Raw genomic sequence first — 72,089 nt, forward strand, 5'->3', positions numbered from 1 at the left:
ACTTGGAGAATTGATACTGACAACTGAAAAGATTGGACTGGACTCTCTTTTTCTTTCACTTTTTTCTTTTAACCGAAAATGAAGACTCTTGAGTAGAGAGCTTTGAATTAAAATGGATGGTACAGTGATAATGAGACAGCAAAATTAGAGAGGACAAAGAGACATTATGGTGATGTGTGAGAACCATCTGCTGGCTATTGAGAAAAGGAAAAGTGGACTAAAACCAAAGAGTAACAAATAGTAATAGATCTCTTTAAAAAAGATATTTGTGATTTCTAAGATATTGGGGCACTTTGCTTCTTCCTTTGATATTAGGATCTCTGATATTTGAGAGTGATACCATTTCTTCTTCTTTTTTCTCTCCAGATTTAGATGCTTGGCACTAAACTTTTTGATACCTGAAATTGATAATACTTTATGGAAATATAGTACAATATATTTGTTTCTAGATGTCTAGATTTATATATTTGATATTTAGGTTTCTGCTACTTGATTGATATTATATTATTATTATTATGTAGTATACATTAGCATTTAATTTGGTCAATATATTTATAACTCATTTTTTTTAAAAAAAATATTATACTTTATTATTTTTATATTATATATTATATTGATATTTATATTTATTAATATATTATTGAAAGATTATTGATATTATTGGTATATTAATTTGATTAGAATTGAATCTTTGGAATAAGAGTTATATAAGAAGAACAACAATATAAATTTAGTAGCATATTACTGATTTTAACAACTGATAAATTGAGAGTATTGAATATGAGCGCACCGGAAGCACAGACTTGCTGAGTAATGTCTCTGGTTTCACCATCTCACTGCACTTTCCGCTGTAGCCATTTCTCTTTTCGTTTAAAAATCTTGTAAATCAATCTTTAAATTCATATAGTCTCTTTCTTTAATAAATCATCTCCACTTGCTACAATTCCAGTCCAAAAATCCCAAAAGAGTCCAGTAAATTATTCAGTTTCATCCATGGAATATTTAAAGTTGTAATAAGACTATTTAATTCCTTATTTCAGATCTCTCGTGGTCTCAAGTTCGTCCTTCCAGTTTTCCCCAAAATCCACAGTTCAAATTCTCGAAGTTCCCTTAAATTAAATTCATTGTTCTTTCTTTCTCCCCCCCAATTATTATCAGTCACTCAGGTCCCTCTGATTCTCTTATCTTCTCTGTCCAATCACTTGCATCCTTATCCTCTTCCATCTCATGAGCCCTTTCGCTTTTGCTGCCGTTCGTATCTGCTTTGGCCGCTGTTTTTGGGCTTTGCTCCGACTAAGGTTCTCCAATATTCAATTCTCAATCAGGATCACAAATTCTTTCACTCTCCCTCTTCGTTCACCACAGTCTGTCACTCACTTCCTTGCTTCCTCTGTATGTAATGATCAAGACTTCAGGACCGCCATTACAGACAGTCTCTTGGTGTCGGTCTCTACAGGGCCTCTCTGCGTCACGATGAGAATCACCTCCTCCACACCGTGACTCGAGTCTCCCCAAACTGGCATGTTTCTCTACAAGATGCGTGTACCCTAAAGGGTCACTCCAACAGCAAGAGGAGATAGCATGAAACCCAGAGTGAACTTCAGCACCTCCATTCATCTATATCTCATCAACGGAAGTGTCCAAGACTTGGGAACACAAGGTTGTGCTGCCCACATGGCCAGTGGGGACACAAAGCCTTGAATCACTTGCATTGCAAACAACAGGAGGTAATGAGTGGAGGGGGGAAAGGGGGAGGGGGAACTTGCCCCATTTGCCCCACGCGCCTTGCCTGGCCACTAGGCTGCTTCTTTCCACTTCTTTCTTCTGCTTTTGGCTGCACATAAGAAAAGCAGCAAAAGTCTTTCTTTCTCTCCCCCAAACTCCACCAGAAATGAGTCTTTGGGACCCTGCAAGGGGTCCTATTCCAAGAGGCTGTGCTGGAGTGACAAGTCTCACAAAGACTAATTTCTTGCAGAGTTTGTGGGAGACAAAGAAAGACTAAAGAATGAGGTTATTATAGCCAGATCATTGATTTCAGGAGAGGAATTAATAACATTAAAAGATACTTATCAAGCACAAAATTGATATATGTGTAGCCATTTTATTTAGCCTTATTATATATTCATTTTCTTTCTTTCTCTTTGTTGGTTATGCAGGGAAGGGTTTCAGGTTTCCCACATTCCTAAGATGGGAGGAATAAAGATAGAGAGAGTAACTTATACTAGGTGGTTCTCCTTCCTGTGGAAAGAAAAGATGACCCTGCTCCACCTGGAGATGGAAATGGATGATACCAGTCAACATTGATTTACTTCTGTTGGGGAATGTGACTTTTTGGGGATGTTTCTAATTTCTAATATTATGTGGTGTCATTCCAGGTTGTGTCAGATCCAGTGTTACAACAGACTTTGCCAATTTGATGCTTTCCGAAATAAAAGACATTGTTTTGGAAAATGGAGTTTGCTTTTTTCTTTTTAAATGAATTTCACCACTGAAACATAATTTATTATACATTATTCTGGGTCTCCAAAAAACCATAATCCTGAACAGGGGTTGTTATTCAGGGTCTTGAGCCCTGGCTGTTTACCTGGAGCATTGGGCAACAGCAAAGACTCAGGGAAGATGCCAGAAGGTTAGGACCAAGGAGTACCAGAATTTGAAAGCAAACTCTGTGGAGATCCTTGTGTTAAGTTGCTGGTCCAACAGCAGGCCTCCCAATGGATTTCCCAGGAGATGATCAGAGTAACAGCAGTAATGGAGAATGGAGGATATTGGGCAGATTGGGGCCCAACCAAAATCCCCAGTTGAATGATCTAGAAGTGCAGGTATCCAATAGATGGAAAGAGACCTGCTTGGCCAAGCAACCCTTCCTGACCTGTTATTTGATCCACTATTAGCTGCAGCCAGGGAGTCTGAAGCTGTGATCTTACAATGGAGAGCAGCAACTGGACCCATAGGACCTATGGGAGACCACAATGAGCCGGCTGAATGGTAATACCAAACGGCGACCAAATTCCTCTGGGATGGGCATTTTATCCCGGCAGAAGATGGGTTTGAGAACAAGCTCAAATGAAGCCAGCCCAAGCTGCAGCCCCACCTCCCATGCCACAACCAGCTCTGTGCAAGAATTCCCCAACACCCTTTAAAACCATGTTTGATGGGACAGCAAGTAAACTTGCATTTTTCCTGAACAGAGCATGGTCTTACATCAACATGCATGGAGATGAATTCCATAACGATGCACAACTAATCTAATTCCTTGGAGACAATTTGGAGAAGGGGGCATATGAATGGTTCGCCCAAATCAGTGATGAAGGCGCTCCTGAATTAAACAATGTGGATGACTTCCTAAGAGAGCTCTAATCACATTTTGAGGATTCTTCCCAAGCACAGGAGGCAGAAGCAGAAATAAAAAGCATCAGGCAGAGGGGTAGACCTTCCAAGGGACTAATGCTTGAGTTCAGATGCCTAGCCACTAGTCTCAGGCATTGGTTTCAAAGAATACTTGTGCATTATTTCCCCAAAAGCCTGGATGAGGAGTTGTTAAAAAATCTGCCTTTGACATGGGCTGCCTGAGGATGTAATGTATGAGTGGTATCAAATGGCCATAGCAATGGACAATACACTGAGACAGCACTGAAGAAGCAACACTGAGAAACAACCCAAAAGATAAATCACATGGTGCTCAACTTTACACCAAGGCAAAGGATGTCAAACAGCACTCCCCCCCAACTTCCATGAAGTGTTTTTGTTGTGGGCAGCAAGGGCATTGGAGTGCTTAGCACCAGCCTTGGTACCTCAAGTGAGAGCACCCGCTCCCCCTAAAGGACAAAAGGTACCAAGAAAACCTCCTGAGAAAATCAAACTTGTGTGCCAACCCCCAAAAACCAACAGGGGAGGGAACTCTGGCAACAGGATTGCCCATCATTCAAGATGCAGACAGTGAAGGAGAACCATCTAGCCTAAACAACTCTCTCTATCTCCACTCCACTATGTACTTTTTCCAATAACCTAGGGTGACCCTGTTGAGACCTGGAGGTAGAGACTGATGTCATCAGGCAACATAAATTTACTTCTATTGGGATATGTGACTTTTGGGAGCTGTTTCTAATTTCTAATATTATGTGGTGTAATTCCAGGTTGTGTCAGATCCGGAATTTCAACAGACTTTGCCAATTTGATGCTTTCCTAAATAAAAGAAATTGTTTTGGGAGATGGACTTTGCTCTTTCCTTTTTAAATGGATTTTATCACTTGGAAACCTGACAATACTATTAGCAATTCTTAAATCCCCATTTTCTTCTGTTCTTTGGAACTTTTTAGGAATTTGAAAAGTAAATGCAAAGGAATCTTGGATAATTATAGGGGAAATAAACTGATCCTTAGATAAATGCTACAGAAAAAATATGGCTCACATCAATAGAATAGAATAGAATAGAATAGAATAGAATAGAATACAATAGAATAGAGAATTGGAAAGAACCTTGGAGGTCTTCTAGTCCAACCCCCTGCTTAGGCAGGAAACTCTACACCATTTCAGACAGATGGTTATTAAACACTTTCAGTGTTGGAGCATTTACAACTTCTGCAGGCAATTTGTTCCATTGATTAATTTCTCTATCAGAAAATTTCTCCTTAGTCCTAAGTTGCTTCTCTCCTTGATGAATTTTCCCCCTTTGCTTCTTGTCTTCCCTCAGATACTTTGGAGAATACCTTGACTCCCTCTTCTTTGTGGCAGCCCCTGAGATATTGGAACACTGCTGTCATGTCACTCCTAGTTCTTCTTTTCATCAGACTAGACATACCCAGTTCCAGCAATTGTTCATTGTATGTTTTAGCCTTCAGTTCCCTAATAATATTTATTGCTCTGCTCTGCACCCTTTCTACATCTGTGGAATAATGAAAAAGTATATGCTTATAACTAAAACAATATATGACCTGGAGGGAAAACAAGAATTTTCAAAAGGACAGATGCAAAACAATAATTATTTTAACAGTTCTGAAGTTACAAAAATATAATTTCCTAATACAATATCAGTGAGCCCTGGAGCAATCTTTCAATTGGGATCTTCATGGCTGCCACTGTGGCAGATGGGCAAGCTGTGGGAACTGGAGGAGGGTTTATGGCAACAGTGTGGGATTTATAGCCATAATAACATTTTTTACCTTGGGAGTCAAGGACATTCAGCCTGCTCCTGAGGAAACAGGACTGGGAATTAACCACAGTAGGGACAGTGACCTAATTGGACCACTTAATGCCCCTGTGGATGCAGGGGAAGAAACTTTGACTTTAATTTGGGTGGGGAAAATCCGGGGCTTTCGGATTCAGGTTTTTCCAGATGTGCCAATATGACATCTGTAATAAACTCAAACTTTGAGGAAAATGCCTGACTTAAAGTTTTGATTCTGTTTAAGGTGTACCTTGAAACCCTGACAATAGCTGTCAAAATTGAAATGTAAGTTTATCCATTTTAGCTCAATCGTAGATTTTTTGCATTATTAAACTCTCTATTGGCATAAGGTCTCCTTTCAATCAAACTGCTTTCAAACTGCTAGTTTCACTGCAGTGACTATATGCAAAGTTAAATATTTTATCTCTTTTGTGTAATTTCCTTTTATTATCCCCAATAGAAAAATTTCTGCTTTGAGCTCTATTTGGAAGGTCGTAATTTCTTTTATCCCTATTCGTATTTTTATCCAATATTTCTTAACTTTTGGGCAAAGCCACCAGATGTGGAAGAAGGTGCCCTCTGTCTACTTACATTTCCAGCAGACTGGGCTTAAGTTGGGGTACATTTTGGCTAATCTTGAAGGGGCCAGATAGCACCAATAACCCATTTTATACTGATTTTCTTTATATACCACTGATTTCATTATTGTGTAATTCTTCTTCAAATTCTTTCCCAATCCTCCAGTTCAATATTATATCCCACATTTCTTGCCCATGCTATCATCGAGCCCTTCATTAATTCCTCTGCCAAATCAAACTCTAATAAATATTTATACATATTTGAAATTAATTTCTCTTCTGTACCCCCCCCAAGAGTTTATATAATTGGTTTGGCTCTACTTCAATTCCGTATTCCTCCTGGTCTTTTTTATACCTTGTTTTTAGTTGGAGGTATGCTGACCAATCTATATTCAACCCTTGGTCTCTTAAGTTTTTGACTTGTTTTTAATACTCCTTTGGGGTCTAAAAATTCATAGTATCTAACCATTTTTCCAATTCCCAGGATATTGGAGTGTATCAATGCCTCCATGGTGGACACCCATCCTGGAATTTTTATATAATTTCCCTCCATATTCATATTAATGGATATCTTATTATATGTCTATGGAAGTAAGCTTGGGTCTTACTTCCTGGGTTCCATATGAAGGCATGCCATCCCGCCTGTAAATCATGCCTCTCTAAAGTTAAAGTTCTTTTATTTCTCAAATTGGCCCATTCTTTAATCCACATTAAACCTGCAGCATTGTAGTATGTTTCCCAGGCTGGGAGTCCAAATCCACCTCTGCTTCTATTATTCTGCAATGCACTTAATTCTATCCTTGTTCTGTTACCTGCCCAAACGAATTTCATAATCATTTTATTTAAATTAAAAAACCACAACGTTTTATCCAATTTTATTGGGATCATCTGAAAGAAGTAGAGCAATCTTGGTAAAATATACATTTAAATGGCCGCGATCCTCCATAACAGAGACAGCTGAATTTTCTTCCACTTTTCTTTCTTTCTTCGTTGTACTAGGTTTATATAATTATAAAGTAAGCCAAATGCCCAAATATTTAACTTTCTTTGCAATTTGTAGACATGTTTCTTCCACTAATTTCTTTTTGTGATTTTCTGTTACATTTTTTGTTATCATTTTAGTTTTATCTTTGTTAATCGTTAAACTGGCTCCTTCCCTGAATTTCTCTATCTTTTTTATTAATTTTGGTCCTGTCTCTATTGGTTCTTCTGTAAAGAATACAAGGTCATCAGCAAATGCTTGTGCTTTATATTCTTCTTGTTTAATTTTTAACAGTTTTATTTCCCAATTTGGTCTAATTCTTATAAGCAAAATTTCTAATGTCAGGATAAAGAGCAGAGTGAATGAATTTCTAATGTAGCTATATTATGCTATTTGCTTTATTTTTTATTGTGAGACAATTTCATAATTGGTCGATATGTATAAAGATAATCGAACAAGTTAGTCATCTGTATTTTTCAACATATTTTTATTGCAAAGCACAATGTCTATCCTTTTTAGTTATCCCAAACAATTAGTCTAAATCCTGATAGTTGAATGATTAAGCTATACATTTTGATAACTTGGAAATCAGCAGGAACTGCTAATTTGTCAATCACTATTATAGATATTTCAGAATGCCATGTCAAGGACTATGCTATTGCTTATTGCCATTTTCATCTCCATACACAGGAAGATATATGTCAAGTGGAAAGTAGAAAAGTATAGTTTTTGACAACTAGTTCAAAATTGTGATTCAGATTGGCATACTGTATGTTGATAAAATATTTGAACCCAGTTAATCATAAGCTCTCATATGCTTGTGGATCTCATAGCATTCAATCTTACTCTCTTAATTCATTCATGGTTATGCTATTTAGCTGCAAGGACACGAGCTTTTTCCCATATCATTGGTTTCCTAGATATTTTTTCAACAATAATTACCATTCTCCTTTTTAGCAGCCTAGTAAATAGTCTAATGCTAAAGCAAACCTTAATTGGCCAATTTTGATAAACTACTGTGATCTTTAGGAAAAGCAGTGGATTTAATAGCATTATATTTAAGCCTGCATTATATTTAATCAGAAGTTTTCTCCAACTCAAATAGTAGAAGAACAATGAAATTATTCCCAAAGTCATGTCCCCCGTTGTTTTGTTATTTCAGTGAAACTTCTTATATTTTCAAAATCTAAGATGCTTGTACTACAGTATTTGGTCCCTTTAGTAGCAATTGTTCTCAAGGAAATTGAATTACTTAATAGATACATAATTCTTTCCTGATTATAGACTTCTGCATATAAATGTTTCTGTTCAATATGTATAAGAGATCTTTAATAGAAATTTGTGTTGAGGTTGTATGCTTATATTTATGATAATAAGTCAATAATTCTGGCATGAAATGAGCCCAACATTTACTGTTGGAACTAGAGGTACATTTAATGCATCATATCAATAAGCAAACTCTGAATCATTTCTATATTAACTGTCCCTTTATATTCAAATCAGTTCTAAAAATAATAATACAGCATTTTGGGAAAAAGATGCAGACCAGTAACCCAGATGCCGAAGCCAAAATGGAGAAGATCTCCACAGCCACCATATAATTTCCCTTGGTACTCAAAAAGGTTGGAACAAATGATATCCAGACACTACAAAAGACCAACATACTGAAAGTGATAAATTTGGCTTCATTAAAGGTGTCAGGTAACTTCCTGGCTAGAAAGGCCATTGTAAAGTTGATAGAAGCTAAGAACCCCATAAAGGCAAGGAGAAGATAAAACATGATGGCTGAACCCTCTTTAAAAAGAGAATGTCAAACTGAGGCTTGGCTTTTTACTTTTACTTTTGTTTTCATTGAACTTTCATTGTGATCTAGTAACTGTAACTAGACTGGTTTTTTCTCTTATATTCACCTAATTTTTCTTTCTCCCCCCCTTTTGACTGGTAATAGCTTTTTTTAGAACAGAGGCTCCCTTTAGTAATTTTTTTTTCATATATTAGGCTTTTTTGGGAAAGAAGGGGGAGTGGATTAAAGAAACTTTGTAACACTGCCAACTAGAGGCTTGAAAATACTTTTATTGGAAGTTGAGAGGGCTGTGAAGAAATCCTTTCTCAAGGAGAGCTGGAACTTGATAACATAGAGGGAAGAACACTGGAGAATGTTTTAATAGGTGTTCTTTGGAACTTCTATTATTAATTGAGTACTTGAAGTTTGGCTTTGGAATTTGTGGAGAAGCCATAATAAAGCCGTGGATAATTAAATAAGATGCAGTGTGCTTCCTTTTTTACCTTCTTTAGCTGTTCCATCCTCCTCTTCAATCCCACAGTATTTTGTAATATTTGTATATCTATTTTTTTCTCTTGCTTGACTTTATTTTTAATTTACTTTTCTTCTTAAAGGAAAGCCTCAGAATATTTTTTCTTTTTTTTTTTTTTTGTGCTTATTGGGATTTTTGCCTTTTCTATTTTCATCTCTTATTTATTTTTATGGTTATTTTTTTTTTTTATTTTTAAGACCTTATAATTGGATTAAGGTGTGAAGAACCTGAAGAATTCTTTTTTTTTCTTCGTTTTTTTTATCATTGCTTTTTAATATTATTGGGTTTTACTCTCTCTTTCTTTTTTCTTTTTGCTATAGTTAATTTTTATTTTTGAATTATAATTGACTATTCCACAATAGGATTAAGGTTTAGAAGAACCTGAAGAATCTCCTCCTTTTTCTTTTTAATCTTCTTTTTCTCCTTCTCTTTTTAATTCTGGACTCTTTATTTTGTATTGGTTTTTTTTAATGTTTTTCTTCTTCCCAACTGGATTATAATTGGCTACCTTATTAATTGGATTAAAGAAGCTTAAAGATCCTGAGTTATTCAAATGAGTAAGAAAACTTTACCTTCTGGCAGTTCAACTTCTGCTCCTGCTTCTCCATCAACTGGAGGACGACTATCAATAATGGCGAAGCAAGATAAAGTACAAATGGACCTAGCGACGATTATACAAGGAATACAAGAACTCAAAACAAGTATTGACCAAAGAACAGAGAGTATTGAACAAAGAATTGCAAAGACTGATGAAAAAATTGAAAATTTTCAACAAATGATGGCGAAACAGGAGGAGAGACTCCAAAAAATTGAGGAGAAAGACAAACAAAGAGATGAGACAAATGGAAATATTGTTAGCAAATTAACAACGGTGGAACAAGATATAACTGGGATGTTGAAGTGGGAGATGGATAGGTCAGAATTTTATCTCAAGTTTCAAAATATAGAGGAAGAAAAAGGACAAGATTTGGCGGCTGTAATGATAGAAATTCTGGCTGGAGCTTTGGAGATAACAGAGGAAAAGATGATGGACGGAGTAGATGAGATATACGGTGTCTTCACAAGATATACGATGAGGAATAAGCTACCAAGGGAGATTCATGTCAGATTTACTAAAAAGACTATTAAAACACAAATATTACAAGTTCCAAGAGATAAGGGGTTGAAATACAAAGGTAAAGAGATTGTGGTTTTAAAACAAGTGCCCAAAAGAGTGAGAGAGATGAGAAGAGAATATCGATTTTTGACCAAAAAGTTATTGGAAAAAAAGGGGAATTATAGATGGTTGATTCCAGAAGGATTAATGTTTATATGGGAAGAGCAGAGACACAGAATCGACTCAATTGAGAAAGCAGAAATATTCTACAATGAATTTTTTGGAAGAAGAGAAATAGAGACAGAAAAAGAGACCATTTCAACTGAACCTCAAGAAGACCAGATGAGAACGGGGAAAGAAGAAGGTGCGGTAGGTGGACAAATGGAGACCAAAGAACAACATGAAGTAAGATCTACAAGAACTGTTAGTCCTAAATACAAAACATGGAGGAAAAAAAAATTGATTTCTATGAATATAAATGGATTGAACTCAGCTATTAAAAGAAGAAAAATCTTTCATAAATTAGAGAAGTTAAAATTTGATATAATTTGCCTACAAGAAGTACATATTAAAAAACAACATCAACGATTATTGGTACGACCAAAATTGGGAAAATTTTTACTTCCTTGACTAACTGTAAGAAAAGAGGAGTGGTCTTGTACATTAAAGAAACTATTGCAGCAAAATTGATTTATACTGATGAAGATGGAAGAGTATTAATGGTTGAAATAGTGGATAACAATATAAAAACACTGCTTGTTGCAATTTATGCTCCGAACGATAAACAAGAAGAATTTTATAAAAAGTTACATATGAAATCAATTGGACTGGACCATGTCAATGTAATTATGATGGGAGATTTTAATGGAATTGTAGATAATAAATTGGACTATACAGCGACAGCAGTAAAACAAAATAGAAAGACTCTCCCTAAATCCTTTTTGAAAATGGTAGATGAATTAAATTTAAAAGATATATGGAGAGAAAGAAATGGTAAAACCCAACAATATACTTTTTACTAAAATAGACATTTATCATGGTCCAGAATAGATATGATTTGGACTTCATCAGAATTAATATCTAACATTCAAGAAATAAATATAGAAATGGGTATATGGGCAGACCATAACCGTATGACAATTAAATGGAAAGGACAAAGAAGAAGATCTAGATGGACATTAAACAATGCTATTTTAAAGGAAAAAGACTTTACACAATGGATGGGCAAAGAATTGGCTTTTTTCTTCAGTGAAAATAAAAAAGAAGATACTTCAATGCAGAATGTTTGGGATACAATGAAGGCGTATGCCAGAGGATTAATAATGGACTATTCAAAGAAAGAGAATATTAGGAAGAGGCAAATTATTAAAGCTTTAGAAGATGATTATAAAAGATTGGAAAAAGAACTGCAGAATATGCCACAGAAAAAAGATATTAAATTCAAAATGGATATAATTAAACAGATGGGCCAGGCAGAGAAAGAAGAACTGGCACAAAAAATTAGAAGTGTTAAACAGAACTATTTTGAAGATGCAAACAAACCAGGTAGTTGGCTAGCATATAAATTGAGAAAGGAGAAAGAATCTAGGAAAATATTACAGTTAATAGATGTTCAAGGCCAAATGTGTTATGGTAATAAGGAGAAAAAGATAATTATTCGAGATTTTTATGGACAATTATAAAAAAAGGAGGATTTTGATGAGGAAAGAATTAAACTTTATCTACAAAATGCTAACCTACCTAAGATATCTGAAGAGACTGAAAAAATGTTAGAAAGTACTATAACAATGATGGAACTAACGGAAGCATTTAATAGGCAGAATAATGGAAAAGCACCAGGCCCAGACGGGCTCCCGGCAGAATTTTATAAAACATTACAAGAAGTGTTGAGCACTCCACTGTTAGAAGCTATGAATGAAGCCATGTTAAATAAGAAAATACCCAAAACATGGTCAGAAGCTTATATCACACTTATTTCAAAAGAAGGGGCCGATCCATCACAAATTAAGAACTATAGACCTATTTCTTTACTGAATGCAGATTATAAAATTTTTGCTTCCATCTTGGCAGAAATGCTCAAAAGATACCTAAATAACTTTTTTCATCCTGACCAGAAAGGATTTCTGCTAAAGAGACAAATTAGGGATAATATGAGGGTAATTCTGGACACCTTGGAATACTATGAGGCGCATCCTGAAAAACAAATGGCTTTGATATTTTTAGATGCCCAAAAGGCCTTTGATAATGTGAACTGGAGATTCATGTTTTTGTTATTGGAACAGTTGGGCTTTGCTAGAAAATTTACTCAAGCAATAGAAGCCATATATGATAAACCAATGGCAAAAGTAATGATAGAGGGAGATTTTACAGAATCTATTAATATAAGAAAAGGCACAAGACAAGGATGCCCATTATCAGCTTTGTTATTTGTATTGACTTTGGAAGTGTTGAATAGAAACATTAGAGAGGACCCAAATATAAAAGGAATGAAAATTAAGAAGGAGGAATTTAAATTGCAAGCCTTTGTGGATGATTTGGTTTTTATTTTGGAAGATCCTCTAGGAACAGCTTTAAAGCTACTGGAAAAGATAGAGATGTATGGTGAGATGGCGGGCTTGAAAATAAACAAAGATAAAACAAAGATCTTGACAAAGAATATGTTATTAAAACAAAGAGATGAACTGGCAGATTTATTGAAAATTCAAGTTACGAATAAGGTTAAATATTTGGGGATACATTTGACATCAAGATGTACTACATTGAAAGAGAATAACTATATTAAACTTAAACAACAGATAGCATCTGATTTGAAGAAATGGGAAAATCTACAATTGTCATTGATAGGTAGAATTTCAACAATCAAGATGAATATTTTACCCAGAATTTTATATTTGTTCCAAACCATACCAATCAGGCTTGGTAAAGATTACTTTGAAGAATTAAATAAAATTGTGTTGAAGTTTATATGGCAAGGTAAGAAAGCAAGAATAAAATTAAAACTTCTACAAGATGCTAGAATTAGAGGAGGATTTGGCCTTCCGAATTGGGAGTTGTATTACCAAGCTGCAAATTTAATGTGGGTTAAAGAATGGTTAACATTAAGAAAGACTAGATTGTTGACATTAGAAGGACATGATTTATTACTGGGATGGCATGCTTTTCTGTGGTATAAGGGAACTAAATTGCAGGGCTATTTTAAAAGGCATTATATAAGGGAGTCTTTATGGTTGAATTGGGAGAAAATTAAGAGAAAATGTTATTTGAAAATCCCAGTCTGGTTATCAACTATTGAAGCCTTTACTTATCCTATAATATATGAGAAGGAACAAACAGTTAGATATGGGGAAATATTGGATGAAAAGGGTGAACTTAAAACAATGCAAAAACTAGAAGAACAAGGCATAAAGATGAATTGGTTTTCATATGTGCAAATACATTCAAGGTATCTTATAGATTCTAAAGCAGAGGGATTTTATGATAAATTGACTGATTTAGACAGGATTTTGACAGGTACTGATGAAAAAGTGATTAAAAAATTATACAGTTATTTGTTGGAAATTTTATTAGAGGAGGAACAAGTTAAAGAAACTATGATTGTTTGGGGGAAGAATTTTGGATATGGGATTGATTTGGAGAAATGGGAAAAATTATGGTCTCAAAATTATAAAATGACAATGTCAACAGCTTATAAAGAAAACTTGTATAAGATGTTTTATAGGTGGCATTTTCTCCCAACAAGAATTGCAAGAATGTTTAAGAACAAATCTGAAAAATGTTGGAAATGTCATCAGATACCTGGCTCATATTACCATATGTGGTGGACTTGTGAGGATGCTAGAAAATATTGGACTAAAATTCGCATATGGTTGGAAAAAATGATAAAGACACATATAGACTTGAAACCAGAGATTTTTTTATTGGGAATCTTACCTGATATATATAATAAAAAATTGAAGTATTTGATTGTAAATGTATTAACAGCGGTTAGGATTGTATTTGCTAAAAACTGGAAGAGTGAGAAAACTCCATTAGAGGAAGAAATTATTAAGAAAATATTGGATTGTGCTGAAATGAGTAAATTGACATTTGAAATTAGAGAACAAGAAGATAAACAATTTTATGAAGTTTGGGAACTTTTTTATCAATGGTTAGATAATAAAACATAATAATAGAATATTCAGATTTAGCATAAAAAAATTTCTTTCCTTTTTTTGATATTATCTTTATAAAACATTATCAAGATAGATTTGGTATGATCTTATGATTTATTGCAAAATAAACTAAGTAAACTATAGTTATCTCGTTAAAATATGAATTAACAAAATTATAGATAAATGATTTTTTTACTGATGATATTAGGTTATACAATTATTGATTGATAATATGAGCTACTATGTAAAATAATTATATTAGTGACTAGGAAATGGATGCACAAAAAAAAAGTGGTAAACCAACCGGTGCACTGTTTGTAAATTTATGAAGAAGGATGATATTTTTATGTTTTATGTGGTATGTCTATGTTGTTTTGTTGTTAAAATAAAAAATTTATAAAAAAAAACCATGATGGCTGAACCTTCATTACATTCTAGGACAATTTCTTCAGCCATGGAGTGCATGCCTAAATGTGGGAATGGAGGAGAAATTGCCAACCACATTATACAAATGGTGAATTGTGCTACAGAGCATGATAGGATAATACTTTTGGCCAACCTGCTCCCCACCCAGTTCCTCATTTTGGAGCCTGGCTTAGTCGCCATAAAAGCAATAACAACAATGGTTGTTTTCCCCAAAATGCTAGAAAGGGCTATCGAGAAGATGATGCCAAAAGCCATTTGTCGCAACAGACAATTCATTTGGTCAGGTTTCCCAATGAAGAGTAAACTGCATAGAAAGGAAAGGAGGAGAGCAATGAGAAGAATGTAAGTGAGGTTTCTATTGCTTTGACTATGGGTGTGTCCTGCTTTTTAATGAAGACACCTAGCACCAAAGTTTTGATGAAGGAAAAGAAGAGACTAACAGTGACCAAAGTGATTCCCAGTAGCTCACTGTAAGACAGGGAGGTTGTAGTTTTTACAATATAGAGATTTTGAGCCTTGTTTGGATATTGATCTTCTGAACAATGGAAACAATCAACTACATCTGGAAAAATAAAGCATTAAGATCCATTTCTAGAAATAGTAATATAGGGGAACAGATAGATAATTAATAGAAGAGTTAATTAATGTGATTAATTAAAAATCCCTGTTTAATGTACAGTATATTTAGTGTTACAAATGTAAGTATGCTAGAATGTTTAATACTTACACTTTGCTTTGTGATTATAATTCTACCCCGTTCCTCTTTTATGTAGCTTCTCCTCCCTCTCCTCCTCCCTCCCTCCACTCCTTCTCTGTTTTCTATCTTTCTTGGGAAAATCCCTCATTCTACAGTAGAAAAAGGTTTTCATTAGGCTTATCTTTTCATAGTTTTGTTGCTGATTAATCAGAAGCAGTAATGTGCAACAACCTGAATAGCTCATTTATTTTTGGATTCTCTGAAATATCTTTTTATTCTTAAATTTAAGAAGCAATGCCATTCATTCAACCATGATACCAAAAGTCCCCTTACGAGTTTTAAATATTTGCATTTCAAATCACCGTTCTTGTAAGGAGTCTGAATAGTTTCTCACAAAGCAACTCTTACCCATCTGGTTTGAAATTTTCCCTTTTGCACATGGAATGCAGCCATAACAGCAAAATGGCTTTCCTTCTATTTTCCTCTTCCTGGTCCCCGAATGGCAATTGTCATTGCATACAGAAATAGGTTGAATCTATCAAGAAATCAAAGCAGGATTTATGAAAAGTCACAATTTTCTATCAGAAATTCTATTTCTGGGTGAATTTTACTTTTAAATAATAGCGTACAAGTGTCAATTGGTTTAGAGTAATTGTAATAAACTACTGCAGAAAATGGGCATTAGCATCAAAACAGGAGATAGGAACACTATAAACTGGAGACCCAGTAAGATAGCAACATTTGTAGGGAGCCTCTGTGGTACAGTGTTTAGAGTGCAGTACTGCATACTACTTCTGCTGCAGCCAGCTGCCTACAATTTGGCAGTTCAAATCCCACCAGGCTCAAGGTTGATTCAGGCTTCCATCCTTCCAAGGTGGGTAAAATGAGGACCAAGATTGTTGAGGGCAATATGCTGAGTCTGTAAACCACTTAGAGAGGGCTATAAAACATTATAAAGCGGTATATAAGTCTAAGTGCTATTGCTATTTGGCTAGGAGAATGTAAAAATCCAGAAGAATTTATTTTTCATGCATAAATTAGCTGGAAATAAAGACTTACCTCCTCCCCACCCTTTGTTTTAATTCCTTTCTCTACTTTGGCCACAGCAATGTGGAGGTTTTCCCTTTGGACCAGGGTTAATCTAAGGGCCATAATTTTATCATTCTTCTTGCCATTTGGAGGATAAATAAAAACTTGGGAAAACCATCCATTCCTCCATCCTTCCACTTATCCATTTATCTACTCACCCACCCACCCACCCATCCATCCATCATACTGTTCTTGGTATGCAGATCATGTCTTCCAGTATTGTCATCCCAAATTCAAACCATCTTCAAACCATCTTCTTGGGTAATGTTCAGGTTGACATAGGCCTTTCAATACTAAGACTGCAGTAAAGTAGGAGATTTTTTCGTCTCAGGGAAATTGGGGCTCAGTAACTAACTTTGAAATGGTAAGTAAGTACATATTTTCCAGTCCACCTTTTCTTTTTTCTTTTTTTTGTAAAATTTATTTGAGTTTTCACAAAAAGAAAAGAAATACAAATACAACATCTTTTTTGAAAGCAGCATAATCCCAGGTTACATTTCTTTATACAGACACAAATTCAGGTTCATGTTTATTTTTATATTCTATTCCATATCTTATTACTATTTTACATTTTCTACATAGCTTCTCACCTCTTTTAATTTTCTCAATTTTATTTTAATTATTTCATCTCAATTCAAATCATTATATTTATATTTTTTTGTCTGTCCTGTTTCAATTGTCTATTATCTTTTCTCATTAAATAAAATTTCTTCTGTAGTTACTGATTGGAGTATGATGCCTTTATATCTTTTCCCTAAAGTTGTAACATTCAATATAATTCATAACTTCCATTCAGATTCTGCTTGGTATATTCTTAAACTACACACTGTATTCTTTAATATATATATATATAATTAAAACAACATTCCATTCCAATTCAATTCTATCATTAATATTAATATTCATTAAAATCTTAACATCTTTAATGTTACTTTTCAATTAAATATCATACTTCTATGGGAACAATTATAAACTTTTCATAGTTAATTCCCCCCGCTTCACTTATATTTTATAAAACATTGACTAATTAAAATGTTCCCGTTCTTTCCTAATTCAATTTTCTCATTTATTTTATTTCACTTATTTTATTCACAAACATTTCACTAAATTACACTAACTATTTTATCCCTCATTTTAATCATACATTGTTTCCAATTTTCTAAAGTTATTTCTATTACTAATATAACAATACAATCTTATGTACCTTTACAGAATCCCTTTTTCAGTTAGATCTTCACCCATTAACTCTAAATAGGTCCTGTTTCTCTATATCTTGCTCTGGACCTTTGTAACTTCTTTTCCTTTCCTTCTTCCCTCTCTTCTTCTCTCTCACCTTTCCCCCACTTGTCTCTCTACCTCTATTTCCCTCTTCTATGTTCCCCTTTTCTGTTGCTTTCCAGTATTATACTTATTTTTCGAATTATTTTTCTTTTCTTTGGTTGTTTTTTTAAGTCTTAAATTCTCCATTCTCTTTCCCCCCCTTTCCTTTGTCTTCCCACATAGAATTACTTGTTCATTAAAGATGGCTTCTTTGTCCCAGTCTTCTTGTTTTGCAGTCTTTTCTTGTTGTTTCTCATAGTTCCAAATCTCCATTTCTAAGAATTGAAAAACGAAGCCAAAAGAACCTTTCTCTTCTTGTGCATCTTCTTTGTACTTTTTAAGTTCCATTTTCAATTCATCCAGAAGTGGTGCCATTGTATAAATTTTTAAACAACCACCCGATTGATTTTAGTCATTCAAATATAATAACCAAAAATCCAAAAATCACCAAATAATCCAAATACACATAAGCTGTTTCTTTTTTGCTCTTTTTTTCACTTTCTCTTCCTGGGGTTACTATTTCGTTGCAAAGTTTCAGTTAAAATTTATCTTTTAGAAGTCTTCTTGAAGTTTTACTTTAGATTCTTTTAAATTCCAGGCAGTCTCCTACCTGTTCCAGATCCTGCCCTTATTCTTTTTCTCTCCCTTCCTGCTTATAAAAGAGAAAGTTTTTAATGTCCAGAAATCTTTATTATCCCTTTGGCATTTTGTTTTATTTTCAGCTTAATTGCCTATTGATGCCAAAGTGGATTTTTCTGATTTCTTATTTAAGTCTCTTAGTTGTCAATATAGGGAAGGAGAGAGAAGAAGAAAAAAAAAACCAAACCTTTCCCTTTTCACTTTCCTTCACTGCTTCCAACTCTTCTTTGGGAGCGATGTTACTTTTTGTAAATTTAAATTCCAGAGTACGTTAGTTGTTGCTTTTACAACTTAACCTAGTCAGCCAAAACTTTCACTTCTTATCTTCCTCCTGCACATTCTTTTCTGGGCAAGTTCTTCTTTGTGGTGGCCATTTCTGACCACCGCTCCTACCGCCTTCGGGAAAGGGAGTAATGGCCAGCTGAGGAGGAGAGATGCGGCTCTCCTTGACCCTGCTGGCAGTCTCCCCCCTCTTCACCATCTCTACAGGGTGGCTTAGCTCTGAAACCAGCTGGCTTGGGGCACTCCAGTGGCGAGTCCAGACATAAACCATGCATGATCATGGATTTCTGTCTGTCACCAAAGCCCTTCAAACCGGAAGTTCATTCACCTTTTCTTATGGATAGATAAATGATCTCTCTCTCTCTCTCACGCTCTCTCTGTCTCTCTCTCTCTCTGTCTCTCTCTCTCTCTTGCTGTCTCTCCATTTCTCTCTGTGTGTGCATTGTGTATATGTGTATTTGTAAACATGTATTTATTCTCTTTAATATATAATGTAGGAGACTGGTGGTAAACATTGAGTGTAATGTTTGAATGATCTGTATATGTTGAAATGTGAATGAGATTTTCAATACAACTCACAACACCAAAAATCATTTTTCATGGGACTGTGACACCCACTCTGTACATATGTACAAGCAGACAATTATCTGCATGTGTATTTCTGTGTTGGTGTAATCCTTTTTAAAAATGGATGTTCAATGCTTATGGCGATGATAGTTACTTGTAAGACCTCAGGTCTGTCTCAACAATTCTATAATTAGAAGTTGGGCCAAGCAAACATTCAAGGATCCAAAGCTGCACTAAGTAGATTCATTATAAAAAAAAGACTATCCACCCATCTATCCATCATACTGTTCTTGGTATTCAGATTATGTCTTCCTGTAGTGTCATCCCTAAATTGATTGCATTCAAACCGTCTTCTTGGGGAATGTTCAAGTTGACATAGGCCTTTCAATACTAAGACTGCAGTAAAGTGGGAGATAATTCTTTTGTCTCAGGGAAATTGGGGATCAGTAGATAAGGTAAGTAAATATATATTTTACAGTTCACCTTTTCTTATGGAAAGATAAATGATATATCTGTTTCAGTCTCTCTGTCTCTCTGTCTCTCTCTGTTTCTCTTTCTGTCTGCATTGTGTATATGTGTATTGGTAAATGTGTATTTATTTATACAACTCACAACACCAAAAATCACTTGATATAATATTCAGAGTCACTACCAGAAACAAACCATGGGTTTTCCAAAATATATCCTTGTTAGGGAAATCTCCCAGCACATACAGTAGCATTGAACTTTTCACACCATCAATATTAAAATGTTACAACTTGTGTCATATACAGCTTTAGTTACTTTAGTGCATATCTAAATCTAGATGATCTAGACCTAGATCTATTATAATTAGGCAACCTACAAAGAAATATTCTAGGTATTGGATTAAGTTCTGCTAAAAGCAAAGAGATTTGACAAGGAGATATCAGGACATTATTTTAAGCCTTAGTATACACATATTTTTGTATTTTGTTTCCTGGTCATTTCAGATAAACTTCAAGTACCTCCAAAGTTACAAAAGCACTGAAAAAAGTGACTTATGACTGTTTTTCACACTTGTGACCATTGAACTATCCACAAGATCAGCTGATCAAAATTAATATGCTTGGCAAGTGGCTCGTATATATTATGCCCTGGGACCTTGTGATCATCTTTTGGATGAGCAAACAAGCAAAGTCGAAAAGAAGCCAAATAATTTGACAAGTATGTTACTAACTTAAAAATGACAGTGATTCAGTTAACAACTATACCAAGAAAAGTCATAAAATTGAGCAAAACGCAGTAAGTGTCTCACTTAGCAACACAATTTTTTGAGCTCACTTGTGGTCGTAATTCAAGGACTAGCTCTATTCCTTCATTTTTGCAGTTTTCAACTTAACAACTTAAAGGATTGGATCCATTCAAATCAATAATTCTGGAAGCAAGAAGGGATGGGGAAGGACACACAGTTTGAAATCTGAGCAGGCTATACCTAGTTAAACATGGTGGGGCAGATGATGTCTTTTGCAGAAATGGTACATTTATCTGGAGTTTGTCTGGAGAAGCTTTTGGGACAATCTTTCCAACTTTGACTTTAACAAATGTCTCATTTGGGAAGGTGACTCAGTTGATAATGGGACTTAAAAAACATCACTCCAGCATTCTCATTAGCCATAACCTTTGTCGGAAAACTTATTGCATTAGATAGAACAGCAATAGGAAATATTCATTTATTCTTTTATTACCTGCCATGCTTTTTGAGCCAACAATATTTCTTTCCCAATTTCTATCCTTGTTTTGTATTTGGACTGCAAGGAAAGCATGGCTTGTAAGGCATGTGCCACACCATAAATTGCATTATAGATGCTGTAACTCTCCCCACTCATGGTGGTATCAAACACAAACTTAGGCAGTTTCTTCAGCTTCTCTTTTCCTGTGCACACTATTTTATCTTCATCTAACTTATCTTTAGGGAAAGAACATTCAAAAGCCTGTTCCCAGAATACTCTCATTAAATAGTCTTCTGCTTCTGAAGTTGGGTTTCTCATCTGATTGAATCCAGAGATCTCCTTGGAAGAAACTCTGAAAGATATAACACCATTGAAGGCATGCATAACCATTGTTCTTTGAAGTGCAACTGAGGTAAACTCCATATGGGCTGGCATTATCCAAACTTTATCTTTTCCCTCAATGGATGACTCTACAAGTATTTCAACATAAGGCAACATTCTAAAAAAGATGTGTTCTGGTTTTCACAATATAGTATAACAACATTGACAGTGCTCTGCATGATAATTGTGTTTTATGAAAACCTGTAAGGACACTCAAACCATCATTAGAAAAGATTTTCTTGACCATCTCTTCTATGAAGTCAAAGCAAACACCTTTCTGGGAATACAAAGGAACAGCATACAAAGGACAGCAAAACTCTCTCAAATCACATCAGGTTGGGAAATCAGTCCAATCCATGTCTATTTAAAATGCAGCATCAACTGGAGAATACCCTTAATTTGTTGATCACCATTTGGGAAAAAACGATGAAAAAAACCAGTCTGTATCTTGCTATCTATAATTGGAGAAGACCCATATCTCAGCTGAAGGTAGAAAAGAAAAAGAAGTATAGTTTTCCAAAATGAAACATTCATTATTTTTTTAAAAAAAATCTGCTCTTAATTTAGGGTTTTAGAATAGAATAACAGAGTTGGAAGGGACTTTGGAGGTCATCTAGTCAAACCCCCTACCTAGGCAGGAAACCCTACACCATTTCAGACAAATGGTTATCTGACATATTTTTTTAAAAACATCCAGTGTTGGAACATTCACAAATTCTGGAGGCAAGTTGTTCAACTGACTAATTGCTCTGTCAGGAAATTTCTCCTTAGTTCTAAGTTGCTTCTCTCCTTGACTATTTTCCAACCATTGCTTCTTGTCCTGCCCTCGGGTGTTTTGGAGAATAGCTTGACTCCCTCTTTTTGGCAGCTCCTGAGATATTGGAACACTGTTGGCATGTCTTCCCTAGTCCTTCTTTTCATTAGACTAGGCATACCCAAGTCCCGCAACCATTCTTCATATGTTTTAGCCTTCAGCCCCCTAATCATCTTTGTTGCTCTTCTCTGCACCCTCTTTCTAGAGTCTCAATATCTTTTTTACATCGTGGTGACCAAAGCTGAATGCAGTAAGTTTAGCCTTACCAAGGCATTATAAAATGGCATAAACACTTCACATGTGATCTTGATTCTATCTGTCTGTTTATGTAGCCTACAACTGTGTTGGCTTTTTGGCAGATGCTGCACACTGCTGGCTCATATTCAAACAGTTCTCCACAAGGACTCCGAGATCCCTCTCACACTACTATTGAGCAAGGTACCACATATACTGTACCTGTGCATTTGATTTTTCTGGCCTAAAATGTAGAACCTTACTTTTTTCATCATTGAATTTCATTTTGTTAGATAGTGCCCAATGTTCAACTGTGTAATAACCAAGATCTAATCATGTTCTGAAACAACTGATATGCAGAATATTCATTCAATTATTTGCTATTTTAATATAAGTACAAAGCCTGAGACCTCAGATATGCATTAATTCAGGAAATGAATTTAAAGAGAAAAATAACTATTCTAAAATAATAATATATTGAATTTTTAAAATTATGAATCCTTAATGTTGTTAATATTAAAACATGGTAAGAAAATGGATTCATAAAATGTGTTGGGTACAATCCCAAAACAGCTAGAGTAACAACTAAGGTCTCAAGCCACGGTCATCTCCATCTTCATAAAGGGAGACCCCAGCCTAGTTGAAAATTACAGACCAATCTCTTTATGCTGCATCATCTGTAAAGTCATGGAATCAATTATTAACCAATCCATTATCCTCTACTTAGAGACAAACAACCGTCTAATAAACAATTTGGTTTCAGAAATAAACTATCCTGTAATCTGCAACTCTTACACTGCAAAAACATATGGAGTACTGTGATGACCCGTAGTCTCTCAAAATAACCCCAAACCCAAAACATACATTAAAGTCCAGTAATGCCTTCAACTTAACTTCACTGTTTTATTAGGCACAGTTTAAAGTCACAAAAGTAAATAATGAGGCAAAAAGAAAACCAAAACAAACCACATTGGCAAGAGTTCCAAAGCAAGCCAAGATAATTAATCATACATTCTAGGAAGATAAGTGAGGAGAGTCCATGGGAAGAACACCAGCAAAAATAAACCTCTTTCAAAGTAAACACTAAACTTTGACTCCAGCAATTCTGACTACTCAGTTACAAACTTATATACATAGCCCCCAGCTGCAAGCCATGAGGAGGATCATGGTAATCTCCTCCTGAGTAGACCTTGCTTCTTCCTGATTCTCTTCTCCCTGCGTGACTTAGGATGGATAGGGGATGGGTCTGGATCCTCCTCTGATTGCTCAGCTGGCCTCTGCCCTTCCCCAGCCTCCTCCACCACCTCTGGAGCCACACTCCCACTCTCTGTTGGCTGTTCCTCTTCTTCCTCAGAGTCAGTCTCCACCAGGGGCATAACAACTACACAACTCAATCAGGGCAAAGCAATAGACACAATCTACATAGAGTTTTGTAAAGCCTTTGATTCAGTGGTACATACAAACTACTACTAAAACTAAAACTTATAGTATCTCTGGACACCTACATAACTGGATAGAAGCATTCCTGTCAAACAGACAACAAATGGTCAAAATTGGGAACATCCTATCAAATTCTGTACCTGTCAACAGTGGTGTCCCCCAAGACAGTGTTTTAGGATCAACTCTCTTCATACTCTACATAAAAGACCTCTGTGATTATATTAAGAGCAACTGCGTTCTCTTCACTGATGATGTAAAGCTATTCAACACCACAGACAATACTACTATCCCCCCAAAAGACCTTTACTATGTGTCAGAATGGTCAATCAAATGGCAACTTCAAATCTCAACAAATAAACGCTCTGTCTTACATATTGGCAGAAAAAAAAATCAGAAAATAAAATACAAGCTAAATAGTCAAGACCTTGTTAAAGATTCAAACTTTGTCAAGGACCTTGGAGTGCTCATCTCAAATGATCTAAGTGCTAGAGCCCACTGTAACTACATAGTCAAAAAGGCATTAAGAGTTGTTAATTAAATCCTACATAGCTTCTTCTCTGGTAATATCTCACTACTAACTAGAGCATACAAAACATTTGTTAGACCTATACTTGAATACAGATCATCAGACTGGAACCCATATCGTGTATCTGATATTAACACAATTGAAAATGTCCAGAAATATTTCACAAGAAGAGTTCTCCACTCCTCTACTCATTGCACAATACCTTATGCCACCAGACTTGAAATTCTAGACCTAGAAAACCTAGAACTACGCCATCTTTGGTCCAATCTAAGTATAGTATATAAAATCATACATTGCAATCTCCTACTTGCAAATGAATACTTCAGCTTCAACCATAACAATACAAGAGCACACAATAGATACAAACTCAAGGTTAACCTCACCAAACTTGACTGCAGAAAATACGACTTCAGCAACAGAGTGATCAATGTTTGGAATACTCTATCTGACTCTGTAGTTTCTTCCCCAAACCCCAAAAACTTTAACCTTAGACTGTCTACTTAGACTCACCCACTTCCTAAGAGGCCTTTAGGAGGTGTGCATAAGTGCACCAATCGTGCCTACCATTCCTGTCCTATTGTATTTTATTTTTCTTATAAATATCTATCTCATGTATTCAAAACTATATTTATTCTTATACTTGTATCTTGTAAGCAATTGACAAATCAAATAAATGCTAAAATACTCAATACTAAATACCACTTGAATACCACTGGCAAATGTACTTCAGCAAAGTGTATTTATAAGTGAGTCAAAGAATCATAAATTATTAATAGGTTTGGATTAAGACTGAGAAATTAATCAAGTACAATATCTATTTGCCCACCGTATTTTTTTCATTTCTGTTTGAATTTCCAATTATTTATTTCCAAATAATAAAATGTAATATAAAATGTATATCATCATCATCATCATCATCATCATCATCATCATCATCATCATCATCATCATCTTATTATTATTATTATTATTATTATTATTATTATTATTATTATTATTATTTTCATTTTGCTTTGTAAATACAACTTTGTAAATGTAGCAGAAGGGGGAGAATTGTTTTCAAACTTGTGGGCTTCTGGTACCGTAAAGAATGTTTAGTATTTGTGATTTTGGTTTTCAATCTTGCAAGAATTCCCTCCTCCTCTCCCTTTACATTCAAAAGAACAAGGAAGAGTTCTTTCTGAGTTGCTTTCTCAAATTGATTTTCTGGTTTGGGCCCAGATGCTTTTGATCAGATCATTGTCTAGACTGTGCCTTTCAAGGCTCTTCTGACAGACTATTACATTTCATTCAAAGGTAAATCTTACCTGGGGCATCTTGTAGACATTCAAGACATTTGCCATGTAAGGATAGATGTGAGAGTTGGGTCCTGCAATAACAGATATTGTCCTATCCTTTGCATCACACTTATAATCGGGGATGAATTTGTCCTGTTTTGAGAGAAGTTCTATTGAAGCCAAGTACGTCTATCTCGCCATGAAATAACTATTAGAGATGTGCATACCGAGAATCACATTGGGTAAAATGTGGTTGTTTTCATTGATCTCTTTCACAGCAAAAGCCAATGCCAAAATATGCTGATAGTTCTGTAGGAAAAATCTGCAATAAGAAATATATTCCAAAGCATATTTCATTTCTCAAAGGATGTGACATAACGTATACTTTATAAATATTTCAGCTAAACACTACAGAACTAAATTAATCATGTAAATGCCTAAGCACTCAAAAAATGTACAATGTTCTAATATAACGGTATGAAATCTAATGAAATACTTGAATAATAATTCAAATAGTCCGCAAAAATATTTCAGAGTGTTATAAACATAATTTTTGATGAAGGGGAAAGAGCTCTTTGAAAAAACATTAAACTATATATTTTTTTGACTGGGTGAAGCCTTTTATGGCTCTTTCATTAATTATAAACAATTTCCACTAGAAAACAGATACATTGCTTGAAGGGACTTTAATAATCATATTATCATATACATATAATTCTTAGACTACACAATCAAATAGCAACTTCAAATCTCAAATAAATGTTCTGTCTTACATATTGGCAAAAAAAATCAGAAAAAAAAATACAAGCTGAATAGTCAAGACCTTTTTGATGATCCAAACTCTGTCAAGGACCTTGGAGTACTCATCTCTAATGATCTAAGAGCTAGAATCCACTGTAACTACATAGCCAAAAAGGCATTAAGAGTTGTTAACCTAATCCTTTGTGGCTTTTTCTCTGGTAACATCACACTACTAACTAGAGCATACAAAACATTTGCTAGACCAATACTTGAATACAGCTCATCAGTCTGGAACCTGTTTTACATATCTGATATTAATACAGTTGAGAAAGTCCAGAAATATTTCACAAGAAGAGTTCCCCACACTTCTACTCGTTGCAGAATACCTTATGCCACCAGACATGAAATCCTAGACCTAGAAAACCTAGAACTATGCCGCCTTCGGTCCAATCTAAGTATAGTACATAAAATTATATATTGCAATGTCCTACCTGTCAATGAATACTTCAACTTCAACCATAATAATACAAGAGCACACAATAGATACAAACTCAAGGTAAACTGCACCAAACTTGATTGCAGGAAATATGACTTCAGCAACAGAGTGATCAATGTCTGGAATACTCTATCTGACTCTGTGGTTTCTTCCCCAAACCCCAAAAACCTTAACCTTAGACTGTCTGCTATTGACCTCACCCCTTTCCTAAGAGGGCATGCATAATCGCACCAATGTGCCTACCGTCCATGTCCTATTGTTTCTTTTTATTTTTCTTATATGTATCCATTTCATGTTTTCATAACTATGTTTGTACTTACACCTGTTATCTTATAATCGCTTGACAAAATAAAATAAATAAATAAAATATCTCCCCTAGTCTTTCTTTTCATTAGACTAGACATACCCAGGTCCTGCAACTGTTCTTCATATGTTTTAGCCTCCAGTCCCTTAATCATCTTTGTTGATCTTTTCTGCACTCTCTTTCTAGAGTCTCAACATCTTTTTTACATCATGGCGTCCAAAACTGAATGCAGTAAGTTTGGCCTTACCAAGGCATTATAAAATGGTATAAACACTTCACATGTGATCTTGATTCTATCCCTCTGTTTATGCAGCCCAGAACTGTGTTGGCTTTTTGGCAGATGCTGAACACTACTGGCTCATATTCAAACAGTTTTCCACAAGGATTCCGAGATCCCTCTCACACTACTATTGAGCAAGGTACCACATATACTGTACCTGTGCATTTGATTTTTCTGGCCTAAAATGTAGAACCTTACTTTTTTCATCATTGAATTTCATTTTGTTAGATAGCGCCCAATGTTCAACTGTGTAATAACCAAGATCTAATCATGTTCTGAAACAACTGATATGCAGAATATTCATTCAGCAGTTTGCTATTGTAGTATAAGAACAAAGCTTGAGACCCCAGAAATGCATTAATTCAGGAAATGAATTTAAAGAGAAAAATAACTATTCCCAAATAATAATATACTAAATTTTTAAAATCATGAATCCTTCATATTATTAATATTAAAACATGGTAAGAAAATATATTCATAAAATGTATTGGGTGCAATCCCAAAACAACTAGAGCACCACTTGAACGCTACTGGCAAATATACTTCAGCAAAATGTATTTATAAGTCAGTCAAAGAACCATAAATTATTAATAGGTTTGGATTAAGACTGAGAAATTAATCAAGTACAATATCTATTTGCCCACCATATTTTTTTCATTTCTGTTTGAATTGCCAATTATTTATTTCCAAATAATCAAATGTAATATAAAATGCATATCATCATCATTATATTATTATCATTTTGCTTTGTAAACACAGCTTTGTAAATGTAGCAGGAGGAGGAGAATTGTTTTCAAACTTGTGGGCTTCTGGAACTGTAACCTTATAATAAAAGAATGTTTAGTATTTGTGATTTTGGTTTTCTAATCTTGCAAGAATTACTCCCTCCTCTACTTTTACATTCGGAAGAACAAGTTGCTTTCTCAAATTTATTTTTTGGTGCGGGCTCAGATGCTTTTGATCAGATGATTGTTTAGAATGTGCCTCTCAAGGCTCTTTTGACAGGCTATTACATTTCATTCAATGGCAAATCTTACCTAGGGCATTTTGTAGACATTCAAGACATTTGCTATGAAGGGATAGATGTGAGAGTTGGGTCCTGCAATAACAGAGATTGCCCTATCCTTGGCATCACACTTATAATTGGAGACAAATTTGCCCCGTGTTGAGAGAAGCTCTATTGAAGCCAAGTATGTCCATCTCGCCATGAAATAACTATTAGCGATGTGCATACCCAAAGTCACATTGGGTAAAATGTGGTTGTTTTCATTGATCTCTTTCACAGCAAAAGCCAATGCCAGAATATGCTGATAGTTCTGTAGGAAAAATCTGCAATAAGAAATATATTCCAAAGCATATTTCATTTCTCAAAGAATGTAACATTACATATACTTTTTAAATATTTTTAAATATTTTAACTAAACACTATAGAACTAAATTAATCATGTAAATGGCTAAGCACTCAGAAATTGAGCAATGTTCTAATATAACGGTAGGAAATCTAATGAAATACTTGAATAATAATTCAAATATTCTGCAAAAATATTTCAGAGTGTTATAAACATAATTTTTGATGAAGGGGAAAGCTCTCTTTGGAAAAACATAAAAGTATATTTTTTAGCGGATGAAGGCTGACTGTTATGGCTCTTTCATTCATTATAAACAATTTCCACTAGAAAACAGATGAATTGTTTGAAGTGATGTTATTAATCATATTATCATCTACATGTAATTCTTAGACATACTTCTAACTTTATATATTAGCTTATTATGGTAAAATATATATATATAATCAGATATATATTAGCATCATCCTTTTCTATTTTCTTCAGGGGGTTTGTGGGTATATGAAATACTTGTTCAAACAACCATGCTTGAGGACAAATGTTGTATATAAATCTTTTTTCTTTGCTCATAATAGACTTAGAGTGCTCCTTTATCCTAAGTAAAATGATGCTTTTTCATTAGGGCAGACAGAGGCTAGATATTTGTTCCAGTCTTACTGAAATACCTGTTTAGAAATCAAGTTCAAAGTGCTATATAACACAATTTCCCCTAATATTCAGAGGAACCATCATAAAATGATGCCATTTAATTGACAACAAAAGTGATTCCACCATAAAGTTTTGACTATTTGCTTCAAAGTAATTAAATGAGAAAAGCTTAATATGAAATTTTAATAAATAACTGAATTAAGATAGGTCACACTGTAAGTGTGTGTGTGAGACTAGATATTTATTAAGGTAGCAATTTATGTTAAAATGAAGGAACTAACCAGCCAGAAACAGGAGAAATAAATTTCTGAGGCAAGTAATAATACTAATTAACTCAATCCAAGCATCCTATTATAGAAAGATAACTGGTCTGAGATACGCTACAGTTAAGAAGAGAAAGCCTTTACATGAGCTGATTAACTAGTTCTTCAGATGGATGTCTTGTGAAAAGTACTGGATCAGATATCATGTAGAACTGAGATAGTATCCCAGCCATTATGAAATCACCTGACAAAAAATGCTTCATAAGGGGAGATTTCCCCACAGCACATGCATTCATCTGAGATGCATGTAAGCCAGTGGTGGGATTCAAATTTTTTAAACTACTGGTTTTGTGGATGTGGCTTGGTGGGAGTGGTAGGGGAAGGATACTATAAAATCTCTAGTCAGAGGTGGTATTTGCCGGTTCTCCAAACTACTCAAAATTTCTGCTACCAGTTCTCCAGAACTGGTCAGAACTTGCTGAATACCACCTCTGATGTAAGCCCTGGTAGTGACAGTGCAATAAAAAACAGCATCTTCTTCGAGAATACCTATGTCACCATGAACAACTTTCTGTCTGCAGCAATAAAACATTACAAAAAGTAATCCCACTCATTAATTAGAAGAGCTTCTATATATCTATCCTTTCTCAAAGAGCTGATCATTACATTTTTAGCTCAAGTCCCACAATTGATAGCACCTTTTAATCTTGACCTGTTATTTTGGGCTTATCCCTTGGAGATCCCCAAGGATTTGAGAAGAAGCCACATAACTAAGACTCCCTAGGTAATTATAGGGGAAATCAATGGATGTTCAGTGAATATTGTTGGAGTTTTTGAGGGTTATTTTATTTGTAACTTAATTACATTTGTTTTGTTAGCATCCATAATTTGAATAGGTCACATGATCACTATTTGTTCCTTCCCAGCCAGCTTTCAACAATCAAGTCAATGCAGGATTTTTTCAATAACCATGTGGTTCATTCAACAATTGCAATGTTTTACTTAACAACCATGTCAAAATGGTGATAAAATTGGGTGTAAGTCACTAACAACCACCTTGTTTAGCAGTAGAAATTTTGGGCCTAGTTGTGGTCATAAATTAAGAATTACTTTACAATATGTGGCAGTTGAATTATTATCAAGGCCTTGAACAATGAGATCCTTTTCAAGAAAAAAAATATTTCCATGCAGGCACTAATTTGTTTTGCACAATAATAATATTGGTAATGTAATTGGAATATCTCTCTTTAAAATATCCTATAGAGCAGTGGATGCCATCCAATGGGCCAGGGACCACTGGTGGTCCATGAGAAAATTTTGGTGGTCCGCAGAGAAATGTCACCCACAAAGCACCCCACAAAGCAATTAATCCAGGCTGTGCGGGAACACAAGACTGTGCTGCCCACAGGGCCTGCAGGAACACAATGCTTGTGTCAGTTGCATTGCGAACAACATGAGTGTTAAGTTTGAGCAATGAGAGGCTGAACCAGAGCATGAGTGCAACAATACTTTATTATAACAATAAAGGGCTGACCGTGCTTGTCACGCCTGGAACTGGCTCGCAGCAATCAGCAACTGGTTGGACCCCGCAGCCTGCTTTTATAGCTGGCTGCTGGGGGAATCAACCAATGAGGAAAAGGGTAATAACGCCCACACAAAGTGAGTGGACCTGAGTGAGAACTCTAGAGTCCTCAGGACATAACACCCTTCCCCCAGATGCGAACATACATAGTCCTTGAGGTAGTCGGGGGGTTTGTGTTGGCGCCCGGAACGGCACAGCTCGGGAGCATTGACTGTCTGTTCAGAATCAGTCTGTGACGGTTGAGTGGGCAGTGTGTCGCCAACGCGCTCATCGGATTGGACATCCTCGGGACTCACAGGGTTGGATACTGGGGCGAGTTCCGTGGGCTGGATCAGGCTGGTCAACTCTCGGGTGCCGTTGTCCGAGTTCGGCTGACCGGAACGGCTGTTGGTGGACTGGACGTTGGGTGCGATGAGGCTGAGAGGCGGATGAGGCGGTTCCCCTTGTCTGGTGATTCTGGATTTCTGCTGGCAAGGGTGCTGTGGCGCTCCGCAGTTGGTCTATGTGCCTCCTCCAGACGCGACCATCCTCCAGCCTGACCCTATACGATCTTGGCCGGTGATGGCGATGACTACGCCTGGCATCCATAGTGGGTCCCCTGCGAAATTCCTCGCGAATACAGGCTCCTGTAACATAAAATGTCTAACCCCGAAGTGGAAGCAAGGGAGAGTCAGGTAGTAATGTGGGTGAAGTCTGTCCAATACAGTCCTCAGGCGCCGGCCCATCAGGAGCTCCGCTGGGGACTTATTGGTGACTGAACAGGGGGTTGAGTGCTGGCTCATCAGGAACCGTGAGAGTTTGTGGTGCCAGTCATCCCTGCTGAACCTGGCGAGGGCTTCTTTGGTGGACCTGATGGCTCTTTCCGCCAACCCATTACTGGCAGGGTGAAATGGGGCTGTGAAAATGTGGCGGATGCCCAGGTTGGCAGCAAAACGGCTGAACTCTATAGATGCGAACTGTGGGCCATTATCGGAGACAATGGAGTCGGGTAGCCCGTGCGTAACGAACAGGCGCGTTAACACATTGGTGATTGCTAGTGTGGTGGTCGTGGATAGCTGTGCTACATCAATCCATTTGGAATAAGCGTCCACGACCACTAGGAACATCTTCCCATGCAAGGGGCCGCCAGATCGATATGGATTCTAGACCAAGGGCGCTGGCGCCTCCCATCTGGTAGGGGTGGCAATGGGGGAGCAGGACGGGATTCCTGACAGATGTTGCAGGAACTTACCCAATTGACAATGTCCTCGCCTAGACCCGCCACCATACGTAGCTGCGTGCTAATGCTTTCATTCTCACGGTGCCAGGGTGTCCTTCGTGCAACGCTCCAGGACTCGGGTACGCAGCGAGGTCGGAATGACCACTGAAAGTGCCCCATAGTAGACAACCCTGCAAACTTGACAGCTCCTGCATGCGAGTCTTAAATGGAGTTAATTTGTTATCAACGATGCCACCTGGCCACCCCTCCTCACCCAGTCGAGCACCTGGGCGAGCGCTTGGTCTGCCTTGGTTTTGGCGGCGATGTCAAGGGCGGTGATGGGCAGGTCCAACTGGGTGATCTTGAAAATGGCGTTGACAGGAGCGGGGTCTTCAGCTGGAGCGGGTAAGGGGCAGCGACTGAGAGCATCGGCATGGGACAGTGTTTTGCCTGGGCGGTGAATAAGTTTGTAGGAGTAGGCCGCTAGGAATAGTGTCCACCTTGTCATTCTAGGGGAAAGGACCTGAGGGGTCTGTTTGTCCCCGCCAGTAGGCCCAGGAGGGGCTTATGGTCCGTAACCAGTTCGAAAGAATGGCCAAAAGGAATTCGTGAAACTTTTCACGGCCGCAACAGCTGCTAGGGCTTCCTTGTCGATCTGACTGTAATTGCGCTCCGTGGCCGAGAGCGTCCTTGAGAAAAGGCGATGGGAGCCTCGGTGCCATTGGGAAGTCTGTGACTAAGGACCGCCCCAATTCCAAAAGGGGATGCGTCTGCTGCCAGTACTAAAGGGAGGTTAGGGTCGAATTGGATAAGCACCGCCTCTGACGTGAGTAGTGATTTGACGGCGTTAAACGCCTGGTCTTCTTTGTGCCCCAGTGCCACGGTGACTGTTTGTCCAATAATCTGTGAAGGGGTTCAGCTACTGAGGCTTTGTGGGGCAAGAAGGATGCGTAAAAGTTCAGCAGCCCCAAGAAAGCTTGCAGCTCCGTTTTGGAGGTTGGAGTGGGAGCCTCGTGGATTGCCCTGACCTTGGACTCCAGGGGGTGAATGCCAGAGGCGTCAATTTTATAACCCAGAAAGTCCACCTGTCTAGTGGCAATGGCGCATTTTTCTTTTTTTAACTTGAGGCCATGCTGTCTGAACCTCTCTAACACTGCTCGCACTCTCTGGAAGAGTTGGGGTCTGTCCCTGGCCGAGACCAAGATGTCGTCGAAGTAGGGTACTACACCAGGGAGGCCCTGTAAAATCCGCTCCATGAGGGACTGAAAAATCCCTGGGGCAACACTTCACGCCAAATTGGAGACGCTTGCATCGGAAGGCACCCCTGTGAGTGACGATGGTCTGAAGTTCCGCTGTTTGGTTATCAACAGGGAACTGCTGATACGCTTGAGACATGTCCAATTTAGCGAAAATACTGCCCGGCTCGAATGTGTGCAATAAGTGCTGAATGACGGGCACAGGATAGGCGCTAACTTGTAAATATTTATTGATTGTTGTCTTGTAGTCCGAGCAAATTCTCAGGCTACCATCTTTTTTGAGGGGTGTGACAATGGGGCGTCTCCCACTTGGCGAAATCTGTTGGCTCAATGACCCCTTGTTTTAATAGTTTATCCAATTCAGCGTCTAGTTTTGGTCGAATAGCAAATGGAACTCTCACGCGGTTTTAGTCTGATTGGGACTGCCTGGGGTCAACTGTGAATGAGATGCGGGTTCCGTTATAACACCCCAGCTCCTCGCTGAACACATCTGCGAAATCAGCGAATAAGGAGTCAGTGTCTAAGGTTGAGACAGCATGGACTCCTGTTAGCCCTAGGCCGAGGTGGGGAAACCAATCGAGCCCCAATAAGGTGGGTAAATTGCCGTTAACTACCACTAGAGGTAGGTGACCTTTAAAAGTTCTAAAACTGACAAAGAACTTGCCTCTGCCGATCACAGGAATGGTCTTCCCCTGGTAGTCCTTCAGGCCGAACTCGCATCTTTGAAGCCGGGTGGTAGATAGGCTGGGGTGGAGTCTCTTGAGGGTGTTCCACGAAATTATTGAGAGCGCTGACCCTGTGTCAACCTCCATGTGGCACGGTTTACCTTCTAGGGAAACGGAGAGAAATTTTACTAACAGTGTGGCAAGTACGCTTGGCAAGGCGGTGCGTGTGACAGTTTAATACTTGCCTCTGAGGTCCCGAGTGCGAGGGAGGGAGTCTGTGTGCAGCGCTTTGGGGGTTTGGCAGACTCTCGCGATGTGCCCCTTTTATGGCAGTTGTTACAGGTGGCTCCTTTAAACTTGCAAGTGGCCCTATGATGCGATCCCCACAGGCTAGGCACAGTGTGATGTGCTTGGGTGGACCGGTGTTTTCTTGTTTGGCCCCTACCTGCGGCCGTTTGTCGAGGCGAGGCGGTTGACGTCGTTTTTCATCGTTGAGGGTTTCCACTGCTACCATCTCCTCGGAATGGACTGGGAACGATGCCAGCTTGGCGCTTGGGCCCTGTATTTCGGTGGCTGAGTTCGTTGCCAGCTCGGCTGCCAGGGCCTCCTCGACCGCTTGTGCGAGGTTGAGGTCTTTTTGCTAGAAGGCGCTCTGTAGGCTGAGGTCCTTGACCCCACAAACTAATTGATCGAGGAGCATGTCCTCCAGGTATGTTCCAAACCCGCAGTGCAGAGCTGCTGTTCTGAGGGCGCCATATATTGATTGATGGTTTCCTTACTCGATTGCTTCCTCATACGGAAAGTGAACCTCCTGGCGATCTGTGAAGGCCTGGGAGCGTAGTGGTTAGTGAGGATCTCAAGCAACTCGGACCACGGAACGCTTTTCAACTCTCTAGGAGCTACGAGTGCTACGGCAGTATCGTAAACGGTGGCTCCGCAGTAGATTAGGAAATAGGATTTTTCCGATGCTCTCCGCATCCGCCAGGCCGACCGCATCGATGTAATGGTTGAAGCGGTTCTTATACGATTCCCACTTCTCTTCGTCTGGTTTGAACGCTGGGAATACTGGGTTGGAACTCATGGTGCTGGAACGGCTGGGCTACCTGCGGAAAAATCTCTGGGGACAACGGGCGCCTGGGGTTGCAAGTGAAATCAGCTCTGGAGAGGTTTTTTGCTATCCTCTCTTTTCTCTCTGGGTTAACCACGTTGGCTGTTAGCCGTTGGAGGTGTCTAGATTCGCGCCAGTGTGGGCGTTAGTGACTTACTACAGCGCTGTGCTGTGTCTCTTGGTTTGAAATTCAAATGACACCCGCTTGAATTTCGCGCCTAATACTGAGCGACTGCGGCTCGCAGTGCTTCACTTTCCCCCGTAGCTGGGCTAACAAGCGGCTACAGACGCTTCTAACTTTCGAACCAGACCGCTTTCTCTGGCTGCGGATCAACGTCGCTTCTTGTTGGCTGACCGCTCTCTCTGGCTGCGGTCAGTGTTTCTTGTAGTCGACCGATCGCTCTCTCTGGGCTGCGGATCGGGTGACTAGTGACTCAGCGGTTGCATGGTGCTTCTGGTCGCCATCCCACCTCGTCGCCAGTGTTAAGTTTGAGCAATGAGAGGCTGAACCAGAGCATGAGTGCAACAATACTTTATTATAACAATAAAGGGCTGACTGTGCTTGCCACGCCTGGAACTGGCTCGCAGCAATCAGCAACTGGTTGGACCCCGCAGCCTGCTTTTATAGCTGGCTGCTGCGGGGAATCAACCAATGAGGAAAAGGGTAATAATGCCCACACAAAGTGAGTGGACCTGAGTGAGAACTCCTAGAGTCCTCAGGACATAACAATGAGGTAGTGGAGGGGGAAAAGGGTGGAGGGGGGAACTTGCCCCACTCACCCCATGCACCTCGCCTGGCCACTGGGCTGCTTCTTTCTGCTTCTTTCTTTCTCTGCTTTTGGCTGCATGTAAGAAAAGTAGAAAAGGCCTTTCTTTCTCTCCCCCAAACTTTGCCAGAAATGAGTCTTTGGGCCCTGCAAGGCATCCTGCTCCAAGAGTCCTCCATCGGCATGACAAGTCTCACAAAGACTAATTTCTGGTGGGGTTTGGGGGAGAGAAACACTTCTGCTGCTTCTGCTATTTTCTTGTATGAAGCCAAAAGTTTCTCTCTCTCTCTCTCTCTCTCTCTCTCTCTCTCTCCTCCTGAGAATGGAGCTGGAGATGGTATACTGCAATCCCAAATTAAGAATGATTGATTGGTAAAAGAACGAGGTGAGGAATTTTCCTGTGGACTTTTTGGGGGAATTTTCCCAGGGTCTCTGATCCATGGGATTTAAAATTATAAGTTTGGTGGTCTCTGAGTCCAAAAGGTTGGCGACCCCTGCTGTAGAGCTTGCTGCAGTGAGGACAACTGTGTGGTCCAGGAGTCAGCACTCAACCAGGGTTAGTGGCAGCCATGGCAGGAGGAGGTAGGTGACTGGCAGGGATAGCTGCTTGCCTCCTCATCAATCGGCCGGGTGAGGCAAGGCAGACAAGGTGAGGCTGGGCAAGTGAGGTGAGGCAGGCTGGGCAAGGCCAGGCGAAGCAAAGCCGGGTGGGCAAACATCAGGTGGACAAAGTCAGGTGGGCAAAGCAAGGCAGCCATACGAGGAAAGGCATGGTGAGGCCGGACAAACAAGCTGTGGCAAGGCTAGGCAGGCAAGGGAAGGCAGACCGGGCGAGGTGGGCATGATGAGGTGAGGAAGGTGGGTGAGGGAGGGCAGGTGGGCGAGGGCAGAAGAAGTGAGGCAGGCCGGGCAAACTGAGGTGAGGTTGGGTGGGCAAGGGTGGGCAGGCAAAGGTGGGCGAGAAGAGGCAAGCTGGGCAAGGCAAAACGAAGCAGGCTGGGCAAGCCTGGGCAGGTCAGGGCAGCTGGCAGTGGTGGCAACAGGAGCTTGCAGAGCCCTCACTCACCCAGAGCAGGCAGGGTGATGGAAGGCAGGTAATGATGGCTAGCTGGCTGGCTGGCTAGCTGCCTGGCACTGCTAGTGCTGCTAATATAGTGCCAATATGACATCTGTAGTACATTTAAACTGAGGAAAATGCCTGTCTTGGAGTTGTGATTCTGTTTGAGGTGTACGTTGGAACCCTGACAATAGCTGTCAAAACTGAAATGTTCATAATTTGGTGGTTTTTAAGAAGGCCATTAAATCATGGCTTGTTCTGGGAAATGTTGAAGTAAAATGCTAAGAGAAGAAGACCCCTCATATTATAAACTCCCATTCTTCTTTATTTATATTTGGAGTCATCTTTGAGCAACAGGGTGATTGCATTTCTAATGTAGCTATATTGTGCTATTTGTCTTTTTTTTTTTTTACTGTGAGATCAGTTCATAATTGGGCTATATGTATAAAGAGAGTCAAACATGTTAGTCACCTGTATTCTTCAACATATTTTTATTGCAAAGCACAACGTTTATCCTTTTTAGTTATCCCAAACAATTAGTCTAAATCCTGATAGTTGAATGATTAAGCTATACATTTTAATAATTTGGAAATCAGCATGAACTGCCAATTTGTCAATCACTATTATTAGGTATTTCAGAATGCCACATCAAGGACCACACAATTGCTTATTGCCATTTTCATCTCCATACACAGGAAGATATATGTCAGGTGGAAAGTAGAAAAGTATTGTTTTTGACAACCAGTTCAAAATTGTGTTTCAGATTGGCATACTGTATGCTGATAAAATATTTGAATCCAGTTAAACATAAGCTATCATATGCTTGTGGATCTCGTAGCATTCAGTCCTACTCTGTTAATTCATTCATTGTTATGCTACTTATCTGCAAGGACATGAGCTTTTTCCCATTTCCTTGGTTTCTTAGATATTTTTCCAACAATAATTACCATTCTCCTTTTTAGCAGCATAGCATATAGTCTTGTGGTAAAGCCAAGCTTAATTGGCCAGTTTCTATAAACTACTGAGATCTTTGGGAATTGCAATGGATTTACTAGCATTATATTTAAGCCTGATATACAGTTCACCAATCAGAAATTTTCTCCAATTCATGCAATAGAAGAATAATGAAATTATTTCCAAAGTTTTGTCCTCCATTTTTTGTAATTTCAGTGAAATTTCTTATATTTTCAAAATCTGAGATGCTTGTACTACAGTATATGTACTGTAGTACAGTATTTATTCCTTTCAGTAGCAATTGTTCTCAAGGAAGCAAGAATTACTGTTATTTGATAGAATTTCATAATTAATTCCTGATTATAGACTTCTGCATATAAATGTTCCTCTTTACTATGTGTAAGAGATATTTTACAGAAATTTGTGTTGAGGTTGTATGCTTATATTTATGTTAGTAAGTCAACAATTCTGGCATGAGATGAGTCTAACTTTTACTGTTGGAATCAGGGTACATTTAATGCATCACATAATTAAAATAAGCAAACTCTAAATCACTTCTTTATTAACTGTCCCTTTATATTCAAATCAGGTCTAAAAATAATAATATAGCATTTTGGGAAAAAGATGCAGCCCAGTAACCCAGATGCCGAAGCCAAAATGGAGAAGATCTCTACAGCCACCATATATTTTCCCTTGGTACTCAAATAGGTTGGAACAAATGATATCCAGACACTACAAAAGACCAACATGCTGAAAGCGATAAATTTGGCTTCATTAAAGGTGTCAGGTAACTTCCTGGCTAGAAAGGCCAATGTGAAGCTGATAGAAGCCAAGAACCCCATAAAGCCAAGGACAAGGTAAAACATGATGGCTGAACCTTCATTACATTCTAGGACAATTTCTTCAGCCATGGAGTGCATGTCTAAATGTGGGAATGGAGGAGAAATTGCCAACCACATTGTACAAATGGTGAATTGTGCTGTGGTACAAGATAGGATAATACTTTTGGCCAACCTGTTTCCCACCCATTTCCTCATTTTGGAGCCTGGCTTAGTCGCCATAAAAGCAATAACAACAATGGTTGTTTTCCCCAAAATGCAAGAAAGGGCTATCGAGAAGATGATGCCAAAAGCCGTTTGTCGCAACAGACATTTCATTTGGTCAGGTTTCCCAATGAAGAGTAAACTGCAAAGAAAGGAAAGGAGGAGAGCAATGAGAAGAATGTAAGTGAGGTTTCTGTTGTTGGCTTTGACTATGGGTGTGTCCTGCTTTTTAATGAAGACACCCAGCACCAAAGTTGTGATGAAGGAAAAGAAGAGACTAACAGTGGCCAAGGTGGTTCCTAGTGGCTCACTGTAAGACAGGAAGGTTGTAGTTTTTACAATACATAGATTTTGAGCCTTATTTGGATATTGATCTTCTGAACAATGGAAACAATCAACTGCATCTGGAAAAATAAAGCATTAAGATCCATTTTTAAAAATAGTAATATAGGGGAACAGATAATTAATAGAAGAGTTAATTAATGAGATCAATTTAAAAGCCTGTTTAATGCACATTATATTTAGTGCCACAATGTATGAATATTGAATGTCTAATACTTACACTTTGCTTTATGATTATAATTCTATCCTGTTCCTATTTTATATAGCTTCTCCTCTCTCTCCCCCTCCCTCCACTCCTCTCTTTTCTATCTTTCTTGGGAAAATCCCTCATTCTACAGTAGAAAAATATTTTCATTAGGCTTATCTTTTCATAGTTTTGCTCCCGATTAATCAGAAGCAGTAATGTGCAACAACCTGAATAGCTCATTTATTTTTGGATTCTCTGAAACATCTTTTCATTCTTAAATTTAAGAAGCAATGTCATTCATTCAATCATGATATTAAAAGTTCCCTTATGAGTTTTAAATATTAGCATTTCAAATCACAGTTCGTGTAAGGAGTCTGAATAGTTTTTCACAAAGCCAGTCTTACCCATCTGGTTTGAAATTTTCCCTTTTGCACATGGAATGCAGCCATAACAGCAAAATGGCTTTCCTTCTATTTTCCTCTTCCTGGTACCCGGATAGCAATTGTCATTGCATACAGAAATAGGTTGAATCTATCAAGAAATCAAAGCAGGATTTATGAAAAGTCACAATTTTCTATCAGAATATTCTATTTCTGGGTGAATTTTACTTTTAAATAATAGCGTACAAGTGTCACACAATCAATTGGTTTAGAGTAATTGTAATAAACTACAGCAGAAAGTGAGAACTAACATCAAAACTGGGGATAGGAACACTATAAACTGGAGACCAAGGAAGATAGCATCTTTTGGCTAGGAGAATGTAAAGATCCAGAAGAATTTATTTTCCCTGCATAAATTCTCTGGAAATTGAGAATTACCTTCACCCACCCTTTGTTTCAATTCCTTTCTCTACTTCCACAGCAATGTGGAGGTTTTCTCTTTGTACCACGTTTAACATGGACCTTGACATGGGATTCCCCCTTTCTTTTTTTCCTTGCCTTCCGTGCCAGGAAGGTAAGCATCAATTGCTTTCCTTTGGGTGGTCATGTCTTTCAAGTATCTGTGGGAAAAGAAGCAATCTAAGAGCCATAAATGTATCATTCTTCTTCCCCTTTTAGGGATAAATTAAAAACTTGGGAAAGCCATCCATTCCTCCATCCTTCCACTTATCCATTTATCCACTCACCCACCCACCCATCCATCATACTGTTCTTGGTATTCAGATCATGTCTTCCAGTATTATCATCCCTAAATTGATTGCCTTCAAACCATCTTCTTGGGGAATATTCAAATTGACATAGGCCTTTCAATCCTAAGATTGCAGTAAAGTAGGAGATAATTCCTTTATCTCAGGAAATTGGGGGTGGGTCAGTAATTAACTTTGAAATGGTCAGTAAATATATATTTCCTACTCCACCTTTTCTTATGGAAAGATAAATGTCTCTGTCTCTGTCTCTCCATCCCTCCCTCCCTCTCCCCCCTCCCTCCCCCTCTCTGTTTCTCTCTGTCTATATTGTTTATATGTGTATTTGTAAACATGCATTTATTTATACAACTCACAACACCAAATATCACTTGATATCACTTGATTCAGTATCACTATTGGGAAACATACCATGGATTTTCCAAAACATATCCTTATTAGGGAAATCTCCCAGCACATACAAAATGCATTAAACTTTTCACACCAATTCTGTCATATGTAGCTTTAATTATTTTAGTGTGTCTCAAAATCTAGACAATCTAGTCCTAGATCTATTATAACTAGGCAACCTTGCAATGCCAACAAGGAAAGATTCTAGGTATTGGATTAATTTCTGCTAAAAGCAAAGAGATTTCACGAGGAGATATCAGGAAATATATTATACACATATTTCAATTTTTGTATTTTTAGTTTCCTGGTAATTTCAGATAATCTTCAAGTTGCAATAGTTCACTTCAACACTTCAAAGTTACAAAAGCACTGAAAAAAGTGACTTATGACTATTTTTCACACTTATGACCATTGAAGTATCCACAAGGTCAGCTGATCAAAATCAATATGCTTGGCAAGTGGTTTGTATATTTTTCATTTATTTTAGTTTATTTATTTTATTTATATTGCTGACTATTCACCCATGGCTACTCGAAGCGGCTTACACAATGTAAAACCATATTTAAAACAAAATAAAAATAAAAACAATAAACTAACAAAAAGAATAAAATAAATTAGTAAAGTACAATAGAACAAAATGTGGGAAAGAAAAAACAGAAAATCAAAAACTAACTCCCATCCCCCTCCCTGCCGACAGCAGATCACACTATGCACCTGATGGGCTCTATCCCTCTCTGGGTTCCCAAGGCCCAAAACCAGGTCTTCAGTACCTTTTGGAAGAGAGCTAGAGTGGGGGCCATTCTAATCTCTGGGGGAATGATGTTCCAGAGAGATGGAGCCACCAAAGAGAAGGCCCTTCTTCTGGGTCCTACCAGGTGTATCTCCCTCAGAGGTGGAACTCGCAACATTCCCTGCCTCCTCACTCTAATGGGTCGGGTGGATGTGACTGACAAGAGATGTTTCCTTAGATAACCTGGACCCAAGCCATGAAGGGCTTTAAAGGTGATAACCGGTACTTTGAATTGCACCCAGAAACAAATTAGCAACCAATGCAGCTCCTGCAGGAGAGGTGACACATGTGCACATGGGGTTCTGCATAAAATGCAGGCCACTGCATTTTGCACCATCTGAAGCTTCCGGATGCTCTTCAAGGGCAGCCCCATGTAGAGTGTGTTGCAATAATCAAGACGGGAAGTGACCAGGGCATGAGTGACTGTGAATAGGGACTGCTGATCCAGGAAAGGGCATAACTGGTGCACAGCCTGCAGTTGTGCAAACTGCACAGCCTGCATGCTGGCCATGACCACCACCTGTTCTTTGAACAGGAGTCATGAGTCCAGGAAAACCCCTAGGTTACCCACAGGGTCTGTTTGGGGTAGTGCCACCTCATCCAAGACTAAAGGTGGTAATTCTCCCTGAGCCAACAAACCCAAACCCAGAGCCATTTGGTCTTGCAAAAGTTTAGTTTCAACCTGTTGCTCCCCATCCAACCCCTAATAGTCTCCAGGCACTGTGAGAAGGAACATTTAATTCACCACAGGCCAAGACATACAGCTGAGTATCATCAGCATATTGGTGATACCTCAGTCCATGGTGATGGATGATCTCACCCAGAGGCTTCATATAAATGTTAAATAGGAATGGAGAGAGTACTGAGCCTTGTGGAACCCCGTAAATGGCAATGGTTGGATCTCTCCTCTCCTATCAACACTGACTGAGAGTGGCCACAGAGGAAGGAAGTGAACCAAGACAGCACAAGGCCTCCCATTCCCATCCCCTGAAGCCATCCCAGGAGAATCCCATGGTCAATGGTATCAAAAGCCAACGAGAGGTCAAGTAGAGCAAGGATGGATGCACAACCCCCATCCCGCTCCCACCAGAGATCATCCAAAACTGCGACCAATGCCATTTATGTCCCAAATCCAGACCTGAATCCTGACTGGTGCGGGTCAAGGTAATCTGTTTCATCCAGAAAACTCTGGAGCTGCTGCACGACCACCTTCTCAACAACCTTCCCCAAAAAGGGAAGATTGGAGACAGGTCAGAAATTATCCAACTGGGTGGAGTCCAGTGATGGCTTCTTAAGAAGACAGCAGACCACAGCCTCCTTAAAGTGCTGGGGCACTGTCCCCTTCTGTAGAGAAGCATTAATCACTGCCAGAATCCACCCACCTATTACCTCCTGGGAAGCTTTCACAAGCCAGGAGGGACATGGGTCTAAAATACAGGTGCTGTGCACATACTCCCTAGGATCCTGTCAACTTCTTCAGGAGCAACAGGGTAAACCATCCCCAGATAACAGGTCAAGAACCTGCCTCAGGAGCTTCCATTGGATCAGCAACCACGCCTCATCTAACTGAGAATGAAGTCAAGTGATTTTGTCTTCCAGAAAATCTGCAAATTCTTCAGTGCACCCCATCAGGTGGACCTCAATCTCCTCCTTGCCTAGAAGGAGACGGCTCACTTTAAAGAGGGTCGCTGGGTGATTATCTGCAGACACAATTAGTGTGGAGAAGTATTTATACTTCGCCTCATGAATCACCACAAGGTAGGCCTTAGTAGCAGGTCTTACCCATGTTCGATCGAGTTCATCACCTGCCTTCTGCCAGTGGCACTCTAGATGTCTCCTCATATGTTTCATTACTCTCAGTTCCACTGTATACCACGGGGCACAGAGAGGTCTATGGGTGAGAAGAGGTCACAAGGGTGCAATCCTATTCAGAGCCTCAATCACCTTCCTATTCCATATAGTGACTAAAAACTCAGCTGAATTGCATAATAGATCTGCAGTTATAACCCCCAGATCCTCCTGGAACTCATCTGGGTCCATTAGTTGACAGGGGCAGACCAATCTACTATGTCCTGCTTCCCTACAGGGGTATGCAGCTTTTGACAGATTCATTGCCACCAGACTGTGATCTGACCACTACAAGGGGACCAAGGACAGGTCTACCAATTCTAGGTCACTTAGACACTGCTCTGAAAAAAACACCAAATTGGGAGTGTGACCACTATTACTAGTTGGGCTCTGGATAATCTGGGACAGGCCCATGGAAGTCCTTCCAGCAAGTGGCTGGTATATATTATGGTTGCAGGGCCCTGGGATCTTATGATCATCTTTTAGAACTTCAAGAAAATGAGCAAAGTCAAAAGGAAACCAGATAATTTAACAAATTACTTTAAAATGACAGTGATTCAGTTAACAACTGTACCATAAAAAGTCATCAAATTGAGCAAAACTTAATAAGTATCTCACTTAGCAACACGATTTTTTGGACTCAATTGTGGTCATAATTCAAGGACTACCATAATTCGAGGACTACCTCTATTTCTTCACTTTTGCAGTTTTCAATTTAACAATTTAAAGGATTCAAAACAATAGTTCTGAGTTTTAAATATGAGCAGGCTATACCTGGTTAAACATGGCAGGCCAGATGATGTCTTTTGCAGAAATGGTGAATAGCTTATCCGAAGCTGTTGGATCAATCTTTCCAACTTTGACTTTAACAAAGGTCTCATTTGGGAAGATAACCCAATTGATAATGTCCAATCCAGTTTCTAAATCCCCATTTTCATTGAAGGAAATTTTCTGTCCTGCAGTGTTATTAAATGAGGTAGTTCTCAAATAGTGATGGAGCTAAACAGAAGCAGAGGCAGACAATTATTGGGAAGGAAGGAAGGAATAGAAAGTAAAAAGAATCAGTAGTATTAAGTTAAAGGTTATTCATTTAATATGATTGAGCAAATTAATAGAATAATTGTTTGTTAAATATTTATTCACTGCCACAGATATATTGAACTTCTGCCAAACTCAGACATGCTATTGTGTCTTAATTCTTGCTTCCATATTCTTGTAGCATTGTTATATCTTCACAATTACAAATGTTTCTCAAAAAAAGGGAAAAATAAAGTGGCAAGAAACTTAAAAATTATCACTCCAGCATTCTCATTGGCCATAACCTTTGTCAGAAAGCTTATTGCATTAGATAGAACAGCAATTGAAAATATTCATTTATTATTTTATTACCTGCCATGCTTTTTGAGCCAACAATATTTCTCTCCCAATTTCTATCCTTGTTTTGCATTTGGACTGGAGGGAAAGCATGGCTTGTAAGGCATGTGCCACACCATAGACTGCATTATAGATGCTGTAACTCTGCCCACTCATGGTGGTATCAAATACAAATTTAGGTAGTTTCTCCAGCTTCTCTTCTCCAGTGCACATTATTTTATCTTCATCTAACTTATCTTTAGGGAAATAACATTCAAAAGCCTGTTCCCAGAACACTCTCATTAAATAGTCTTCTGCTTCTGAAGTTGGGTTTCTCATCTGAAGGAATTGATTGAATCCAGAGATCTCCTTGGAAGAAACTCTGAAAGATATAACACCATTGAAGGCATGCATAGCCATTGTTCTTTGAAATGCAACTGAGGTAAACTCCATCTGGGCTGGCATTATCCAAACTTTATCTTTTCCCTCAATATAAGTCTCTACAAGTATTTCAACATCGGGCAACATTCTAAAAAATATAGTGACCTGATTTTCACAATATAGGATAACAACATTGGCAGTGCTCTTCATGATAATCATGTATGTTTTGCGAAAATCTGTAAGGACATTCAAAAGATCATTAGAAAATGTTTCCTTGGCCATCTCTTCTATGAAGTCAAAGCAGATACCCTTCTGAGAATACAAAGTAATAGTATCTTGTATGAATCTCTTTTCACTCTCATCAGGTTGGGAAATCAGTCCAATCCATGTCCATCTAAAATGCAACAACAAGTGGAGAATACCCATAATTTGTTGGTCACCATTTGGGAAAAAACGATGAAAGAAAACAGTTTGTATCTTGTCAACTGTCGTTGGAGAAGACCCATATATTAGCTGAATATAGGAAAAAAAGAAACATGGTTTTCCAAAATGAAATATTCATTATTTAAAAAAAAAAAAATTAATTTAAAATAGTGTGTGGTCCTCCATAATAACCAAGATCCAATTATTTTCAGAAAGAACTGATGTGAAGTCTTTATGTTATTGAAGTATAAGTACAAAGCCAGAGATCTCAGAAATGCATTAATTCAGGCCATATTATACTGAAAATGGACCAGAAATATTAAAGAGTAAAATGGTTTGGTTCAGTTTTAGGAAAGAAACATATCCCAACATTTCATTATCATTCTTTTGATAGGAAACAGAAAAAATATATTAAGCAATAAGGTCATGGTGAGGTGCAGATGAGATCAGATGAACAACACAACAACACTGTTCTGTGTTCAATGTACACCCTACCCATTCTCCAGCTTTGCTTAGTTCCCATCTCATAAACTTCCTGCATTCTAATGTGGATACATATGAATATACATTCTAATATGGATATATATTGCTATACACCAAGTCACATCACTCTGGCTTTAGAAGGCCAGAGTGAATGTTTATGGAGATTCTCAATTATTTAGGTCATAGTTGACTCAAAGGTGTTTTCTTTCAAAAGGCAACTGGACATTCAAAAGGCAACTGGTCTTCAACAAGAGTACTGATTTATTACCAGCCCATCAAGGACATAGAAGTTGAGGGTTGTGCAGCAAAAACTAATGACAGCTAATAACTTAAAAGCCAGCCATCAATTAACCCCAATCAACATCTAAAAAGCCACTTACAACAAGCAATATAAATACCACACAGAGAATGGCACACAATCTGCTAGAGAGAAGTTTCCTGAAGATGGACTCCAGCATGAGTCCAAAAGACTTTGTTTTTCTTTGAGAAAGATGTTTCTCTTCTTATCCAAGAAGCTTCTTTCAGTTGTGACCATCATCATCATCATCATCATCATCATCATCATCATCATCATCATTGTCATGTCGAAGACCCTTGGGGGTCTTCTAGTCCAATCCCCTGCTCAAACAGGAGACCCTAAATCATTTCAGAAAAAATGTATGTCCAGTCTCTTCTTAAAATCTTCCAGTGATGGAACACTCACAATCCTTGAAGGCAAGATGTTCCACTGGTTGTTTGTTCTCATTCAGGAATTTCTCCTTAGCTCTCGATTGCTTCTCTCCATGATTAATTTCTATCCATTGTTTCAGTTTCACCTTCTGGTGCTTTGGAACATAAGTTGACCCCTTTGTGGCAACCCCACAAATATTGGAACACTGCTATCATGTCACCCCTAATCTTTCTTTTCACTAGACTGGATATACCCAATTCTTGCAACTGTTCTGCTTATGTTTTAACCTACAGTCCCCTAATCATCTTACTTGCTCTTCTTTGCACTCTTTCTAGAGTCCCAATATCTTTATTTATAGAGTATTCCAAGCTATTTATAGAGTATTCCAAGATGGCAGCAGAGGAGGAGGCACTATCAGATCATGGAGAGAGACGTGACTAATTAAGTAGGAAAGTATATGCAGAGGAAAAAAAGGAGGGAAAAGGAGCAGAAAGTTAGATAAGGAAGACAGAAAGGATAAAGGAAAAGAAGAAAATGGGTTAAGGAAAAAATGCCAGCAAAACAGCAGTGCAGCAAATGATTGGTCTATAATTGTTGATATATCTGGCATCTACATCCTCCTTCGGAATTCGGTGGCAGGACAGGGAGAATGGAGGTGAAGAAGACTGTTGCAGTCTTTGAACACCTTTCTGGCATCAGGAGCGATCCCCCAGGGATACACGAACCCCGGAGAGGTTCGTGTCAACGTGGAGAACCTCGAGCTGTAGAAGGGGGAAGGCAACCCCCTGACAGTGAAGAGGGAAGCTCCCGAGCCCGGCGCAAAAGAGAGCTGTCATTCTATGGCGGCTGCAAATCCGGTCTGCCACTTGAGTGAATAAGCAAAGTAGTGACAGCCTGCGAGGTCGAGAGTAACAGGAACAGAGAAACGGTTTATAACTTGGATTCTTTGAAGACTGAAGGGAGCAGAATGACAGAAGAATGACAGCATAAATTCTTCTCTCCTGGTTGTGATTAGCACCTCTCAGAAGTCGGGCGGAGAGCGGCCAGAAAAGCAGTTGGGAAAATGAAAGGATTATAATGGAGACCGGAAAAGCCTAAGCACAAAAGGAAAGCACAGATTTACCCTGTGAAAGGAAAGCTCTGGGAAAAGAGGGAGATTGCTAAAACCAGGAGATTGGAGGTCCGGAATTGGTGAGGGGCTTCATCTGACTTTTGGACCTTTCTTTTTGACTTTATTTGAGAAGAGGGAGGCGACGGAGGTGAAAGAATACTGACATTGATTGAGTCTTATGAATCCTCAGATCTGAGCACAACATGACTATTACATCTATTTAATACTGTGGAGAAGACAAACTGAGCATTATATTGGACTTTGGAAGATTTGTATGTTGATTTAAAAGTTGGAAAGCAAAGAAAGAAGAAGCAGCAAGAGGAAGAAGGCAGAGGCGAACAGAAGGCTGGGAAAGACGGTTTTGGGACTGCAGATTAGTCAGCACATTACACCATTTGCTGATTGGAAGGCTGAAAAGAATCCTCTAGCTGGAAGATGGACTTTTAGCTCACCCAACTTGCTTTCTTTATTATGTGGTACTACTTAATATTACTAATTTGGCACTATTTTCTCTTTAAGATGACTTCCTTGCTTTTTGTTTGTTGATTTTCTGAAGCTGTGGTAATCTCTCTCCTACCCTTTCTCTTATTATCTTGCCCCCTGCCTCCCTATTGTATCTCCTAAATACCTTACATAATTCTACTTATTTGGGGGGGGGGTAAAGAGGGGGATATACTATTATTATACAGTTAAGAGATTACTGTTGTAAGTATTAATAGTAAAGAGGGATAAACTCTGTTGATATAAACTATTTATAAATTATTTAGACTACTTAAGACATTTAAGATTAATGCCTTAAAGTGTTAATTGACGTACTATTGTTGACCAATTTTCTTATTACATAGACTAGAATACTGTAGTAGATATCTATTTATGATATAGGGGAAAAGACTGTGGAGTGAGATATTAAATTGAAATACGCGAATAGATTTTCAAATACAAGACCCAAACACTGAATGGTGATTTGGGATAATATATCTAAAATTGTGCATCAACAAAAACAAATACTTAGAGAGATGACATCCACGACAACTATGGCCTTAAAAACAGGAAGGAAGGCTACCCCAACCCTATCGACTACGTTGACACCCACCCCACCAACAACTCAAAAAACTATTGAGGAGTCCTTAACAGGGGAAAAGCAGCCTAATGTCCCCAACATTAATATACAAACTTCCTTATTATCCTTGCAGGAAGCTATATCTAAAATGCAAGAAATGATGATTAAAAATCACAATGAAACTAGAGCAGATATAAGCGAATTGAAAGATGAGATTGGGAAACTGAAGGCTGAAATGAAAGCGGATATATCGAAGGTGGAGGGTAAGATAGGGTCTCTACAGCAGGCCATGGAGAAAAATGAAGTGAAAATAAAAGATATAGAGAGTAGAACAACACGCATGGAGACTAACTTTGAAAGGATGGATGAGGAATTTAAAAATGTACTTAGAGAAACGGAAGACTCTCTGGTCCACCTCGAGATGGACAAAGCAATGGCGTATTTAAGGTTCCAGAATGTGGCGGAAGCAAAAAATGAAGAATTGGAACCTTTGATGGCAGAAATATTGGCTGAATGGTTAGGAAAGGAAAAAGATGATCTAATTAAAGAGTTTGATGAGGTATATAGGGTTAGCACAAGCTACGCCAGACGCAACAATTGTCCAAGAGAAATCCATATCCGCTTCTCTAGGAGATGTCTGAGGGATTTAATTTTGAAAATGTCTAGGGAGGAAACAATATCATATAAAGGCAGTGCAGCAAATGAATGGCTGCACGCTGAGTCAGATGCAGCTAGCAATAGAACAATAGATCCAGCTCAGGAGCCCAATGCTGGAAAAGAGGCAACTGAGAGCAGCAAACCAGCAACTGATCAGCTAACAAGAAGGGAGGCTGAATGAGGCAGCAAACCGGTGGGACACAAAGTATTCAGTAATTGCTTAGACCTATACTCCAATCTAGGCAGTCCAGCTTCAGGTGTAGACAGGCATTTCAGGCCCCAGGGCCTAGCAAACTTGAGGCAGCTGACTACCATAGCCCTCCCCCCGGGTCCTTTCAACCTGGAAGCCTTCTCCAGTGATCTGCTCCAAGTGGAAGACTTGTGGACGACTTGATCAACATTCCCTTGACAGCAAGGCCAGCATCTCTCCCACCTCCTGCTAGCCCAGCACCCCTTTCCAGAGGCCTATCTGGTGAAGGACAAAAGACCTGGAGCAACCCATCCAGCATAGGGAACTGGTGGCTGTGAAAAATGAGAATTGGAGAGGCAAGAAATGCAGCAGCAAAATCCCTGTAGGAGAAATGCAGCAGTAGCAGCAGCAGAATCATTGGAAGAGGTTATCATAGCAGTAGAATCAGACAGCACAGCAGCAGAAGCATATGGAGTTGGAGATATCTGACCTCTAAAGCTGAGTGACAGGTGAGTGGAGCAGACCAGACAGCCGACCAGAAAACTAAACAGCAGGTGAAGAGAACTGACCAGAGCAGAGACAATGCTGAAAAGACACGAGCACCAAAGGACAGAAGGGAGTTGACAGAGAAAATGAGAAGAAGCCAGAGCAGCAAATGATGCAAGTGAAAGCAGCAATTAAGCTTGAGATCCCAATAGGAAGGGGGGAAAAACCCAATAGAGAATGAAATAAACGCAGGACAGAAAATAAAATAGAAATGAATAGGCAAATAATGACAAGACTGGAACGTTAGAAATCAAGGAAGAATAGGATTAATAAAGTTCAATCAACTAAGGTAAATCTTAAATAATAAGGTAGGGAGGAATTGGAGGTCAACTTTTTTAAAAAAAATAAAGGGAAGAAAAGGGTAAATAAAAAACAAGCTAGATAAACAAGAAAAAAGAAATAAGGATGTGGGAGAAAAAGAAGATACAAAACTTTTTACCCTAAAAAGAACCAGCAAAAAGAAACAAAATCATGGAACAGGTGACTGATACTATTGTGTTTTACCATATACGTTTCATGTATGTGCTTATGCTTAATGGGAGGCAGTCCCATTAAAACTGAGCACCCAAATTATATATGCATCACCCAAATTATATATGCATTAAATGTAAACTATGTGAACTGCTAAAGGAAAAAGTAAGGAATCTAGAGGTAGCTCTAGCCAAACTCCAACCTATGCAAGAAAGCTATGCCTAAATCAAACCATATAATGAATAAAAAAACTCCCAGAGAATTTGATCCTGCTGATAAACCCTTGGAGAAAGACAAATTGAGGTATGTCACACATAGAAGGAAACACAATAATCAAAGAAAGAAGCAGCAAACATCTAACAAACCTCTGCTGCCCAATCTAACCCAATCAGAGGCTGTCCCATTAAAACTGAGCAACCAATTTCTCCCCCTAGTTGGAAATATTCAGACCCACAACCTCCCCCTTAAAGAAAACATGTAAACATTTAGAAAAGAGACATCATCCAATAACCCTAAAAAAGTCACATTAACCAACTCAATAAACAGAAAAGCATCCAAGACTGCACCTCCTAAAAAAGGAAGGTGAGTCTTGGTGATAGGAGATTCTTTTTTCAAAGGAACAGAATCAGCCATCTGCAGACTGGACATACAATCTAGGGAGAGATGATGTCTTCCTGGAGCAAAAATCAAGGATATGGCTGAGAACCTAACCAAAATAATTAGGTGCACAAATTACTATTCTTTTCTACTACTACACATAGGGTGAAATGAAACAAAAATGGACTTGAAAACAATATTGAGTGATTAGGAGCAGCTAGGCAAGAAAATCAAAGACTTAAATGCACAAGTAGTTTTTTCATCCAGTAAGAGAACAAAGAATTGCAGAAGTAAACCACTGCCTATAAGGTTGGTGTCGCCAAAAAAACCCCTTTGAATTCCTGGATCATGTTATCTCCTTGCTTTTGGCAAGGATGGGCTGCACCACCCAAAGACTGGGAATAATATTTTTGGAAAATGACTGGCTCAACGTATAAGGAGGGCTTTAACTAAAGCTGGGGTGGGGAGAGTGACCAATCTTTAGGATCTCCAGGAACTAATTCCAAGCAGAAATACCTAGAAAACAATTCAAATAATGAAGTAAAGAGGGATGGGAAGGAAGATTAACTCAAACACCAAATAGGAAACATGGGAAACATATCCGGAGTCAGACATAAAGATCTCAAATGCCTATATACAAGTGCACAATGTCTAGGGAACAGAGTGAACTAGAACTATTAACACATGAAGGTAGATATCATATAGTTGGAATAACAGACATTTGGTGGGATGTAACCCATGACTGGAACATACTGATAGAAGGATACAAACTGTTAAAAAAAACAGACCCCATAAAAGAGGAGGTAGAATTGCACTTTGTGTAAAGGACCACTATATTGCTATAGAAATGTATGAAACCAAAGATGAAAACCTCCTAGATGCATATGGGTCCATATATATATATGGACCCATATGCATTCTAGGAGGTTTTCATCTTTGGTTTGATACATTTCAATAGCAATATAGTGGAGAGATATATATATATATAATCTGCCATCATCAGGCTTCTGTAGCATGATGGCAGATGAGATTCTGCAGAAATGTTGCTACAACTTTAAAAGAACAACTACAATGACGTGGGAAAATACCCGAACAAAGCTGAATGCCATACATGTAAGTACCCGCGAAAACTTAAGAAACATTGCAGAATACCTATGCCACCAGACTTGAAATTCTAAACCTAGAAAATGTAGAACTACGCCGCCTTCAGTCCAATCTAAGTATAGTATATAAAATCATACATTGCAGTGTCCTACCTGTCAATGAATACTTCAGATTCAACCATAACAACACAAGAACACACAATAGATAAAAACTCAAGGTTAATTGCACCAAACTTGATTGCAGGAAATATAATTTCAGCAACAGAGTGATCAATGTCTGGAGTACTCTACCTGACTCTGTGGTTTCTTCCCCAAACCCCCAAAGACCTTCTACTATTTTTCTTTAAGCAAATTTTATTAATTTTACAAAACAATATACAAACAAACAAAACATAAAATATGATGACATAAAAAACCTTTTCTAGAAAAAACAATACAATATCTTATTTAAAGACAGAATTATTCCAAGTTATCACATTTCCATAAAATCATAATTTAGTATATATATTTACCTTATCTGTTCATCTTCATATCTTATCCTGAACTTCTCTTTATTACTCCCTTTCCTTCTATTTATTCAAATTATATCTCTTTAACTTTAGATTGTATATATTTTTTATATCCATCTGTCTTATACAATTTCATTGTTCTCCTCCAATACAAAAACAGACAAGACATAAAACATAAAAACATAAAACATCTTTTCTGAAAGTTGCTTGATCCTGGGTTGAAACTCATCGTACAGATACCACTTCAAAAATCATGTTCCTTTAATATATCATTCCATATCTTATTACCATTTTCCATTTTCTATATAGCTTCTTCCTTTTTTTAACTCTCTTAGTTTTATTCTACTTATCTCATCTCAGTTCAAATCATAATACTTGTCATTCTTTGTCTGTTCTCAACTATTCATTCATCTTTTCTCTTTAAATAAAACTTCTCCTGTACATTGATTGGAGTATGACGCCTTTAACTCTTTCCCCTAACCTAATAATACTTAATATCACACATAACTTGTATTGGGATTCTGTTTAGCACATCCTAAAGGTACACAATATATTATATAGAGAAAAAAAGAAAAAAAAGAAAGAACAACAATAACAAAGGAACAAATTTATAAATATATAATGTAGCTAGTACCCCTGTCAATACCATTTTAATCATACATATTAATACTCATTTATATCTTAGACATTTTATTCTAAAAACGCCTATAATAACACAACCTTATGTACCTTACAGAATCCCTTTTTCAATTAGATTTACCCATTGTCTCTAAATGAATTTTGTTTCTTTAAATCTTGCTTCCCATCATTGAGACTTCTCATCCCTTCCTTTCTCCCTTGCTTATTCTTTTCATTACCCCTTTTACCCCTTTGTCTCTCCACCTCCCTTTTCTTCTTCTGCTTCCCCCCTTTCTGTTGTTTTCTAACCTTATATCCACTTTTCAACTCATTTTTATCTTTTTGGGGTTTTTTTTAGGTTTTAAAATCCCTTTTTTCTTTTCCTCTTTCTTCTCCTCCCCAAATAGGATCACATGTTCATCAAAGATGGTTTCTTCTTTGTCCCGATTGTCCTGCTGTGCAATCAATTCTCCATAAGAACCATTTCTAGAGATTGAAAAAGAGTGCCCAAAGTATCTTTCCAGTCTTGTTCTTCCTTTTTATATTTTTGATATTCAGTTTTGGATTCATCCAAGGATAATGCCATTATAAAGAGGAAAAATTTTTCCCAAAACAACCACCCGAGTGTTTTTAAACAAAGAAAAAAAAAAGATTTCCCAAAAGATCCAAGGTCACCAAACAATCCAGATAAACTGTTTCTTTTAGCACTTTTTCCCTTTGTCCATTTCTTTTTCTGGGGTTGCTATTAAGTCACAAAGTTCCAATTGAAATATGTCTTTTTGAAGTCTTATTAATGTTCAAATAGCTCTTTAAAATTCTAGGCAGTCTGCTTCTTATTTTCAAATTCTACTTCAATTTTTTTTTCCTCTCCCTTCCCACTCACAGCAAAAGAAAATTTTTTCTTTAAATATTTAGAAATCCATATCCCTTTGGCATTAGTATAGTCTTTAGCATTTAGCATATCTTCAATGCGGGTTTTACAATTTCTCTCAAAGCTGTTCCATTTGGAGGGAGAGTAAAAAGAAAAAAAGTTCTCCCTTTAATATCCATTCGCTGCTTACTCAGTCTGGGAACGATGTATCTTTAGTAAGTTTTAAATATCAGGATACTTTCACTGTTACTTTGTCCTGGTCAGCAAAGATCACTTTCACTTTTTCCTACAAGCTCCTCCAGCACTTTCTTTTTCCAGCTGAGCTCTTCTATGTGGCGGCCATTACAGACCGCCGCTGAGCTGCCTTCGGAGAGGGAGATTTAGCCGGCTAGGGAAGAGAGATGCGATGCCTCTCATCCCTGCCAGAGCCCCCCAGTGTTCACCACCTTCTGCAAAGGTGGCTTAGCCCCAAAGCCAAATGGCTCGGGGCACTCAGGCAGTGAACACAGGCAGGGACCGCGCACAGTCGCGGATTCCTGCCTGCACCAAAGTGCCACAAACTGGTAGACCAGAATTTCTACTATTGACCTCACTCCTTTCCTAAGAGGTCTGTAGGGGGCGTGCATAAGTGCACCAATGTACCTACCGTCCCTGTCCTATTGTTTCTTTTATTTTTATTTTTTATTTTTCTTATATGTATCCATGTATTCATAACTATGTTTTTACTTATACCTATTATCTTGAAGGCAATTGACAAACCAAAATAAATAAATAAATAAATAAATAAATAAATAAATAAATAAATAAATAAATTGGAAGGCAAAAAGAACAAGTACAAAAAAAAATGCAAGGCAGAATCTCAACAGATAGCCAGAATCTGCAAAGATGATCAGTAAAGCAAAGGCTTGGAATGAAAAAAAGACTTGCAAAAAAGTAAACGATAATAAAAAAGGATTTCTTCCAACATATAAATAACAAGAAAAAATCAAGGAAACAGTCAGTCCACTAAAGAGAGAAGATGGCAAGGAAGTTACAGGCAACAGAGAGAAAGCAGAGTTGTTTAACTGATTCTTTGCTTTTGTCTTCACCAAAAAGAAACTATAGCCCAACCTACCAAAAACAATAATTGTAAAAAACAGACTACAAATAAAAATTGAAAAAAAGCCAAAAAAAATACTAAGAGATCTTGATGAATACAAATCACTAGGACCTGATGGATTACATCTCAGAGTTCTAAAGGAGCTGGCAGATGTTATCTCAGAACACTGTACCATGTCTTTCAAAAAACCTGGAACTACCAGAAGATTGAAAAAGACTTAAGAGGGAATAGAAAGAGAACTTACCAAATTTGCAGGTGATACTAACCTGACAGTAATAGCTAACCCTAAAAGATAGGCTCATGATCCAGATGGATCTTGACAGACTTGAACATTGGACCCTATCTAAGAAAATGAAATTCAATGTAGAGAAATATAAAGTCCTACACTTAGACAAGAAAAACCAAAAATACACATATAGACTTTGAAGGGTATATGGGGTATAAAGTGTAAAGGGATATAGGGTAAAACCAGGCTTAATAGCAGTAACTGTGAGAAGGATCTTGGAGTCTTAGCTGACAGCCAGCTAAATATGAGCTAGCAGTGTGCAGCAGCCAAAAAAATCAATGTAATCCTTAGTTGCATTAACAGAGGGATACAATCAGGATCAATTGAGATATTAGTACCATTCTATAAAGCCTTAGTAAAACCATACCTACAGTACTGCATCCAGTTTTCATCACATTGTAAAAAAGATGTTGAGACTCTAGAAAAAGTGCAGAGAGGCAACCAGGATGATTAGGGAACATAAAACATATGAAGAATGGTTACAGGAACTGGGCATGGCTAGTCTAGTGAAGTGAAAAACCAGGGGAGACATGATAGCAGTGTTCAAGGGGGTCAAGCAATTTCCCAAGGTACCCAAAGGCCAGACAAGGAACAATGGATGGAAACTTGTCAAGGGGAGATTCAACCTAGAAATAAGGAAAAAAATTCTGAAAACAATCAACCAATGGAACAGCTTGTGTTTGGAAGTTGCGGGATCTTCATCACTGGAGGCTTTCAATAAGAGATTGGATTGCCATTTGTCAGAAATAGTGTAGGGTCTCCTGCTTGGGTGAGAGGTTGGACTAGATGACTTTCAAGGTCCCTTCCTCCCAACTATGTCATATCATGGTAACCAAAACTGGATGCAGTACAGTATTCCAAGTGTGGTCTAACCAAGGCCTTATAAAGTGATACTAAGTCTTCATGAAATCTTGATTCTATGTCTCTGTTGATGCAGCCTAGGATTGTGTTGGCTTTTTTGGCAGTTTGTTTCCAACCAATTAAAGAAGCTCCTTGAATGAAAAGTGAAAGATAAAACAAAGTCCAGTTGCCTTTTGAAAAAGCACCTTTGAGGCACAGAGAATAAATTTCCACTTTTCATTTCAATTATTTCACATTTTAGTCATGTATCTGCCTCTTACTTTCCATTTTATTCTATATCAATCTCAGGAGAAATAATACTAGAAATCAAAGACTTTCCCTCCCCTTTTTCAAACAGGGGTAGAAAATGTAGAAAAGCAAACTTTTGTGTCCTGAAATGTAACAAGTGCTATATCTTTGGATCATTCTTTCCATTTTCAAAAACTCAAATTCAAAATTGGAGAGACAACAATTGGGTTCGCTTTAAAGAAAACCATTTTTTTCAAAATCTTTTTTTTTCAGATATTAAATGTCCCACAATCCTACCACATTTAATTCTCTCATGTAATTCCAGATATCACATTCTAACTGATGGGATTGCTCTTCTCTAATTAAGCCATTAAGTAAATTTCAAGAGAGAGGAAGGAAAAGCATTCTGCAATTTAAAGAGCAAAATAACAATTCCCAAATAATAAGACATTGAATTTCTTAATCATGAATAAATATGGCTATTAAAACATAGTAAGAAAACATTTGCACAAAAATGTATCAATACGTTTATAAAGTATTTATAATTCAGTCAAAGAATCATAGTCTATTAATTGTTTTGGATTCAGACTGTATCATGCTGTGTATTTAAAATATCTCATCTAACCCCCACATTTTCCCCATTTCTGTTTGAATTGCCACTTTATCTCCAAATTACAAAATAATTACACAATTGTTTTCTTGCTCTGTAAACATAACTTTCAAAATGTAAAAGGATGGGGAGAATTGATTTCAACTTGTGGGCTTCTGTTACTGAAACTTACAATAAAAGAATGTTTAGAATTCATGATTTTGGTTTTCTGATCTTGCAAGTCTAAAAGAATCCCCCCCTCCTCTCCCTTTACATTCAAAAGCACAAGGAAGACTCCATTCTGATTTGCTTTCCCAAATTTCCTTTCTGCTTTGGGCTCAGATTCTTTTGATCAGATCATTTTTTATACTGTGGCTTTTCCTCCTGGCTCTCAAGGCTCTTTCCTCAGCCAATTACATTTCAATCAAGGGCAAATCTTACCTGGGGCATCTTGTAGACATTCAAGATGTTTGCCATATAGGGATAGATGTGAGAGTTAGGTCCTGCAATAACAGATATTGCCCTATCCTTGGCATCACACTTATAATTGGGGATGAGACTGCCCTGTATTGAGAGAAGTTCCATTGAAGCCAAGTATGTCCATCTCGCCATGAAATAACTATTAGAGATGTGCATACCCAGAGTCATGTTGGGTAAAATGTGGTTGTTTTCATTGACTTCTTTTACAGCTAAAGCCAATGCCAGAATATGTTGATAGTTCTGTAGGAAAAATCTTCAATGAGAGACAAAACATATTTCATTTCTTACAAAATATGGCATTACATATACTTTATTTTCAGCTAAACACTACACACAAAACATGATTGTACACAACCATTCAGGAAAGCATGTAAATGCCTCAAAAATGCTATAGATGTACTCAGTCGTATGAACAATGTGTCAATTACACTTGATGTAATGTAAGAGTATGAAATTTAATAAAATATTTTCTTTAAATGAAAATAGTCTGCAGAAATATTTCAGTGTCCAACACATTATTTTAGAGGAAAGAGAAAATGCTCTTAGGAAAAACATAAAAATACAATTTTTCACTAGGTGGCTGTTAATTCATTATATAGAATTTTCACAAGCAAACAGAGAAATTGCTTTACATTAATAATCATATTATCGTCTGGCTGTAACTGTTAGACACATTTCTAGTTTTGTATCTTTAACTGTTCCATTTTCCCCCTGGCTGTTTTTTTTTTTGGGGGGGGGGTGTATTTGTGTTTGTGTGTGTATGTGAGAGAGAGTAAAGCATCTGTTTTGAAGCATGCTTGAAGGTAAATGTTCTATATAAGTCTCTCTCTTTTATCTTCACACAACTTTCTTATCCTAAGCATAGGTAAGCATTTATGATTATCCTCTTACATTAGGGCAGAAAGACCCTATCTTTGTGCTTCATGCTTGCTGAAGCACCTGTTTAGAATCAAATTCAAAATGCTATATAGTACCATTGTTCCTTAATATTCAGAGCAAGCATTAAATCATGAAATGTTGACATTGAATTAGCAACAGAGTAAAGCACTGATGATTTTACAACAGTAAGTAAATGAGAAAAGCTTAATATGGATTTTTAAATAAAAATGTTTATTATTTAATTGGCAAGTAACAAATATCTGTGGGTAGCAATCTATATTAGAATGAAGGAACTAACTGGCAAGAAACAGGAGAAATAATTTGTGTTGCAAGTAATAATACTAATTAACTCAGTCCAAGCATCCTACTATAGAAGGATATCTGGTCTGCGATATGCTACAGTTAAGAAGAGAAAGTCTTTACATGAGCTCATCAATCAGTTCTTCAGAGGGATGCCTTTTGAAACACACTGGATCAGATATCATGTAGAACTGAGATAGTATCCCAGCCATTATGAAATCACCTGACAAAAAATATTTGTGCTTCATAAGAGGAGATTTCCCCACAGTACATCCATTCATTTGAGGAATATGGAATGTAAGTCCTGGCAGTAACACTGCCATCATTGCAATGAAAAATATCATCTTCTTTGAGAATACCTGTGTCACCATATATGAACCAGTTATGTCTGCAACAATGGAATATAACAAAAAAATAACCCATCTCATTAACTAGAATAGCTTCCATATATATCCTTTCTTAAAGAGGAGATTGTTACATTTATAGCTCTCTGGTCCCACAATTAATAACACTTTTCAATCTTGACTTGTTCTTTTGGATTGTCCCTTGGACATCCCCAAGGATTTGAGAAGAAGCTACATAACTAAGACCCCCTAGGTAATTATAGGAGAAATCAATAGATGTTCAGAGAAGCTCCCCAGAGAGTTTATGTGGGAAAATAGAATGATGGCATTCATGGACTTGAACAAAAGGGTCATAACTGAAAACAGAATTAGAAGTAGAGAGAAAGAGAGAGAAAGAAATTCCAGTCAACAAATGCCAAACACGAACTATTTTGCTAGAACAACCTCACTTAAACATTTTCCAAAGAGTCAAAGAGAAGTCAGCCCATCATGTTTCCCCACCTCCTTTATTTCTTCTTTCAAGAGTACTTTCAGCACTTTGGTTATTGTAATTGTAATTTAATTATATCATGACATTTCTTTTTAACTTTCTTAATGAGAGCAGGTCTTTAAATGGCTCAGAATCATTTGAGATAGAAAAGGTGTGTGGTTCCAAACAAACATAAACACACACAAACACATACACACACACACCAGTGGAGACAAGGTTTTAATTGGGCTACATTTATAAAGTGAAAACATTTCAGAACAGAACATTTTCCAAAGTTTGGGAAAACCCATCTTTTACAACACTGTATTTGCTGCAAAGAAAAAAGATCACGTGGTTCTTTTTCTCATTTCAAGTGATTTTTTTAATCCATATCCTCACAGTCCTTGTAGACACATATTATGGCCCATAATGTTATTTTTTTCTGGCTTGGTGAGTTACATAAGCCTACATCTAATCAAACCAATCAACTTGTGCATAATTGATATTTTATAGTCTAAATTACTAAATTATATTTACTAAATTATATTTCTGATATTGCATGATCAATTGCATCAATTATGAATGTTTACAATCAATATTTTGCTTCAAAACAATTTTTAATAACATCAGTTTTCAAATATAATCGCAAACCCACAGCAAGGATGAAAAAAAGTCTTCTTCCTATGCAGGGGTGGGCTTCAACAATTTTAGTAATGTGTTCTCTGCCTCTTTGCTGTGTGGGCATGGCCATGGTGGGCATGGTCTAGTTGCCTCCTGCATCATGGCTGGTGGGTGTTTTTGCCCACCCCAGACACTGTAATCTTTCCTCAAACCTCTGGGAGAGCAAAAACTGTGCTCCAGAGGCCCTGTGGAAGCTGGAAATCAGCCCACTTCTGGCCTCTCCAAATTTCCAGGAGGGCTGTTTTTCGCTCTCCCCAAGCCTCTGCATGTGCCTTGCACTTATCTGCATCCAAATGGGCCACATGAGGACTCCTGGGAGGGACAGTGGTGTGGGTGGGACTAGTCAGGAGTGGGATTTGCAGGTTCTCCATACTGCACAAAATCTTAGCTAGGGTCTCTCCTGAACCCCTGCGAACCCCAAGCAGCCTACCCCTGCACATGCATATAAAGCTGCATTTGTGAAAGCAGTGTGCATTCATGCACAGAACCATCCCCTCTTCCCCCACACTGCTGCCTCCACCAGTCCCCCAAGCCAGAAAGGTTGGAGGCCTCTGATTCTGAGCACTCCTTCCTTTTTAACTGGGGGATTCAATTTGTGCTACAAGTCTTAGTTACTTTATCATATGAAGAAATATCTGTGACTATGACCTGCTTAATAAAACTAGGACAGGCAACAATACTAATCTGAAATCCTTTCTTTTTTTTTCTTTCTTTTTTTTGGTTCCATACTAGTATTCCTATTATTTTGGGGGCAAATAACTTGGAGCACATGAGAACAACCAAACAACAAATTAACTCTTGTGGTTTTCTCTCTTCTCTTCTCTTCTCTTCTCTTCTCTTCTCTTCTCTTCTCTTCTCTTCTCTTCTCTTCTCTTCTCTTCTCTTCTCTTCTCTTCTCTTCTCTTCCTCTCCAGTTCTTTGATGTGTATTCAGTATAGAGCCTCTCTATATAGACTCTATATAAACCCTTTCACATGATTCCATGAGTGAAGAGATTACCACAACCTTGTAAATATTCAGTTTTGTGGAAATAAGGACATTGTATCACTCTAGTACATAGCAGTCCCAGAGCTAGGCCAATCTTGCTGATTCTAGAGTTAAACTCATAGCTTGTCATGCCCCTGTTGGAGTCTGAATCTGAGGAGGAAGCCAAACAGGTGATAGGGAGTGGGAGAGTTGCTCCATTGGCTGTGGAGGAAACTGGAGAAGGGCAAAGTTCAACTGGGCAGAGCAGGAAAGAGATAGAACAAGGGACAGGGAATTCAAGGAGTTCAGACCCAGGCCACCCTCTTTTCATCCTAGGGCATGTAGGGAGGAACAGAGAAGAGAGCAACATGGGTTGTGTGGCTTATGTGGGAGGAAAGGGCCCTGATTCCCTTCATTAGCAGCAGCTGGGAACACAGTTTATAAAAGAGGCAAGCTGTGTGTGGCAGGCTGTTGGGAGCAAATGTGATGCTATCTTGTATTGTTGTGGCTTTTGTTACTGGTGTCTTCCCAACTGTGTGAGTTTTGCCATGTTTTCAAGTCTGAAATTCTTGCTCCTGCCCTGCCAAACTAATTACTTCAGTTTGGCTTGTTTGGACTTTAAGTTACAGTTTATGTTTACCCTGTTTGGGATGGAATTTTCTGCTGTCAAAGGCTGTTCCTGGGAGAGTTTTTCTCCAGCCAGAAGGTAACCATTGAGGGCAAAGTTGGAGTTTATAAAGGGTCATCACATAACTCAAGATAATGCTTCCCAAGTATTTGAAGCTTTTACCTTTGTCATAAAATAAATTAAAGTATATCTGTTGAGGTCTTATTTGAAAGGGAAATAATGATAAAGTGATAGAATATAGAATATTCTTTATTAACCAATTGTAATTGGACACACAATGAATTTGTCTCCAGTGCATAAGCTCTCAGTGACCATGTAAACCACAAAGAAATATAATTATAAGATACCAATAGGAGAAAATATTAGGAAAGATGAGAAGGATAATAGCAATACAGCCCTTACTTATTTTATTCAGCATATGGCAAAATACATGGATTTATAGTAGTTCAAATGTTAATAGCCATTAAGAACAGGGTGGTCTATGTTGAAAAAAATCAGACATTGGGCCAGTGTGAGATTTTTTTATATATAACATTCATGTTTTATTTACAGCTTTCCTTTCACACCATACATATTTTGTGCACAGTGTATTGACTGGGTCAATGTCCTTTGTAAACTATGTCAATAATAATAATACAAATAAGTATACATAATCCTAATCTTCCAATTTCAACAATACCATCCCCTCTTTTTTATCATTTTTCCATTAATTCATATAAGTATAGATAACATTTCTTTTCACCATGTATTTGTGATCCCTAATATTTTCTATTTTAAAATTTACTCATTATTCCACCATAATTTCAATATCCCAAATATATAGAACTACTAATAAAACCAAATATTGACAAAATTTAATCAATCCCGGGATTATAATTCAAAGTCCCCACAATTTCTAACCTTTAAAAGCTTTAAATTCACAAACTATTTTAACAAACTACTAATATTAATAATACAATTAAATTACCTGATCCAAAACTTCCATCTTCTACCCTTAGCTTATTTTTGAATATAATAAATTATATTATCTATTCATATATATGCTACTATATCCCTTATTTATATTTTCTACCTTTTCATTTTATTAATATGTTTTGTCACTATCCATTGTCTCATTTTTTTTTTTTTTGGAGTTTATTGACTTTTATTGACTTTTTAATCATCTTTTTATTTTTCTCTTTTGGAATCTTATAACTTTTTAAAAATATTTTTATTCCCTTCTGGTTGTCTTTTGTCTCTTTCTGCTACATCTTCTTAAAAAAAAAATCAGTATTGGAACACCCACAACTTAAGAAGGTAAGTCATTACTCTGAATAATTGTTCTAACTGGTAGGAAATTTCTTCTTAGCTCTAGGTTGCTTCTGTCCTTGATTAGTTTGCATCCATTGCTTCTCATTCTGCCTTCATGTGCTTTTAAAAATAGATTGACCCCCTCTTCTTTGTGGCAGCTCCTTAGACATTGAAAGATTGCTACTATGTCACTACTTCTCTCTCTTTTTTTTATTAAACCAAAAATAGAAAATTCCAGCAATCATTCTTGTTTTAGCCTTCAGTCCCCTAATCATCTTTTGGCTGTTCTCTGTATTATTTCTAGAATCTGGACTGTTTTTTATATCATGCCAACCAAAACCATATCTTCTTCTTGATTAGCTATTGCATACTATACTAATTAAGATTCAGAATCATGACCTAACATTTCAAGGAAAAGATTAAGGAAAATTTTCTAGGTCCTGAAGTGAACAATTGAAGAGAACAATTGTTTCAAATGTCCTATGGCGATGGAAGGAAGAAGGTAGAACCTCAAATTGGGGTGGGAACTATATGCTGAAAGCAACCAATTAGATTACATTCAAAGGATATGAAGTTAAAATCAGTTTCATTTTTTCATTAGTTCCTGCTTCTTATTCAGATTAGCTCTCACAATAATGACATAACGTTTGGGGGAAAATATGCACCCCAGTAATCCAGCTGCTGAAGCTAATATGGAGAAAATCTCCACAGCCACCATGTATTTTCCCTTGGTACTCAACTAGGTGGGTACAAATGACACCAAGACACTGCAAAAGACCAACATGCTGAAGGTGATAAATTTGGCTTCATTAAAGCTGTCAGGCAGATTCCTAGAGAAGAAGGCCACTGTGAAACTGACAGCAGTCAAGAACCCCAGAAAGACAAGCACAGTATAAAACATAGTGGTTGAACCTTCATTACATTGTAGAACAATTTCTTCAGCCACGGAGCGCATGTCAGAATCTGGGAAGGGAGGAGAAATTGTGAGCCACACCACACAAATGCAAAATTGTGTCAGGGAGCAGAGATAAAGATAGACAGCCTTGTCCCCACCCATTTTCTCATTTTGGATCCAGGCTTGGTGGCCATGAAAGCAAGGACCACTATGATTGTTTTTCCCAATATACAAGAAAGAGCTACAGAGAAGATTATGCCCAAAGCAGTTTGTCTCAAGAGACATTTCACTTGGTCAGGTTGCCCAATGAAGAGGAAACTGGAAAGGAAAGAGAACAGTAGAGCAACAAGAAGGCTATAAGAAAGGTTCCTATTATTGGCTTTCACAATAGGTGTGTTCTGATGTTTAATGAATATCCTGAGCACCACAGCTGAAATGACAGAAAATGAGACTGCAATCACCGCCAAAGAAATCCCCAAAGGTTCTTGATAAGTTAAATAAATTATACGTTTTGGAAGGCAGCTATCCTTATTCTTGTTTGGATATTGATCCTCTGGACAAGGGAAACAGTCATCTAAGTCTGAAAAAGAAACCATTCATAGAAACATTACCTCATCATTTCATTTTCAGTATGCTCCAATTTTACAGAATTATGTAGACTTAATGAGAACCCAATTCAATTACTGAAATGACCGTTAGACAGTGCTGCCCTTGAGCACCATTTCAAAAGCATAACTGGTTTGCAATGCAGAAGACATGCACTTAACTAAACACATGTCAAAATTCAGACATGTGGGAACTGACTTGTTTAGTCCTGGGGTCATATGATCTCCTTGTGAGACCTTCTGAAGACCAAGTCAATCTAGATTCACTTAATAGCTGGTTACTAACTTAACAACTGAACTGATTCACTTAACAGCTGTGACAAGAAAGGTATTAAAATGGGGCAAAACTCACTTCACAAATGTCTCATTTAGCAACAAATGTTTTGAGATCAATTGTAGTCAAAACTCAAGGGCTACCTGTATTCCTTTGCTTACCCAATTGGTCAGCTATCTTCCCTTCTGGACATAGTTTACAGTCATAGCAACAGGATAATTTTCCTTCCACTTTTATCTTGCTATGGCCAAGAGGACATTCCTTGTTACATATGGAAGGAGGTAATGTCTGTTCATAAATACAATCAGAATTAATACAGAATTTATTTTTGGGATTGTTTTTTTCATCAACTCTACACACAAACTCTTTATATTTAATCCAAACATCCGTGATGCATTTTCCAGTTTTCTTCCTGATGTAAATACCCTACCGTATCTTTAGCTGCTTCCTATTTCATAACTATTATGTTAATCAATTGATCATTCCCAATAATTGTATTCTAAAGATCAGTTTGGGACAATATACCAGAAGCTGATGGGGGGAGAACATTTAATTCGAGATCCCTCTGAATATGCCTCCCTTGTGGTCCCATTTTGTTCTTGATGTCAGATTAAATCAAATATCTATATTATGGTCTTTGAACAGGCTTGATTTAAAATAAGGAGTACTGTGAAATGGTAGTTTAACGTAGCAAAATTATTAGGCCCAAAAAGGGGGAAATGAGAAATACATGGTTAAATATGGGAGGCCAAACAGCTTCCTTGGCTGAATACTAAATATTAAATACTAAATGTGACTAAATTCTACATTATATTTGTCTATGAAACATAGCTCAACGTCCTGACTCCATTACCACAGTAAGAGACTATCATATTTACTGATCAGATTGTGAAATCCGTAGAGGAAGTGGTGTTGCTATCTTCTATCTTTCACTCACCAAAGAACTCAAAAGACATCTATACAGTGGAGAGAAGGACCTGTACATTGACTACTGTGCTGATTGTATCAAAAGTAAGTCACACAACTCACAACTCCACATCCAATCATTCCTCATCCAATCCACCATCATTCAAAACTAGGCAAGCATGCTCCTAACTACCTCAATTCCAACTACAACTGGCCTTAAATGCAAGAAGCCTTGTGAATAAAATACCTGAATTTCTCCTCTTACTAAATATGGCTAAATTCGACATCATATTTGTCTGTGAAACATGGCTCAATGCATCTCTCCTTGATTCCATTACCACAGTAAGACACTATCATGTTTACTGATCAGATTGTGAAATCCAAAAAAACATCCAAGTTACCCAGGAGCTTGCTCTTCCTGAGACCATCATCTGTGAACTATCCTTAAATATCACAATTTGATTCTTACTATGTTACAGAGCCCCTGATTATGACATCATACATGTAAACAAGATAAATTCATTACTAACATGGGCAGCATCCTGCCCACACACTTTTATTTTTCTGGGTGACTTCAATCTACCTCACATTAACTGGACCCCAAACAAATGTAAAACTGAACCCATGCATGCAATCTTCTACAATGCTATAACAAATATGGTACTGGAACAACTAGTAACCAACAATACATGACTTAACAACTGCCTCGATCTCATCTTCTGCAATAGTTTGAATTCAATTTACAAAATACAAATTAAAGAACCCTTTTCCAACAGTGACCACAACATGATTGACATACGTCCACAAAAAATCAATACAATAATGTGATCCCCAATTATAACTTCAAAAAAGGCAACTATGATCTTATAGACAACGATATCTCATCCCTTAATTGGCAATTTTTTATTCACTGGATGCAATACTGTTGAAGACCATTACAACATATTATTACTTGAAGTCAAAAGATTCATCCAACTATATGTACCAACAACAACTCCCCAAACCAGAAAAAACAGATTACCCATAAAAGAAAGTAGGCTTCAATCCAAAAAGAAATCACTTTGGCAGAAAAACAAATCTGGTCACGTTGCCAACTTCAAAAGCTAATACAAAAATTTATGCCAACAGATAAAGACTGAATGCAACAATTATCACATTACACAAGAAAAAAACCTTCCATGCACCAATTCCACCCACACTTTCTACAATTTGTAAACAACAAACTGAAAGACTCAAGGTCCATCCCACCTCTGAACGGACCTAATGGTAAAGACTACAATGATGACACCATTAAAGCCAACCTCTTTAACACATTCTTTGGCTCAGTATTTGTAAACAGCAATGGATCATGCCCAGTATTTCCTAGTTGAACCACAGACAGGTACAATGATCTAATACATATCGATTTTACAGAGACAATGTTGAAGAAGCCCTATGCAATCTAAAACCCTCTCTATCTATTGGACCAGACGGAATATGTGCCTACTTCTTTAAAAAGCTATCCACAGCCATAGCCGAACCTCTAAGCATAATCTTTGAAAAATCTTTCAGGACCACCTCCTTGCAAAATCTATGGTCACAAGCCACGGTCATCCCCATCTTCAAAAAGAGAGACCCCAGCCTAGTTGAAAATTACAAACCAATCTCTTTATACTGTGTCACCTGTAAAGTCATGGATTCAAATATTAACCAATCCATTATCCTCCACTTAAAGACAAACAACCTACTCTCTAATAAACAATTTGGTTTCAGAAAAAAAAACTATTATGTAATCTGCAACTCTAATGATCTAAGTGCTAGAGCCTAATGTAACTACATAGCCAAAAAGGCATTAACAGTTGTTAACCTTATCTTACGTAGCTTTTTCTCTGGTAATATTACACTACTAACTAGAGCATTCAAAACATTTGCTAGACCAATACTCAAATATAGCTCATCAGTCTGGAACCCACATTACATATCTGATATTAACACAGTTGAGAAAGTCCAGAAATATTTCACAAGAAGAGTTCTCCACTCCTCTACTCGTTGCAGAATACCTTATGCCACCAGACTTGAAATTCTAGACCTAGAAAATCTAGAACTACGCCACCTTCAGTCCGATCTAAGTATAGTATATAAAATCATACATTGCAATGTTCTACCTGTCAATGAATACTTCAGCTTCAACCATAACAATACAAGAACACACAATAGTTACAAACTCAAGGTTAATGGCACCAAACTTGATTGCAGGAAATACGATTTCAGCAACAGAGTGTTCAATGTCTGTCATACTCTACCTGACTCTGTGGTTTCTTCCCCTAACCCCCAAAACTTTAACCTTAGATTGTCTACTATTGACCTCACCCCTTTCCTAAGAGGCATGCATAAGTGCACCAATGTGCCTACTGTCCCTGTCCTGCTGTTTCTTTTTATTTTTCTTATATGTATCCATTCCATGTATTCATAACTTTGTTTATACTTATACCTATTATCTTGTAAGCGATTGACAAATCAAATAAATAAATAAAAATAAATATCTGAAAGATACATGTTTATCATATCTCATTAGACATTGCTTCACTGTTATGAAATACGTGAAATAAAAATGGGGGAATGAGAGTTCATATGAAAGAGTTCATTTGAAATTAAAGAACAAGAAGGTAAACAATTTAATAAGATATGGGATTTATTTTATCAATGGTTAGACAAAAAGGCATGGAAATGAAATATATTAGAAAATTTTACAATATAAGTATAATAGAATACTATATAAAAATGTATAACCATTGGTTGAATGCATAATATAAATTCATATGAAATTTAGAATATCTCGTATAAAATGATGGAACAATAGTTTAGTCGAATAATCAATAACTGATAATAATGTATAAATATATGATAGATTGATAATATGAGAATTTATATAAATTGTAAGTGAGGATTATGGAGAGGATGCACAAAAGATTTGTAACCAACTGACACACTGTATGCATGTAACTTGAAGATGTTTTTTAAAAAAAAAAAAATTTATTGGTTTTTTAACAAACAAACAAACAAACAAAAACATAAAAACATCAGCTCTCTTCGATACTTATATACAAACAATGTGTCGGTTGGTTCATCAGTTTTGTGCATTCATTTCGTAGTCACAGTTACAATTACATTACATAATAACTCTTATTATCAATCCAAACTTATATATCCTCATATCATTATTGAAAGAAAAAAAAAAGATTTGACTATACTTTTATTCAATCATGCCTTATGAGATAACTATAATTTAAGTAATTTATTCTATAACAAATCATATAATCATACCAATCATACCATAATCAATTCTATCTTAAGAAAAAAGAAAAAAAAAACATTTTATAAATGTAATGTCAAGTAACAAAAGAAAAGGGAGAAGAAAAGTCAATAATATTCCTTATTACCTAACATTCTAAATATTCTATTTTTGTATTTCATCATCCAGCCATTGATAGAAAAGGTCCCAAATTGTATAAAATTGTTTATCTTCTTGCTCTCTAATTTCAAATGTCAATCTACTCATCTCAGCATATTCCAATATTTTCTTAATAACTTCCTCCTGCAATGGAATTTTCTCATTTTTCCAATTTTTTGCAAATACAATCCTAGCCGCAGTTAATACATTTACAATCAGGTATTTCAAATCTTTGCTATAAACATCTGGTAAGATTCCCAATAAGAAAAGCTCCGGTTTCAAATCTATATGTCTCTTTGTCATTTTTTCCAACCACATGCGGATTTTAGTCCAATATTTTCTAGCATCCTCACAAGTCCACCACATATGGTAATATGAACCAGGTATCTGATGACACTTCCAACATTTTTCCGATTTGTTCTTAAACATTCTTGCTATCCTTGTCGGGGAAATGCCACCTGTAAAACATCTTATACAAATTTTCTTTATAAGCTGTAGACATTGTCATTTTATAATTTTAGACCATAATTTCTGCCATTTCTCTAAATCAATCCCATATCCAAAATTCCTCCCCAAGCAATCATAGTTTCTTTAACTTGTTCTTCCTCTAGCTTAATTCCCAATAAGTAACCATATAGTTTTTTAATCATCTTTTCATCAGTACCTGTCAAGATCTTATCTAAATCAGTCTGTTTATCATAAAATCCCTCTGTTTTGGAATCTTCATCATACCTTGAGTGTATTTGCACATATGAAAACCAATTCATCTGTATACCTTGTTCCTCTAAGTTTTGTATCGATTTAAGTTCACCCTTTTCATCTAGTAATTCCCCATATCTAACTGTTTGTTCCTTTTTATAAATTATAGGATAGGAAAAAGCTTCTATCGTCGATAACCAAACTGGAATTTTCAAATAACATTGTTTTTTTATCTTCTCCCAGTTTAACCACAAAGACTCCCGTATATAATGTCTTCTAAAATAGCCCTGTGTTTTGGTTCCCTTGTACCATAGAAAAGCATGCCAGCCCAACAGCAAGTCATGACCTTCTAATGTCAACAATCTAGTCTTCCTTAATGTTATCCATTCTTTAACCCACATCAAATTTGCAGCTTGATAGTACAACTCCCAATTAGGCAGGCCAAACCCTCCTCTAGTTCTAGCATCTTGCAAAAGCTTTAACTTTATCCTCGCTTTCTTACCTTGCCATATATACTTCAACACAATTTTATTTAAGTCCTCAAAATAGTCTTTTCCAAGCCTATTTGGTATTGTTTGAAACAAAAATAAGATTCTGGGTAGAATATTCATCTTGATTGTTGAGATCCTCCCTATTAATGACAATTGTAAGTTTTCCCATTTCTTCAAATCTAGGGCTATCTGTTGTTTAAGTTTAATATAATTATTCTCTTTTAATGTACTACATCTTGATGTCAAATATATCCCCAAGTACTTAACCTTGTTTGTAACTTGGATTTTCAACAGATCTGCCAATTCTTCTCTTTGTCTTAGTAACATATTCTTTGACAAGATCTTTGTTTTATCTTTATTTATTTTCAGACCGGCCACCTCACCATATGTCTCTATCTTTTCCAACAGCTTCAAGGCTGTTTCTATAGGGTCTTCTAAAATAAAGGCTAAGTCATCTGCAAAGGCTTGTAATTTAAATTCTTCCTTTTTAACTTTCATTCCTTTTATAGTTTTATCTTCTCTGATATTTCTATTCAGCACTTCCAGAGTCAATACAAATAACAAG

General features: G+C 37.4%; 1 protein-coding gene and 1 pseudogene across 1 annotated transcript; both read right to left on the reverse strand.

Moving 5' to 3' along the window:
* Positions 1-21,000: 21,000 nt before the first annotated feature.
* LOC113449909 (vomeronasal type-2 receptor 26-like) lies at positions 21,001-34,940 on the reverse strand (annotated as a pseudogene).
* Positions 34,941-38,888: 3,948 nt separating this feature from the next.
* On the reverse strand, positions 38,889-60,169 carry LOC113449901 (vomeronasal type-2 receptor 26-like). Its single transcript, XM_087917267.1, has 6 exons — positions 59,970-60,169; positions 58,629-58,806; positions 45,471-46,328; positions 44,856-45,080; positions 40,314-40,440; positions 38,889-39,784 (listed from the first exon to the last, which is right to left on the reverse strand). Exons 1-6 carry the CDS (start codon positions 60,167-60,169, stop codon positions 38,889-38,891), a joined length of 2,484 nt encoding a protein of 827 aa, XP_087773393.1.
* Between the last annotated feature and the right edge of the window lie 11,920 nt (positions 60,170-72,089).

This window comes from Pseudonaja textilis, chromosome Z, assembly GCF_049901715.1.
Source record: "Pseudonaja textilis isolate UNSWEBS1 chromosome Z, rPseTex1.2, whole genome shotgun sequence".
Lineage (NCBI taxonomy): Eukaryota > Metazoa > Chordata > Lepidosauria > Squamata > Elapidae > Pseudonaja > Pseudonaja textilis.

What these genes read in the sequence shown, in the direction of transcription:
- LOC113449901 (XM_087917267.1), bottom strand. Translation starts at nt 60,169, where the DNA reads ATGGCAGTGTTACTGCCAGGACTTACATTCCATATTCCTCAAATGAAT. An exon ending in GGCCTGCCATGTTTAACCAG is followed by an intron (nt 40,441 to 44,855) that starts GTATAGCCTGCT and finishes ATTTCTTGATAG; the next exon opens with ATTCAACCTATTTCTGTATG. An exon ending in GAAAATTTCAAACCAGATGG is followed by an intron (nt 39,785 to 40,313) that starts GTAAGACTGGCT and finishes TTATTTTTCCAG; the next exon opens with ATGCAGTTGATTGTTTCCAT.